The following is a 51,652-nucleotide window of genomic DNA, read 5'->3' as shown; positions in this document are numbered from 1 at the left end:
GTATTAAAATACACGTTCGTTTAATAGTTTTACTCCCAAATGATACATTTCATAAATATTTAAATGCAAGCAAAAATACCAAACTATACACTTCATACACATGTACACCTCAACATCAGAAATTTAAAAAAATGAACATATTCCCAGTCACATATTCTTCATACGATAAAATGTCTGTGTGAATAGTTGAATGACCACAATTGTATGAACAAATTTTAACAAATTGATTGATTGAGTGTTGCTTGATTAAAGTTTAGTGGCAAGCATTTTACTCATAATCAAAACAAGAAACTATTAAGGACGAGAAAAAAATAATAAACACAATAGGTAGGTTCTGTAATAGAGGTGTCCGGGAATAAGGTGGGACATATTTAGACTGTCACGAAAAAAAAGGATATATTAGATAGGGACAGAAATTTAGCCCTGCAACAGGTCACCTACGGACCCATCAGAGTTGCTGTAAGGAATCCTAATTTGCAAAGAGCATGGCACTCTTATTACACGAGGCATCATAATGAACGTTCCCACTTTGACCGGACGTTGCTGCAAATGTTTGCATCTCGCATAACCAAACGGACGCTCCACTTTGGCGATAGTTTTACTACCGGTCGGAGGAAGACCAATGGTGACCATACGTCTATTTCTCACTCAACCTTTAAGCTACCAACAATCAATAAATCAATCTTATCCTATATTCTATTACTTTCTAGTGGTATTCCAAATTGTCAGCATTTCATCAGTGTCGTCCAATCTTGCAGAAACTGTCTAATGTATGTATTGTTTATAGTTTCTCGTTTTGATATAAGTAACATGCTTGCCACTTAACTTTAATCCAGCAACACTCAATCAATCTATTTGTTTAATTTTGTTCTTATAATTGTGGTTATTCAAATATTCACGGTGAAATTTTATCGTATACATAATTTTGACTGGGAAAATGTTAAATCTTTTTTTTAATTTCTGATGTTGAGGTGTATATGTTACAGTGAATTTGTATAATCAGTGAGTATGTAGATTCCCTAAATTGTTTCAGGGCTTATGTAAAATCACTAGAAAAATTGTCAGGGATTATATATAATGACTGAAATGAAGAAATATTTCTTTTTATATAGAAAATGAATAAAAGTTAAATAATTCATTTTATAAAATCAAATTAAATTAAAACATCATTATAAACATAAATTTTAAAATGTAAACCACAATATATTAAAATGATAACCTCAATACATCAAAATTTTAGGCATAACATATCAAAATGTTAGGAACAAAATATTTAAACATCAAGCACAATATTTCAATCACCTATATTTTTCGAACTAAATTTGGATGACATATTGCACATTGGCCTGCTTTTCTACGGGCACATCTTTTGATTCACATCTGTTATTACCAAAAACTGGATGCTCTCAAGAGCCTGTGTCGCTCTCCTGATTTAGAATAAAATCATAACTGATACCCTAATAATAACTGAGGCCAAACTTTGTTCAATATTGGTCCCGTTATTAAACCAAAAGCAGAGGACTTTTTAAATGTTTACAGAAATTACCAATAAATTCATTTAAAATGTATAAAATTACTTTGTACAGACAATAACTCCAACAAGTTGTCAATTGACGCTTTTGCTCATGTTGACTTATGTGTAGAGCTTTTTAGTCCAGTCAATCTAGCATAAATTTAACCCTAACCTAAAAGTAATTGCAACAGAAGATGTTTAAGTTTTAATCCTTAGCATTATACCCCAAATATACACAGAAAAAGTCCCATAAAATCTTACTTGAGGAAGACTTAAAATATCACCATTGGAGATTTCCATGGAAAAGAGAGATAACTCTTGCAAAAAGGCAGAAATATCAATAATTATTGATACAAAATTGTACCTTTACCGCTTCTATTCATCAGAATGCAACGATTCTTGATTTTGTAGCGGTCTTTAGAGTATAACAAACAACTTTAAAGGTGTTTTCATATCTTTTATCAAGCTATACTCTAGATTTCGTAATTCATTAGTTGACCATTTATTGAATTTTGCAACATGTCAAGGTAAAGAATCTCAAATTTAATAAAAATAATTAGACATGTATTCTTCTTTTTGTGGTTTAAAGTTCCTTTAGATAAGTAAGATGCTGAAAAAATATAATATATAGATATAAACAATACCAAATTTTCACATTATTTTTTCAAACGGGTCACAAAGCTTAAAATTAGCAATTTCTTAAATGAAAAATGCACACAAAAAAAGCTACCTGTAGCACTTCGGTTTCGTACATTTCATGAGCAAAAGATTATGTAATTTAGTCAAATACAAACTTATTACCCCGTCAAAGTATATACTTTACATAAGTTTCAAGAAAACCAAAAACTGACCAAAAAAATACTATTTTTTGCGGAGTTATCTCCCCTTGCAGTGTTAATTTCCATAGGAAATTTAAAAAGCTGGTTTTGAGTTTTCCTAAAGTCAGATTTAATAGGACTTTTTTCTCTGTATATTAAGGGCATTATGCTATAAATTATAACTAAGACTTGTCTGTTGCAATTAGTTAGATCTTAGTTTAACTGGACTATTTTACTTGATAATTTGTATCGTCTACCTTCTTTCTATCAACATGTGGAATAGGTATGAGAACATTACACACAATGCCGGCCTTCTCTTAAATATTCTTTTTGCCTGTACATTTAGTTGCATCAGTTCTCTCGGTTTGAATTGCTTGTTCATTTGAACACGAAATAAACAAAAAAGATGTTCCATTACCTTCTTCATCATTTGTTTCACCACAAATAACATGCACTGTGGATTTACAACTAGAACATTTGTGTCATATGATCTTAATAAATCATGATGGACTTGAAATTTAGTAGATTGCATATCAACTAAATCAATTTGTCTACGTGGATTAAATTATTTGCTATCTATAGGTTTAAAAAGTCCCAAACCTGATTATAATATAGTATACTAATGAGATGATTATCGTAAATGTACATATGACAAATAATTTTATTTCTGTATATCTAGTTATAACTTTTGCTATTCACAAAATATATTTTTCGTCAGATATTTAAGATTTATAAGTTTTTTAAATTCATGTTCACCAGCCCCCATCCTCTGTAAATGTATGGTTATGTGAAGAGAGTAATCTGTATGAAATATAAGAGATGGTAGGAAACAATTTAAATGCTGAGTATACTGTTCACTTATAAACTTCTAATGAATAAAAAAAAATGATAATTTGTTTGTATTTAATTTTCGTTTATCAAACAAAGGATGTTTGAATTATTGATAATCCCTGAAATCATATTAGGAAATTTGTAGAATAATTATTAAAATAATTGTTAAATCACTGGTCATTTTCAGGGATTCTATATAATCACTTATAATTTACGAGATTCTACATAATCCCTGAAAAATCAGGGATTCTACATAATCCCTGATTATACAAATTCACTGTAACATATATAGTGTATTTTTTAGTATTTTTGGATTTGCATTTGGATATTCATGAAACACGTATCATTAGGATTACAACTTGTAAAGTAAGGGGTTTGTAATACCCCTGATTCGGTACTGATGTATATTGACGGTCACGGTCTTCACGTTATTGTATATCCTTTATACAGCAAATACATATGTGTCGTAAAAGTACCTAATCGATTAATACTTTGGATACTTTTGTTAGTCTTTTACTGATAAAGTATCACTCGTGGTATACTGTACTTTTAATAAGCATATAAATTAGATTTTTTTTAAATATGAAAATAATAAAGGAAGAGATAATACTCCTAAAAATATAACACTACCCTAGTTATCAAAGGTACCAGGATAATAATTTAATACGACAGACGCGAGGTTTGGACTACTGAATACTCATCAGTGACGCTCAGATCAAATTTAGTTATAAAGCCAAACAAGTACAAAGTTGAAAGAGCATTGAGGACACAAAGTTCCAAAAATGTTAGCCAAAACGGCTTAGGTTATCTATTCCTGGGATTAGAAAATCCTTAGTTTTCCGAAAAATTTTAAGTTTTGTAAAAGAAAACTTATTTGAATGACCATATAATTGATGTTCATGTCAACACCGAAGTGCTGACTGCTGGGCTCACAAAAACACGAAGAGGTCATTAGTCTAACATCATCCCATTGAATCAAGCTCTAAATCGTAAAAATATTGAAATGTGGTAAAATTAATATATTAATTCACAGACAATAGAAGGTTTGTCAAACTCACTTATTTTGCAATGGACACAATAATGAGCTATAAATCAATAAAAATAAAATCAATCAATGATGAAGTTACTGATTTCCATAAGCCATGATTGTGGAACTTTGTACTTGATTTTGGTCAAAATTTTGACAATAAACAGAAAATATGCTTTTAAAGTGTTTATTTTTTTTTTAACTTAAGAAAGTTCTCCTAGGATATATCATTGAATTTATTTTTTGAAATTTTTACTTTGTCAGTACAGAAATTATTTATAAATATGTGTACTTTTATTACAATTACGAATACATTTACATTTAAATCTTTTCAACTTCCACTCTCCGGACCTGTTCTGTTGTTTGAATGCATACAAATATAAATACCAAAACAGGGTTATTTAAACTTTTTTATGAATGATTTGAATTTTCGTTTTATAAATCATTAAAACAATACAATGTTGCATGAATCCATTTAATTATTTGTGTATACACGCTGGGTTTTAACGTGTTAAATGTCCACAACGTTCATCGTCTTACCTGACTGCTTATTTATTAAATTTGAATTATCCCCCTTTGTTCTATCTTATTTATAGTTTTTGAACTCATAACTTGACTGTTTAGTTTATGATATTACTAGACTAAGTGTAATTGATGATAACTTTTCAAGATGATGAGCTATTTGCAAGTATTCATAAATGCTATTGTTGTAGCTTTGATGGCTATGTACGTGTATGAAAATGAAAGAAAAATGGAGAAAATGTCGACTAGGCATGATCAAACAGGTAATGAGAAGTAAAACAAATAGAGGACTTTGTATTACACTAATGGAACGACTTCCTTAAAGGTAAAGAAAACATTTCGGTAGTAGTTTGTCCAACAATTGCAAACATAAATAATTGCGTTAATGTTTAGGTCATTTTACATCTCATCTCTGGCTTGCAATTAGTTTCTTGTGATTTGATTTGAGCATTGACTTAAAGGTATATCTAGACAAGCGAGTATGATTGAGGAGTTAAAGCAAGTGTTATTTTCACTAATTTACTAACTATTTACCTGTTCACAGTTCAAAGAAAAACATCAAATATGATTTAATATTTTGGTCTATTGATTGCTGTCTCATTGTTCTATGCCCTACATTTGCTTTATATCTATAAACTCTATTTTGTGATTTTTTAACTATTCCAAACTGATGTCTTTAAAATGTAGCATGATATGCAACTTCTATAATAGAAAAGGAGCTCGATGTATTAAAGATGGTAGCTAAAAGTACAGAGTTGAAGCTATCTACAAAATCAGAGACAGAGAAACTAATCGAAATAGAAAATCAACAAATCGCAGGAACACGAAAACTTACTGAAGTAGAAAATCAACTAAATGCTGAAACAAAAGAGTCAAATGAAAAAGGTTCGGCGCTATATTATAAGTAATTATAACTTATATACTTTACATATGTTTGACTTGCTAAAATAATCAACACTTGTTCTACTGATTGAAGTTTAGTCTTTGTGGAAAAATTCCCAAATTTCTGCTTCAAACGTATGAAGTTATAAATATCACGGTAAAGATTTTATTGAAATATCAAATAAGACTTCGTATTTAAATTTCACATAGGAAGGCTTTGCAAGCTGTTGGTGATCTTTTTCACAAACCCTGGCTTTTATATAAAAATCGAGATGCCTGTAATAAGATTAATTCTTTGATTAATTTTATTTACCATACATGAGACTTAAACTACTCTACGAAAGTTGAAGATGGATAAGGTCTTATCATTTTCTTTTTTGTTGTTGTAAAACCTGGATGAACAGAAATGGTTTTTTTTTCAATCGGCAATTGGGGAAAGAAAGTCATAGTTAGTTCCTGTCTTGAAGTTATTTTTGTATATTACGTTACGATTTGGTTTAGGCATTAAAGTGACTGTATGATGACATATATATGTCTTTTGAGTAATTGTGTTACTGGATTGCTGGATTATATGATGTCATCATCGCTTATAAAATAATATTGGCAAGATGATTCGAAGGATTTTGACCTACATTTCATTCTCAAATTTTGTTGATATACCATTTGAATTCAAGTTCATTTTTCTGTAACCGTGATGATCTGCCAATGATACATTCTTTTTTCAAAATACTCATTGTTTACAATTTTCGTGAAGCCATTTATCAATGACTTTTATAGGGGTAGACATACATTTATACATAAAATCCTAGATATACTTACGACTGAGTGAAAGAAGAGGTATGTAGACATTTGCGATGGTTCTATAGACCAAATAAAAATACAATAGTTTTTGGATAATATTAGGAGACGGAATAGTGCATTTGTAGCTCATCAATCACATTTCGTTTGACTGTCTGTATGTTTGGAATCTTTGGCCATCCGTTTACTGTCTGTTAATTATGTCCAGTATTTTCAATTAGAGAATACTTATCTCCGATTCTGACGACTTACAGCGATAAACAAAACACATCAAAACATTCAATAAGTCTAGATTATTATCAAAAGTAAAACTTAAAAAAACAATTAGTAAAATTATTAGTTATTTTTTAAAGCTTTTTTCAAGTGATCTTCGATTATATTTTTTTTGGCATCATTCGTTAATTTATTATTGAGAGACAAAATTAAGTTATGTGCTGAATGTCAAGTGACAAAACTTGTATGAATAGTCCAGATCAGAATAAATAACTATTTCATCTGTAGGTTCAGTAAAATGGGTCCAATAAAAGGAGATGAAAGAAATTATGAATGGTACTAATATGAAAGTAGATTGAAGAAGGCCGAATCGTAATCCCGGCATACGACATCATCACAAAATTGTTGCAACGGCTCTTAAACGTGCAGACAGCGACAAAACTACCCTTGTAGGAGACTTCAGAAATAATGTCAATATTCCGACCGGATGTTGTTGTGATTGTGTATTCATATAACACTCACATTCAAACGAACAGAGTTAACCATATTCTTCACACCAGAAAAATGTGATGGGTTTCCAAATGATTAAATGAATTCTGACAGAGTACTTTAAAGGACATGATTCAGAGGGGTAGTTAAACATGTTAAATTCAACGAGTACATGAACAAAAAAAGACAACCAAACAAAAACAAAAAAAAAGCTTTTCTTCATTTCGTTACAACAATTGTAAATGTAAAGTTTATTTTTAGCTCTCGCTTTGGAAAGGAAACTTGTAGATGAAATTAAAGACATGAAGCAATTATTATCAACAAAAGCAGAGAAAAAAGGTTTGAAACTACAAATTAGATATAACATGTGTTTGGGGAAAACGTTTTAACGGTAACTTAATAAAACATTATCCTATTTACGGAAAATCAGTTTTTGTTCAAACACTTATATTGAAATTGCAAATTGCAGCACTTTTTCTAGTTGAAAATAATTTAACTTTTATTCTTAATGTGGAAAATATTGTTCTTGGGTCAGAGTCTTGGGATGATGTTTCCCTAAACTTATTCACCATTCTGGTTAAGCATTACATTTATACATGTCGCTTTAACGCTTCATTACCGACTCTTACAGGTGGCATAGCTATGATTACAAATTCCTACCAAATAGAAAAATATTTACCTCCTTTTACAGATCCCCTAAAGCAAGAGAGAAATTTGATAGTAAATGGGAATTAATTAAAAACTTAGTTCACATGTGAGGAGAAATCTTTCTATTTTGTACTTACTTAAGGCTTTATAATAATTAATGTAGAATTGATAATATGTTGATGCACATCACAACTGGACAGTGATTTGTGTGCATCTTAAAAGTGCTATCTATGTTTATTGATATTGTTACATATATATTGATATACTTGTTTTTGTTTGATTGTATTTGAATTATATCCCCTTGACTTAGGTTGTCATTTATTTTGAGATTCTGTCCAACATGTCATGTCTGACCCTTATCTGTTAATGATCTCTGGTGGCCTCTCCTGGTACCTCTCATGTTTAACACCACTGTATAGGCAGTGATATATGTGGCCATCATTAACCTAATAGCGTATCTAGGTATTCTAATCCAGAGTGATAAATGATGAGTATGATCGAGTAGGAAATTATAATATATATAATATATAATTAACATATCTAACTTTTTAATTTTAGACTGTTATTGAAAAATTTAATATCAGTACATGTATTATAAATTGTCTATATATTTATTTCTCTAATTTTTCGTCAGTATATCCCTTTCTGCACCCATTGTATAAAAAAATTTAATCAACGTGTGGTTCGTTTGATCTCAGTGCATTGGTTAAATCCGATTATGACGTCGACTTTTCTTGTTTTCCTCTGAATTTCCTATTGTGACGGCATAAAAAAGGCGACCATGCCTGATGAAGTCACATAGAAAGAACACTTCTTTTTGCAGATCAGTCGCAAAGAAGGAATAAGTTTGCCAGCGTATCGTTTGAAAATGATTAGAGAAACAGATGCCACCACAAAATCTCGTGTAATACGATATTTATCCACTCTCGACAGTTAAATTTTAAATATTTAAACACTTGGCGAGCCACGCGTTTTTGAGTTGAAAATTTAGCTGTCTCGAGTATAAATATCGTATTACACTCAATGCAGTGGTCAAATCTATATGTATCACAATGCTTGGTGTGTTTTCAGATGAAATAAAAATAAATTACAAAAAAATATATATTTTGAAATTGCTTCATTCTTTTATAGCACTGTATAAATCATGGCATACCCTTTACCTTCAAATATTATTTCAATTTGACGAAAAAGCGCGAGTATAACACTAGTAGGATAGTTTAAATCTGAACAGTTCTTAAAAAAGACTGAACAATAAATTGTTATGTCAATTTCAGTCTTATAAGTTGCACATGTGTAAAACCAGCAATGCAATTTTCCATAGGAACTGCCTAAATTGCATATGCAGTCACTCTTCATTCAAGAAGTTTTGAGGAGAATGTTATATTTCCATGGAAAGGAGACATGCACTATTTTTTTTTTTTTGCATTAATAAAAACATATAGCTGTGCGGCATTTCAAGTTTTACTGCCCTCCATTTATAAACATTGCAGGTTCGCACTGAATTTTTCCATTAAATTTGACTCAACACCCAAGTGTCTTCTAGTCGTCCTGAAAAATAAGTTAAATAAATAGACATTTTTATTTATATCCATTTAATTCTCCAATCAAGTCTTAATTAAAAAAAATACTTTGCATCCATGGCAACAACTATGTAAACAGTAGCAGTATTTAATGCACATTCAATTTCTCCCCAAAAGAGGCGTGACTTGCAAATCACACGTGATTTACAAAGTGCAACCTATAGTCGTTTTCAGACTCGTCTTGTGCGGTAAATAGAGTAAACAGAACTGACTTTTCTGCAGTGGATGAATCTGAAAAATGACAGAAAGAGTAAACATGGCTGAATAATTTATTGTTTAGACTTTTCAAATCATGTTAAGTTCATAATGCCTGTTTCAGACTTAGAATTGTTTGCTAGTGTTTTATAAATTGAATTATTGCGCTGTCAAAAAATACTGACGAAGGACATTATGTTATTAAGATATATTTATGTATACTCATATTTCTTTGTATATAACTTTCTTCTATCAGTATCATATTGTATACATCTTTAGACATTAATCACTTTTCCATTTTGTGAACTATCGTATATTGTAAACGATCCGTTACATATTCCAATTTATATATCTCTGCCTGTCGAAACATGTGACAACTCATTTAATCATTTGGAAACATATCTCACAATTGATACGATATTCCCGTGCTTGTATGTCCTATCATGATTTCCTTGATAGAGGGTTGCTGATCACAAGGAATCTATTAAACTAAGAGTTTCAAACGGTTGAGTTGAAATCATGCCTTCGTAAATTTTACGGACGCCATCACGAGTTGGTTGACCGTTATGGGATAACCGTTTCATCGATTATCATTATTATATGGGATATGTTCCTTATGTCGTAACTACAACCCCTTCCCTTTTCACGAATATGACCTACTGAATTAGACTATTTACCGGGTTTGTAATAACATGAGCAACACAACGGGTGCCACATGTGGAGCAGGATTTGCTTACCCTTGGGGAGCACCTGAGATCACCCCCAGTTCTTGGTGGGGTTCGTGTTGCTTACTCTTTAGTTTTCTATGTCGTGTGTTTTGTTCTATTATTTGTCTGTTTGTCTTTTTCTCTTTTAAGCCATGGTCATCTATGAGTTTGACCGTCCCTCTGGTATCTTTCGCCCCTCTTTTATGACAGACATTCTCCCCTGATAACACGTCGTTACACAGGGCTAACACCATACTATATATAAGTTTATGTTCATAACGAATTGGATTGAACTGATCGGAACCTTAACACAAAAAATTACGTATATGTTTAATGCATATCCTAATTGTTCGTTTATATTAAGAAACTTGGTGTTAAATTTACTACAATTACTTGACAGGCCTACTATAGTGTGTGATTACAAGACAGTTCTGCGATCTTTCTGAAAGAGGTGTTAGAGAATATAAAGGATTGCAGATTGGAACAGTTGTTACAATTACAATTATCTTCAGTAAACTAAAGAAAAAGGTGACCTTCAAAACCATTCTTAACATGTGATGGTCGAACGATGAGCTGTCGCCTTGGCTTCATAAAAGTTAACCGTTGACAAATCAAATGAAATACACTTTGAAAATGAACAGAAATATAGTTCAAAACAACAGATCTGTAGGTCTGATAGATACAAAAGGAAGTAAGCACCTATGAAAACTACAAACAAAACATTTAGAAAATGGAAGCTGAAAAACGTCAATACCACGTGCACATTGTAAAATTGATATGTGCATTACATGAACTAAACTACTAGATGTATACTATTTTAAATTCAAATATATTTCGTTTAAAATCCCCCAGAAAAAATGAAGTAAATGAATCAATAGATAGAAATAACAAATCAATAAGGAATTAATTTAAAATCGGTCAATAATATATACAAAATCAATCAATTAATCAGCCAATTAATCAGCCAATTAAATTGTATTTTCTTTAGATTTCAAACAAATATTCAAGGCATGTAGTGGAAATAAGCAGTCAATATTAGACACTTGGAAAAAGCCAACAATGGGAGGGGACATCAGCAACATTAAAGACTCGTGTACCAATCGACACCTTAGGAGTACAATGATTGACAGCTGGAATGGATCACTCATTGATCAAGTATAAATTTGAAATTACTTTTAATTAATGAATGTACAATCAACTAAAAAAATATTTTTAATAGGCATCTTTGTAAGATTTATGGTTTTATTCAAGAATTTGTTTCATTGTCAGTGCAATGTTTATAATTAATGGATGACTCCCTTTGTAGGTATTTCATTCTTATATTAGTCTTGGTGATGTGAGGACTTACTTTTAGTATGGGAAATTCTACTAAGTAGTGTTTTAGGCATTAGTTGACACACCGTTACAATGAAAAGGTAGAAATTGTATAAGTTTCGTAATTGTGAGTATGAGTGTAAATTGTGTAATAATTTAATGAGGAATTATCTTTTGTTTATTTACAGTTCAATTTAATAAATCCTAAATCAGAGTTACAACTTAATTGCAATCCACAACCAATTATATTCCAGCTTTTTACAGCAAATACTGCTTAATTTGACAATTAAAAGAAAATGTGGTTTTTTTTTAAGAAATTCATGTATGTTCCGGTATATTGGAAATGCTTATTCCTACCAACTGCTGATACAGTAATCGATTTTTTTGGTAGCGTATTAGCTAAAGATTTAGGTTAAATTTAATTTTAGATTTGTTTTTTTTTCTTTTTCTTCTTCCACATTGCCTCGATATTGCTTTTTGTTTATAATTCTGAAGTTCTAAATATTAACATAATAACATAAACAGTACCAATTATACTGCACAAGTAATTAGAATCTTCTAACTTATTTTGATTTTTTTTGTTTGTTTCAAAATTCAACTTTTAATTAATACTCCTGTGAATCTGATATATGTGCTTCAGGCAGTTGTGGTGACTCATTTATAGAAAATCTTAAGGAACACTAAATTCTACACTTGCATTGGTCGAGAGCACTTTGCTATATTCTAAATTTAGAAAGCGTTGATTCTAGAAAAAGAATCCACGGTAAATAAAAAGACTGACGTCGCGACATTGTTTTATATATATATATATTTATATTATTTGGTTGTTGAATAATAGTTTTTTTTCTAAATTTGGATAAAAAGTAAAATAACAAAAATAGCGAACTCCAAGTCCCTTATCAAATGGCAAAATCAAAAGCTCAAACACATCAAACAAATGGAAAATGACTGACTTCGTACAGGCATTTACTTATGTAGGAAATGGTGGATTAAACCTGGTTTTATAGCTAGCTAAACCTCTCACTTGTATGACAGTCGCATGAAATTCCTCTATTGACCACAAAGCAAAAACGTGAGTAAACCGTTATAATATTGATAAATAGGGAACCGGTGTAGATAGTAAAATTTGATCAAAGGGTAGCATGGCAATATTTTTTGACGATTTTTATGCAAATTTTGTATTTTTGATCAAATTATACGGATTGCATACCCGAATCCGCCACTGCAACATATCATTTTCATTTCAGGTGAAAGTTGAGCTAATCAGAAATGAACAATTAGCTGTAGAGATGTTTTTTGATGGTCGAGGTTCAACAAGTTCTAATTGGTTCACCAAAAATCGACTACGTTATAATTCTTTTAACGACCTGACGCGAATGTCTTCTTTCAACTTTTTCTCAATGAATGGGTAATTAATCTAAAAAATTACACAAAACAAGATCGGACCATAGAATTTATTAAGTAGATATTGCAAAATATGCCGTACCAATATGAATTTCAAATAATGTTAGATATATATCGATTTGACATTAAACCAAACGAGAAAAAAATCATCCCAAGGTCAACATAACGACTGCAGGAAGGTTTTGTTGGCTTAATTCTTTCAATGGGTTAATATGGTGATAACAATGTACTAAATACAGTTTCTTGGGCGCAATCCTTTGTATAGGGAACGTTCACAACATAAAGATACAAAATATAACTGGCTATCTGTCATAAGTTGTTATATTATTTGCATATATATTTTCCATTATGAATGTCGTGCAATATAAAAATAAGAAGACGTGGTATGATTGCCAATGAGACAAGTCTCCACAAGAGACCAAAGGACACAAAAATTAACAACTATAGGTCACCGTACAAAATTGAATTGAAAATGGAAATGGGGAATTTGTCAAAGAGACAACAACCCGACCAAAGAGCAGACAACAGCCGAAGGCCACCAATGGGTCTTCAATGCAGCGAGAAACTCCCGCACCGGAGGTGTGCTTCAGGTGGTCCCTTAACAAAAATGTATACTAGTTCAGAGATAATGGACGTCATACTAAACTCCAAAATATACACAAGAAACTAAAATTAAAAATTTTAAGCACACATTTGTCATCAAACTGGTATATATATAAAAAGGACCTGAGATTTGTTTTTATTTTGATGAATTGATAGCATTGTCTTCAATGGGGTCAACATTTAGTACTTTGCATTCTAGTGATCAAACAGTTGACCGCCATTTCTTCATCAATCGGAACTACGGAGGCTGTGCAAACAACAGAGGATGGATGGTAGTGATTGACACGGCTGATGCAGATCACCGACCCTGCAAGTATGACAAGTTACCTGGAAAGGACTACCCATATATACTGTATGGCCCTGATCAACAACTGGCTGTTTATGACCAAGGCAAGTCAGAAAATATATTAGTTCGAACTCACAACCTCCGTTCATACCGGCTAGTGATACAGTGATTCAAATACTTAAATCACTCGGCCACCATGCTATAAATCTAAATTTGCAATGGGTTAGATGGGTAGTTGCTCTGAAATTTTACCACAATTTATATAAAAATGTGAAGCAATTTACTTAACAAGAACGAGACTGAAAAATTGGCAACAAAATTTACTTGTCATGCATTGTAAAACTTGAACATGATACTTTTAAGTTTGATTTTATTTCAATTTGCAGATTTATTTTGCATTATTGTAAAGCTTTAAAATAGATTTCTGGGGGAGAAAAATCAAGCTTATCCGCTGAAGGTGTGATGGTTATTCTCAATATTGGTTTACAATACTAGCGCTGATGTTCCTTTGGCACTATCTGACGGTGTATATATATCACAACTTATTTGCTTTGTCTGTGTCTGTAGTGAAGTTTTGGTTTTAATGAACGTAATATATGTAATACTGCTAATTTATTAAGTCAGGGATTTCGTTACAATAAATTACTTAAAACCTTTACTAAATTATCCCATAGATACAAAGATTTGGATAAGAAGTTTGGTTGTACCTGTAGAAAACATATTTCAAACGGGATGTAATATTCTTATTTTTAATGAGATATTGTTTACAAAGCCCGGAAACTTAGATACGATGCGAGTAAACTTATCGACCCTTACATAAACTTACTCTGAAAGGTTACCAATTCAACACTGTTATTATATCTTTCAATATTGCTTTATAGGTATAAATGTTGATTTTGTTAATTATCAGTAAATTAAAATCAAACTAAATATTATTGTTATATACATATGCATATTCATGGCTCTACTATCTGTCAATATCTGTATCTTGGCAATGCACAGGGTCATGGTTTTTTTCTGACTGTTGATGACATCTTTATACTTAACCATTTGATGTTTGATGTGTACTGATTGATATATTAGTCCGTTAGATGCATTATTTTTGTATTAGTTTTTTTTGGCTTTGAACTAGCTGTTAGTAACTGCGAGTACTCATAGATCTGTACATAGTGTCTTTTTTGTTGTGGGATGTATAAATACCCTGCCACGTCCGGTCTGTGTTTTTTGTAGATGCTTTTCTTTTTTTATATCGATCTGAATAGTTAAGCCCTTTTCAACTGAGTTTAATGGTCTGCTCTAATGGTGTATTGTTACACCACTGACCAAGGTCCGGGGAGGATTTGGCGCCATCAAACTAGTTTAGCTCCGCCACATTCTTTATGTACCTGTCCCAAGTCATGATTCTGTAGTTTAGTGGTTGTATTTGGTTTATGTCTGTCATATTTGTTTTTCGTAAAATGTTTTATTATGAATTAGGCTGTCAGTTTTCTCAAATGAGTATTTTATCGTGACGGGACCTTATATAGCCGACTACACGGTATGGGATTTTCTCAATATTGAAGGCCGTACGGTCGACTATAATTGCTTACACACACTTCATTTGAACTTTGGTCGATAATCAAATTGAGAAAGGATAGTTGTCTCATTGGCAATCACATCTCCTTCCTTTTATATTTTTATAATAGATGTTCATCCTGTGTTCCTCTTATAAATATTTTGATCAAGATATGATAAAAGGTAAATATCTAGATTGTTTTACTCCTTAAAATTTATTTTGATATAAAAAAAAAACATTTCCATTTCAGGACTGTATGCAGTGGCCAACATGATGGTTATATCAATTTCGACATTAGGTTGATATGGAGTATCATGCTACAAGAAAATTGAACATTGTTACTACTAAATAAAATAACATTGGAACTGTTAGTTTGTCTATTTTTCCTTCCCAAGAGAAATCGGATCATGCTTATAATCCCAATCCATGCGATGCTAAGTAAACTCAGTTTGTGACAGTAAAACCTACTTTTCATGAAGGCCAAGTTGGAAATACAATACTGTTATCTCCTATAAATTTGGTGATTTATTTTCGGTTATTTTTGTAAATCCTCGATTGTACACATCTTTTTGTGAATTATGTTTAAAGAAAGGATGTTCTTAAGCTTTGTTAGTTACATAAAACACCATAGACTGACACTTAATGTATGTTACTAGTTATGGAAAACTGAATCCCAGTTTTTAACGTCAATCGCAAGTCATAATTCTGTGACAATTTAAATATACAGAACTATGAATGAAAAAAAGGAAAACATCTTGTCTTTAATTACTTTTATACCAAAGTTTAGTCGGATATTAAAGCGAGTTCGCTTCTCAGATTCAAAGGAATCCAAAGAACAAAAAAAATATATAGGTCACCGTGCTTGTTTTCGAGATATTAGCCATTGAAATTTTGGCGGGAAAATATTCTCTCTTGATTTTTCAAAGCTTTATTATCGACAAGTTGAAGTTTTCAAAAACTGTTAAAAAGTAATTAAAATTTTATAAGACTTTAACAGATAGCTTATCATTATACATGTAAAAGATTTACAAAAAGAAAAATGGGGGTCACCGGGAAATTTTTTCAAGGCATTCAAATGGATTAAACCAGAGGATTCCGAAAATCTGACCAAAAAATCTAAAACATGACAAGCCAGCTTCCTTATTCGGTGTCTTTGTTATATTGGTACTATCTTTTCTTCATTGCATTGCTAAAGATTCATTTGGGCATTCCTCTTTTATCATACTTAGTCTTTATAGTCTATTCCTGTTAATTTTAAAGGCAAAACAGACTTCTGTGGTCTCGAATGCATGCATACCATTTTAATTTGCGTGGCTTCTTAAAAGTAGCTAGTTTGTATTTTTATTCTGTATATAACCTACTTGTTCGTAGGTTTTTCTCGTCCTGTGTCATAATCCATTTACAATTAAGAAAATAAGAAAATTGAATTAGAGTGTAATTTCATTGACGTTAATAGAAGTCCAAACGGAAACGAGGAATGCGTCAAAAAGAAAACAACCCGATAAAGAGCAGAGAACAGCCCAAGGCCATCAATGAGTCTACACACCGAGTAATTCCCTCAACCAGAGTCGGCTTTCAGCTGGCCCATAAACAATAATGTATACTTGTTCAGCGAAAATGCACGCCTCACTAAACTCTGAAACATATAAATGAACCAAAATGAAAAAAACATACATGATTAACAAAGGCCAGGTGTTCCTGACTAGGGACAGGCGCAAAAATGCGGCGGGATTAAGCATGTTTTTTTAGATCTCCCCTCCCCCCTTACATCTAGCTAATGTGGAATAAACCAATATCAATATGCGTACGCACAGTAAAATTCAGTTCAAAAGAAGTCTGAGGAGTCTGGACTACTAGCAGTTACTGACATGCCGGCTCCAGACCTCAATTAAATTGATTGAAAGATGATGTTCATCATATAAAATTCAAGCACAATCCCCCTCGTTAGGGGTTTAGTATCATACCATATTGAAATATACGAGAACACAACACGTATCAAGCCAACAACTGGTTTTAGAAAAATGTGTTTTTCTCTAATGCAAAGACCCTGAGTGAATCAATATTAATTCCAAAAAAATACATCTTTAATGACCTGACAACAGTATAGTAACTACATCTCTTCTGAATAAGTTTTATTAAAGGTTTGGTAAGCTTTTGAGGTGAATGACGACATTTTTGTGCTTTGTATAGAATATTACCATAAAACATGGAAAGCGAAATACCTGAACGTATAAGATGTCTCAAGGTTGATTTATACCTACGAATGATATCCTTGTACCGATGATAAAATTTAGAAAATGTTCTGACAAGTTTGTGATGCGAATACCCTAGTATAATCATTTTTCAGTAAAACAGAGATTTCATCGTTAAAATCAAATACTTTGTTACATACACGAGCAAATCGAACGTGTTGAAATATATAAACACCATAGGATGGTGCCAAGGGAACGTCACCATCTCAAAATGGACAATTACCAATAGGAAATGAAAAATCGTCTCCTTCATCGTTAAATTTAGTATTAAGCTTTCCGTTAAGAATATAGATATCACGATCCAGACAAGGGCAGTGTTCATTGTTAGTATTTACAATTAGCTTTATTTAAATATGACATATTGAGGAAATGCCATAAATGATCGAATGTGAAATGCATGCATCTTTCAATATTTCTTGTAAATTAAGACCGTTTAATTGTGTATACCATGTAAGCAAATGTTTGTTAAATATACATGAAAGGAATAGGCGAAGTAATCAATTTTGGCGTGCATCACCCCCTTTTTAAAGGGGCATTAGTTGTCAAATTGGTGGTCACTGATTTCACTTAAATTCTCATATTTGATTTATTACTAACTTAAACAAGTTAAATGTATATCCAAAATTAAATTTAAAAATTAACAATGCATGGACTATATTATATGTATAATATTTCGTGTATGTTTTAGTCTAAACGCCATCTTACTTACCATCGAGATAACCTCCGAAAACTTCCGAAGGTCATATAACCTGATATCAATATGAATATAAATACATAGCGAGAAATAGCGGTCAAATTCATTGATCCATTCGAACGCACCTCGATAGCAGCCACCATATTTTGAGTACGCAAATATTTTTCTCCAAACTAACTGAAATATGAACTAAAATGACACAAACTTGTCAACCAATGAGAGCTTGAGTAGTTAAAACATCATGTCCAAGGAGGGATGAAAAATTTACTAAATATTTGAGTTTAAAAGGGACACATATCTGAATACCATTATATTGCGGTAACCAAAACAAAACAACAATGGCCGCCAAAACAACCCGATCTCAAATAAACACAGACGTAGAGAGCCTTGTTAAATTTTATAATGTAACAGAAACATATAAAAATAGTCAGAAATCTTCAAACGGAAAGATTATCCCCTTCGAATATATTGATAAATCGTTCTAAAAACAAAAAGGAAACTGTGCCAGCTTTATAACATCAAATACAAGAATTCATGCATGGATATCTGCTTTCGGAGATCTTATTTACAACAAGGAAGGCAATGGGGCTGATGTCACATGGATTGATAAGAAAGCTGAAAATGATAAAATTATTCAAACTGAATTTGTGGTGTCCAACAGCTTAGACTCTGATGATGATGACTTTCTTTACAAAATCATTATATATCTTACCACTGGGAAAATTTTGATCCAAGGAAAAGGTTGGGAGACATTTTGTGACAACAAATTTCAAGCCTGTAAACAACTGGTCGATATTCTAATTAGTAAACTAGACAAAAAAGGAAATGACAACTGTGTAAGTGTCACTTCAAATGACACCAATACTGACATTACTGAAGAAACTAATCCAAAAATTCTTCTTACCAGTTCAATGACAAATTCTGAGAAAGATAATGAAAATCACAAGACTGAAAATAAGGATAAAACACTGAATAAAAATGAGAAACATGGTCCCGTTACAAATGCTACAAATAAAGATGAAAATTATATAAATTTACCAGAACAGGTTGATTCAAATGCAGTCCTAATGATTAACAACAGGTTAGACATTTTTGAAGAATCTTTAGTCAAAATCACTTCAACTCTGGCCAACACAATAGACATTTTAGGAATAAATCATACAGATACTCTGCAGGAACTTCGAAAAATCAAAAAAATTAAAAGGTTCATCTGAGACACTCCAACCTGAAATAAAACTATTTGAAAATCAAATAAAAGAAAAAGATGATATGATTAGTTCCTTAAGAAAAGAAGTTCAACAACTTAATGAATTACAAGATAGAAACCAAAAGAAGTATGCTAAAGAACTTGAAAACACAAAAACTGAACATCAAAATCAGATCAGTGTAATTAGAGAAGAAAAAATTCAATCAGACATTGAAACTGAGAAACTTTCCCTAAAACTTGAACAAATACAAAATGATAAAGACAACTTGAAAATGACCTTCAAAGAGAGGATAGACGACAAAGACAAGACAATTCACAACCTTCAAGAAAGAATTCAGTCAGTTCTGTATGATCGTGACGGAGAGCCATGGAAAAAACAAACAAAAAGGGTATCTGAAGATAACAACTCTTCCTTCAACAATGATCAACAAGAAGTAAACTTGACATCTAATCTTGATCTAACAGCTGAACCCCAAAACAGCTCTGATAGAATGTCCATCACAACTGATGAGAGCCTGACATCAATCCAACAACATTTAGATATAAACAAAAGTAATTTACAAAATAACAAGAATGATTGGGACATACCCTATAAAACACCAAAATCTGCAGTAAATGGTGCTTATTTAAATAATGCAAAACTCGATACTATTTTCTATCACGATTCTATTGGCCACAAGGTAGACATTAAAAGATTGTTAGCAGGCTCTGGACAAGCAGGTCTCAAACAAATAACATACAGAATAGAAAACGTTATTGAAGCATTAGAGGATATTTCTTCGGCAAGATCAATTATTATTCATGTCGGAATTAATGACATCAAAGTGAGAGATGAATCAGCTGAAGGTATATTCCCTAGATACGAAGAAATGGTAAACAAAGCTTTAGGTTAAGCAAATAGTGTTGTGCTTTCTTTAGTTATCCCAACTAAATACACCTTGTTAAATAAAAAGAGTCAAGCATTGAATGAAATGATAAAATTAAAATTTGCAACAACATCTACACTACTTATATGTGAAAATAATAATTTCACAGCTGACAATGGAGATGTTATGGAAAATTTGTACTCTGACTCCATTCGTTTATCTATATATCAAGGCACTGGGGTTCTTGCTGGAAATATAAGAAAAACCATGTTTCCATAAAGGCAATCGGAGAACAAGAGAGTGAGTAAGACTGATCACAGTACGAACTATAGAGGACGTACTAAGTACAATTACAACCATGGATTCAGTAATACAGGCTACAACAAAAGTCACCAATACAAGGGTGATAACACTAGGAGACCATTGTATAACAATAATTGGTATACTCAAGATAATAAGACAGAACTTGGCCATTACAGAAATGATAGTATAAGAAAATCATTTGATTACGACAATTCATACAATACTGATGGAGAAGTTAACTACTACAGAAATTATGACAACAGTACATCTCAATACAACCAATCATACAGACATGAAATGGATAGAGACCTTAACCAAAGTCAGATTTCTGACTTAGCGACCAGTATTGCATCTGCATTTGCAAATGTATTTAAATGTCATTAAATTTTTAATCATTGCACAAAAAGTGTGAAGACAATCATAATAGTTATTGTTAAAAAGAATGTTTTTTCCTTTTAAATTTAAGAAACTTGTGAATATATACATGTTGATTTTGACCAGAGGGTCTTGTGTACTTTAAGTAAGGGAAAAAATACTTTAAAGTCCCATTTTCTTTTTACATAGATAGAAGAATTAAAAAGATGTAAATTCTAGATTTCTTAGTAAATTTATTTCATATTTTTGGTTTTCTCTCTTATATGTCTTAGTCATTAATCTATTTGCTAGGTAAAAAGGGATAACTCTAGCTGTTTATTTTAAAAGCTTTAATTTGAAATTTTATTATGAATAACACAGTTCTAATTAATAACTATTACAAAATATATGTCATTGTGGTACAACAATGAACAATTGATACAATTTTAAAAGAATTATACATTTGCTAATTGCATTAGCTTATTAGGTTAATAAGAACCCTATCCTTGTTCATGATGTTTGTTTGTTTGTTTTATAACTCAAAAATATGTGTATAAAAGGGGCAAGAAATGTATCAATTACTTCATGGAATATTAATGGTTTATTTAGAAAATTGAGTGGAGACAGGATATGTAAACTAGATGATGAACATTTTAGTAATATAAAAGGATTTAAAATCTACAATTTTAAAGCCCGTTATCCATTGGGTACAAACTCGAAGATTTTAATTTGGGCAGGTGGTGGTTCACTGTTGGGTATTTAACATTTGTGTTGATTAGTTTGATCGCAACCTCGCTTTGGTCTTTTCGAAATACGTCGGCAAGATTGCAGCAGACGAAAATTGGACGAGAAAATAATCTTCTTAAAAAAGTTGAAATAACACCTGAAATAGGTTTGATAAAGGGCTATAAGTTTATTTTGATATACGATAAAGACGGATTGATATCGATTTAATCCCGATGTCTTGAAATTTTAGTTAAAAACGACATTTAAAAACATACAAAAATTTAATGTGCAAATGAATGTCGAATTTAAGTAAACGGTCACAGCCAAAAATAAATCAAACCAAGATTGTGTTAGACATTATATTTTTATGCAATTTGAAAATGTGAAGGAATTTATAACTGTTATTGCCGTACTTAAGTGATATAAAGGGTTTTCAAATCAACCAAATATTTTCACAATGAAATTTTGAAATAGCTTATTGTCAGCATATAAATTGATGCAGTCGATAACTTAGTTCATCTAAATACAGGACAAAAATGAGCAAAAAGTTGAGTGTTTCGACTCTATTTATTGACAAACTTGTAATGACAAACTTCCGGTTAACGGTGGGCATAAAAACCGGAACCGGCTTTGATAAACTCGTATGTTTCGGATTTGCACAAATGGCAAAACAATCATTTTAGTAAGTAGTAATTGATTCTTAGTTTATATATCCTGAAAATAACACGAAAGAGCAAACTATAGGCATATAATCGGAGAGAGATTTGTGAAATACGTATGTTTTTGGATATTCACTTTTAATATTTTATATATATATATAAGGTAAAGCACATGTATTTATTTGAATGAAGATAACACATACACTTTAAGTTTCAGATCATGTATAGGAGGTCCGGCAGAAAAAGGGTGCCGACAAGCAGGGCAAATAATGGAGGCGCAGCGGCTGCTGCAAAGAAGTCGAAACAGCAACAGGAAGAGGCGACTGCTAATATTGCAGATAGATTACCTAGGAATTTACCTAGAACAAGTGGAACACCACCTGTACAGCTCGGCTCAAACACAGTGACAACTAATGTACTACCACACAGTCCAATAATGATCCCAGCAACACTGCCAGCAGAAACAATTTACCCTGCTCCAGGTAATACAACATTACACCAACCCCTAATTAACACAGGTTATGCCTTACCCATTGAAACGGTTAAGGCGTCAGATGACATAGCGCGAAACGTATCGCAAAATGTCAAACAAAAAGTAATAAATGGGGAATATGTAGATATGGGCAGTTTGTTAAATAATTCACAAAACATAACAAGAGTGAATCAAACACTTACATTTAATCAGGGACAGATTATATTACAACCTAAGCAACAGGATACAAGAATTAACACAATAGGTATATGGACGGATGCCTTTTTAATATATATCAGTATTTATTGTACTATACATACCTCTCAGTTCCAAGAACTGTTGAAGTATATGCAAACTGTCAGGTTAGGGGCTAAACGCTATGCAGGTTTAGGATGGAAATTGTATGATGAACAGTTTAGACTACGTAGATCACAGGAGCCTGCTGGATCCTGGTCTGTCATAGACACTGAGCTATGGTTATTGTATATGCAACCAGCAGGTCCAATTAATGGGCCAGAGTTCAATATTGCACAAAAACCAACAAACAATTTTCTTAAATGCTATGCATATAATTATAATGGGACGTGCACCCAACAATATTGCACATACAAACATGCTTGTTTAAAATGTAGTGGGGTACATCCGGTTATATATTGCACTAATAGCAAAGTGACTAACTCTAATAATCCTCAGTCACCTGGGATTGTTCAGAGATTCAGATCAGCCCGGCCTCAAGCACCACAAATACAGCATCTAATTTTCAACCCTTTGCTCCTAGGCAAATGCAAAATAACACAAGATTCCGTTCTCCTGGAGCATTTATGGGACAAAGGCAAAACCCCAGTCAAAATTAAATCTTTAAGAGAATTACTGTCAAATTATGAAAACAAAACTGATGCAGCAATGTTATTATTGGGATTTATAGAGGGGTTTAGATTAAACTATACTGGTCCAAGGATCTCGAGTTTTGCAAGCAATCTCATTTCGGCAGAAGTTCACAAAACTGAAACGAATTTAAAATTACAAAAAGAAGTGCATCTTGGTAGAATGTTGGGCCCCTTTTCAAAAATACCAATTTCAACTTTAAGAATATCTCCTATTGGGGTAGTTTCAAAAAATGACGGTGGATGGCGTCTTATAACTCACTTGTCATATCCTCTAAACTGGAGTGTGAATGATTTCATTGATCCAGAAATTTGTAAAGTAAAGTATTCTTCTTTTGATAAAGTGGTTGGGATGATCTCTGAATTAGGAAATAACGTGCTTTGCGCAAAAATGGACATTAGTCAGGCCTTTAGAATTTTATTGGTTCACCCAGCTGATTTTGACCTTCTGGGAATTTTCTTTGATGGGAAATATTATATTAATAAATGTCTGCCTGAAGGCTGTTCTATATCATGTGCCCTCTTTGAAAAATTTGCCACTTTTTTGCATAAAACAGTTGCATTGAAAGCTGGCATTGAGACTTTAGACCACTATTTGGATGACTTTTTCTTTGCTGGTGAAAGTTCAACGGATAATTGTACCATTTTGATGGACACTTTTAATGAAGTATGTAGGCAGCTAGGTGTTCCACTAGCAGAGAATAAAACAGTAGGTCCTACCACATGTATCACATTTCTAGGCCTTGAAATTGACACAGTACTTATGTTGGTTAGAATCCCCCCTGAAAAACTGGATAAACTTAAATTTATGCTTGATCAGGTCTTGTCGAAAAAGAAAATGGCACTGAAGGAACTTGAATCAATTACTGGTTTAATGGCATTTTGTTCAAGGGCTATTATATCAGCCCGTGCTTTTATTCGTCGTTTTTACGATTTGATAGCTTCAGTTAAGAATGGAAAGCCTTATTATACTGTCAGATTGAATTCAGAGGTCAAAGCAGATGCTAGAGTTTGGCTAAATTTTCTAGATCAATTCAATGGTCAGTGTTATTTTCCTGATAGATTTTGGTCGACTAATGAAAGTCTGGAATTATTCACTGATAGTGCAGGTAATGTTTTATTAGGTTGTGGAGCTTATTTTCAAGGTCACTGGGTACAATACCAGTGGCCAAGTAGTTGGGCTGATACTAGCATTTTATTGGATATAACATGTTTGGAGCTTATTCCCATCGTGCTGTCGTTCATGATATGGGGTCGTTCATTTAGAAATAAAAAGATTCTGTTGAGAATAGATAATCAGGCATTAGTAAGCATTGTGAACAAAAGAACATCAAAATCAAAGAGAGTTATGATATTGATAAGACAACTAGTTTTTCTCACTATGAACAATAACATACAATTTAGGGCACAACATATTGAGGGTGAGCATAATGCAATCGCAGATGCTCTTTCTCGATTTCAGGAACAACGTTTTATGGACTTGGTCCCGAATGCAGACAGTTCTCCAGCAGCAATCCCACAAGAATTCCTGTCGATGATTTCAGAACTGAAATGAATCATTTACTTATAAATTCATTAACACCCAGTACACAGAAAGCATATTTGCATAGCATGGACATATTTGTTAAATTCAGAGAAAATCATGGTTTTTCTGATGTCTGGCCTATTCCGCTTGATGGCTTGACATCATTCATTGTTTATATGTTTACAAAGAAATTGTCCCACTCAACAGTATCTGGCTATATTTCAGGCTTAAGTTACTTTAATAAAATCAACAATTTAGAAGACAATACACAGAAATTTGTTGTCAGAAAATTGATTGAAGGAATAAAAAGGTTGGGGGGCCCAAATCAAAAGGACACTAGATTACCCATAACGAGAGATATATTGGAAAAATTATTGAGGTCACTGGCGGTGATTTGCAAAAACGGGTATGAGACAAAACTGTTTATGGCTTCATTTTCGCTAGCCTTTCATGGTTTTATGAGAGTAGGTGAAATAACAGTTGATTGTAAAAATAAGCAGATGCATACTGTAAAATTTGAAAATATAAAGCTTTGTGATGCAAGATTAGAGGTTTTATTGACGTCATCTAAAACTGATCAGTTTGGTTCTGGAACAACAATCGTTATTTCTAAGCAGAAAAACAAAAATGTATGTCCAGTACAAATAATGGCTAATTTTATTAAAGTTCGCCCACCTTATCTGGGACCTTTATTTTGTCATTTTGATGGATCCCCCCTTACAAGATACCAGTTTTCAGCATTATTAAAAAGGTCTCTGTCAGTAATTGGTATAGAAAACAATGGATTTAAGTCCCATTCCTTTAGAATTGGCATGGCAACTACATGCGCATTAGAAGGTATTTCTGATGAACAAATTAAAGAAATGGGACGTTGGAAGTCACAGGCCTTTTTGCGTTACATTAGGATTTAAATGCCTGAACATCATATATGTACATTTATTTGTGTAAATATGTTTCTATATTTGCTTATTTTGTAATGCAGTCTTGAGCTGGCATTTAAATAATATTGTATTATGTAAATAAATGGTATGTCCTGCATCAATATAAGCAAGTAATAATTGCTTTCTAAGAATTGCAGGACATGCTACAGTTTGGATCGTTGGATCCTCGATTATTAAGCATGCCTTTGGGGAAGCCAGAGGAAGACCGGGAGGGGTAAACTTGGGGCTGCAGAGGATGGGAGTAAATATTTGTTGGCAGGGAAAATGTGGAGGTAAAGTGCTGGACATGAAACAACAAATAAGAACCATGTTAAAATATGAAGATCCGCCAACTATATTAGTTTTACATATTGGAGACAATGATATAGGGGAAAAAAGTTCAAAAACTCTTTGTGAACTAATAAGGAAACAGTTCAGTTGGATGCGTCAACTGATGTTGGACACAGTTTTTGTCTGGTCTCAAATTATTCCGAGATCAAGTTGGCGTTACTCTGACAATATTAATGCCATGGAAAAATGTAGAATGAGGGTTAATACCTCTATAGCATCATTTTTAACCAAAACAGATGGTTGTTACCTCCGTTACCCTGATATAAAGGCTAATGAATTATTCTTAATGAAAGATGGAGTGCATTTGACGTCTTTGGGAAATAACATTTTTTTGAATACCCTCCAGGGAGGATTAGAAATGATCATCAGGAATCTTGGCATTAATTTAACCTTCCCCGACTGTAATTAGATACAACTGTTATGTTAACATTTTATATCTGACGTTTCAAGTAAGTTACTAGGAAGTAACTTGAAAGTTAATATATTAAATTGTATTTGGCACAGCTTCGCGCAGCTACACCCCCTCTTTTCAGTGGCGGTTGTCCAATCAGATCAAGTTGTTACCCTGATCTTATCGGACAATTTGGCACATTTCGCTGCGCTGGATTTAACATTCATATATTCAGTGAACAGTAATGATAGCCTCTGATTACCAGGGCTCATCAGTCAACTTCTCATATTACTTAAATATATTTATATTAGTGGTCTGCCATAATTTGCGGTAGCCACATTATAATTTACATATATATTAAATACAGACATTGATAAATATATTTCAGAGCAAGATTGCCAATTTAAATACATATTATATATCATATATGTTATATTTTATTCAAGATAAAGCTGTGGCCAAATACTGCCAAAACCTTATTATCTATTTGTTATGTTTTGGGCCTCGAGGATAAAAGGATTTAAAATCTACAATTTTAAAGCCCGTTATCCATTGGGTACAAACTCGAAGATTTTAATTTGGGCAGGTGGTGGTTCACTGTTGGGTATTTAACATTTGTGTTGATTAGTTTGATCGCAACCTCGCTTTGGTCTTTTCGAAATACGTCGGCAAGATTGCAGCAGACGAAAATTGGACGAGAAAATAATCTTCTTAAAAAACCCACCACCCTCCCAATGTAAATTAATTTTGTGTTACATGTGTATTTGTTCTGAATGGAAGTAAGAAACCAGATACTGTTTTTAAGTTTATATTTCAGCTTATTTCTGCTAATGGTACTGAGATGGGAGAGTAGGAGACAACTAGTGAACACAATGTAGATGTAAAAGTGGACATTGGCAGAGCACATTTGGCACATTTCGCTGCGCTGGATTTAACATTCATATATTCAGTGAACAGTAATGATAGCCTCTGATTACCAGGGCTCATCAGTCAACTTCTCATATTACTTAAATATATTTATATTAGTGGTCTGCCATAATTTGCGGTAGCCACATTATAATTTACATATATATTAAATACAGACATTGATAAATATATTTCAGAGCAAGATTGCCAATTTAAATACATATTATATATCATATATGTTATATTTTATTCAAGATAAAGCTGTGGCCAAATACTGCCAAAACCTTATTATCTATTTGTTATGTTTTGGGCCTCGAGGATAATGACATCTGGTATTATATTTTTATCAGAGACACATGCCTCCTCAAAGTATATTTTATTTTATAATGGATACAAATGTTTTACTAACTGCAGACAGTCTAAAACTAATAGAGTATGGGGTGGTTTAGCCACTTTTATTAAAAGGGAAATTTTGCAAGGTGTTAAATTAATTGATAAAACAATGAGTGACATGATGTGGTTTAAACTTGACAAAAATTATTTTGGCTTTGAGAAAAATCTATTCATCTGCTCCATGTATATACCGCCCAGTAACTCATCATACACTATGCGAACTAATTGTGATAAACAAATATTCGAAAAAATATTTCAAAATATTACCAAATTTTCTTTAGAGGGTAATATTGCTTTAATTGGAGATTTGAATGCCCATATCAATGTCAGTGAGTCTGATTATATTACAAATGAAATTGATGACAACCTAGATGATTTTGTACCTATAAATTACATAGCAGATGCTGTGCTTAAATCAAGAAGCACTGAGAAACACCAACAGTTATGGTAAACAATTATTAGAGTTGTGCTTTTCTGCTCAATTAAGAATTTTAAATGGAAGAACTTTAGGAGATTCCAAGGGAAAAGTTACATTTTTTAATCATAATGGAACTTCTATTGATAAATACTGTATTTGCAGCTCTGGGTTCTTGTCAAGTATCATAAATTTGACCCAACAGTATCAGATCATTGTCCAATAACAGTAAATATCATGTCTCAAATAAATAGGCAACCCCCAGAAAACTTAAAAAAATCCTTTAAAGTGCATAAAATGGAGTAATGAATATGAAAATACATTTAAATTAAACTTATTAAAAACTGACTTCCAACCAATTATTTCTGAAATAGAAAGCTTACCAGAAATTCCTGTTCAAAATAACTTGTCCAGTGTAGAAGAAAAAATTAATGAAAATGTTTCTAACATATCATCTTTATTGTATAATGCTGCTTTGCTTGGCCCAAAACGATCCACGTTTAGGAATAACAAAAGTAAATTCCGAAAAGTTAAAAAACCCTACTATACTAATGAATGTGAAGCACAATTTAGAGCTTTAAAACACCATACTAGGAAATTGTGTAAAGAACCATGGAATAAGCAACTAAGATTAGAAGTTATGTCCAAAAAAAAGGTACTTAATAAATTAATAAGGAAAAACTATAGACAATTTAGAAATAAAATGCTGACAAAAATTTTGGAATCAAATAATTCTTCAGATGAGTTTTGGAAAACTGTTAAAACCTTAAAGAAAAAAGAATTGAATGATCCTAGTTCAAACATTTAAGCTAAAGAATGGTTTGAATACTTCAGAAATCTAATGAATACTACCCATGACAAAAATTCTGATTTCAAATCATGCACTGATGATAAATTTTTGAATAATTGCAACAAAAATTTAAATGTTAGGATAACTGCAGAGGAAGTGCTTCTTACTCTGAAAGCCTTGAAAAATAAGAAATCATGTGGTTCTGATGGACTCACAAATGAAATGTTGAAAATATCTTGTACTATGAACGTCAACATGTATGTAAAATTATTTAACTTTATTCTTTTTACTGGCATATATCCTTCTAAATGGAGAGAAAATTACATTAAACCAGTATTCAAAGGAGGGTGTTTTAATAACCCCCGAAACTACAGAGGTATAGCACTTTCTAGCTGCTTAGGAAAAAATTTCTCGAGAGTTTTGTATAACCGTTTAGAAAAGTATTCAGAAAATAATAATATTATCTGTCGTGAAAAGATTGGATTCAAAAAAGGATGCAGAACTAGTGATCACATTCTTACTTTAAAAACTATTATTGATAAGGTTTTTAAATCAAACAAAAGAATAAATGCATGTTTTATTGATTTTAAAAAAGCTTTTGACACTATAAATAGAGAGGCTCTGTTGCACAAACTTGCTGAATATAACATAACTGGACCATTCTTTAATATTCTAAAAGATATGTACAAAGAAGTTTTATTTGCAGTTAAAGTCACTGAAGGCATTACTATAATGTTCCCTTCCACAGTTGGAGTAAAACAAGGCTGCATTCTAAGTCCTACCTTATTTTCTTTTATATAAATGATTTAACCTCAATGTTTGATAACACATGTGATCCTGTAACATTACATGACATAAAATTGTCTAAGTCTTTTATATGCTGATGACTTAGTATTAATATCCGAATCCTCAGAAGGTTTACAAAATTGTCTAAACAAGTTAAATACTTATTGTGAAAAATGGAACTTGACTGTCAATCTAGACAAGACAAAAACAATGATATTTAATAAAAGTGGTAAAAAACTTACTAAAGACAAGTTTGTATTGAATAATGAAGTAATTGAATGTTGCACAGAATATAAATATGTAGGTATACTATTCAAGCCATCAGGAATTTTCACTAATGCTGTAAATCTCCTATGTAAAAAAGCTTCTAAGGCATTCTTTTGTATCAAAAAAATACTCTACTCAGATAAAATGGATGTTTTTTTCCCATATGAAACTATTTAATTCTTGTGTTAGCCCAATATTACTGTATTGTAGTGAGATATGGTCGCTAAATAATGTGAAGAACAACAAAACTCTTGAATCTCAATATTTATCTATGGAATCAGTAAAACTCTAAAATCAAATTTGTGAAAGGTCTTCTAAATGTTAATTCAAAGGCAGTAAATACAGCTGTATTAGCTGAATTGGGAATGTACCCTATTGGTATACAGGCCCTTAAGTCTTCTGTAGGATTTTGGTTACATATTTTAAAGTCAAATGAAAATGAGTCATTATTTTATAAAATTGAATTTCACTCAAGTTTGGGAAAATCAATGTACCTTCTCTAAAAAAAAATACTTTTAGCCGTCGTGAAGAAGCTCAATGAAAATTACATTATATTTTGGAGAAATTGTCTCTTTAATGATGATAATTCAATAAATGGAAATAAAATAAGAACCTACAGAAAATTTAAAGTAAAGTATGAACTGGAAAAGTACCTTTTATTGAATTTAGATAAAAATGTTACAAAAAATTATGCTAAAATAAGAAAAAGTAATAGTATGCTGGCTGTTGAACGTGGTAGATACAACAAAACAGCTTTAGAAAATAGAATATGTCCTTTACGCCATAAAGAGGTGGAAGATGAATTTCATTTTATCATAACATGTTCAGAAATTAATAAAACTAGGATCAAAATGTTTGATGAAATATCTAGTATTGTCCCCTGTTTTAATTCAATGAGTGAAGAAAACAAATTTGATTTTATATTTTCCTGCGAAGAATGTGATATTTTACTTATCATTGTTAACTACATAAGTGAAATGTATAATGAGAGAAACAATTATAATGTCAATATATGAACTGTGTAATTGATGGCTTAACTTATAATGTTATATATATTATAACGTATTTTTTGTAACATAAGCATAATATTTTTATTGATAATTTTAAAGAGGAGGCATGCTGTCAAAAATAGTATTATAATTAATACTAATAATCTATGTTTTTGTTTTTCTTTCAATGCTACATGTTTGTAGTGTTTAATGACTATCGTTTTGTAATTAATGTGCCACTGTCTGTTTGTTTGTTTTTATTGTGTATTTTAGTAACAATCCTATTGTTTGGATTTTAGAATAATAAAATTCTTATTCTTATTCTTATTCTTATTCTGTTCACCGATTTGACTCAAATAAGGTGCAAATGGAATTTTCAAGGTCTGTTTGATTCCAAGTTATAAATTATAATCATCCTTTTTAGCTGTATAAGAAAAAAATTTGGTGAATAAAATCAGTTAAAGAAATGATTCACCCTTGTCCCTTTCAATGTTGACATTCTTTTCCTTTTGATAGTTATAAACACGTCTAGAACATGTGTATTGACTTGGAAGTCAATAATACATCAGCAATGTTTTTGAAATTATGTTTACAAATTTGGGCTTAAATGGCTGCTTGTAACGAAATATTATTGCATTTTATTTTATTACTTGAATCAAAAGGGCATCGTATTTAAATTATGTGTCCAAATCGAAGCTAATGTCTTTTTAAATGGGAAAATAGTTTGCATGTATGTGTGGTTACTAAAAACAACGATCCAGTTTGCCATAAAAGGATACGTCACAAAATATGATATTCTTAAATTGTAGACGGTTTATGAAAATATCTCATTAACAACAACGATGTCTCCACTCTTCAATGTTATTCGTGGTGGAAAAAACAGCGAAGTTATCACAAATTTAAAATCAAATATGAATACGAATCAAAAATCTATCATTGTTTTGGAATAGCTAAAAAATAAGGAGAGATAGTATGATTTCAAATTATAACAATTATCCACCATAGTCCAAATGACGTGAATATATATAAGTAACTATATGTCCATATACAGCCTTCAACAATGAACCAATCACATACCGTAAAGTCCGCTATAAAAGTCCTCACATGACAAAATATAAAATTAAATCCAGTAAAATCTAAGTTTCCGCCAATTATATGTCCATTGTCCTGTACCTTATTTTCATGGTTCAGGGACTGTTTGTAAACAAATTGAGTTTTGGGCATATCAATTCTACTCATTATGAAAAATAGGATAACTTTATTTGGTATATTGGTTCCTTGCAACGTCTACAGGTACGTCAGACAGAGTTCGACTGACCCCAACTTCATTTCATGCATCAGTGAACAAGATTAAAGTTAAGTGATTAAGTCCGTTTCTCAAATACTTTTAGCATTAGGTTAACTATATTTGATGTATGGCATAATTGTAATGGGTACATGTCAGTCTAGCAGGTTTCATCTGACCTTGACCTCATTTTCGTGGTTCATTGGTCAATGTTAAGCTTTTGTGTTTTTGACTATTTTTCAATTAGCATACGCATTAGGTTAGTTATATTTAGTGTATTAAAAAAATGTAAGGTGTATATGTCTGCCTGGTACAATTTATCTAACCTTGACTTCATTGTCATAGATTTTTAAAAATGTTTACCGTCATGCTTTTAGTAAAATATTTATTTTTAAGACTTTCAACATAAAATAAATGGTCAGTAAGCATACTGTTCAAGTATTTCTACACTCGGAAAGTGAAATGTTTGGATTTGCGCATCCTGATGAAAAATGTAAATGGCGAAACTGATGAGCACAATAAGATGTATCCACCTTGAAAATTGGAGATTTTGTTTTACTACCCTTTCTTGAAGTTGTTGCCTCTGAAATAGCTTAAAATTTTAAGATGCAAAAAGGACCAGAAAATATAAGGCTATAGTTAGTAAATGAAATTTTTAAATTGTGTTTCTAATTTAATCAACATCTGAAATAACTTAACAATAAATAATTAAGTTCAGTTCAGACTGACAGTTATTTTTTCAGTCTTATCGCCTGCGGTTGATTCTGTTCTGTTCAGACCATTCGCTTTCATTGAATTCAGTACTGTTCAGTAGCGTTTCAGATACATTCGCATATTGTTTATATGTACAGGTACATTATTACTACTGAACAGCATGAACATTGACTGAACCGATCTTAACTGACAGCAAATACAATTGTCTGAACAGTTATAAATTTATTCCAGCGGAGAAATCTTTGACTGACAGACTGCATGTACATAATTCAAAGATTTATTGTTCAGACTTTTCAGATGTTGTTAAGATCAAAATAACCGTTGAAGTCTAAAATTCATTTTGAAGTGTAGGTTTAAAAGTTAACGGCAAAAATAATCAGCATAGCAAAATCTATCTGACCTGACAATTTAAAAAAAATCAGTCCAGCTCCTTTATTGTTAGCAGCTAGGTTAAAATGTAAAACATTGCAAACATGACCAGCAATGACAAGATCCATCTACTCTTAAAATTTGACAACCTCCAATTGAATTATTTGTCCTAAACTGGATATTAACTGATTGTGTTTGCAGATTGGCTAGTATGAGCATACACATGTCCACATTAGCAAACTGGGTATTTTTTTCACCAGGTAAGCGAAACAGGCACTTGTGTGCCTCTTGCTGTTTTAACCCGATTTTTATCGTTTTGATGGACTTGAACATCGGTAAACCACTGTTACTCCTAATTTTAATAGTTCAGGAATAACTCTGCAAGACAAGGAACAACGTAGGTTCCCATCGAAATACCTTTCATTTAGCTGTATTCTTAACCTCGAACGCAACATTATTATTATCAAGAAAAAACTAATGCCTTAATCAAGATTTATTACTTAAAAGGAAATATTACGACTGCAACAGATAGTTAACCTATATACCATGCATTTTATTGAATAGGAAAACATATTTTTGATCAGATTATGTGGTAGTGTAGTAAACAGAGTATGGAAATCATACTTGTCAACAGAGACTATTTGCCTTCTAATAAGTGAGTTTTTTATTATTATTAAAAGGTCTATTTCATATTCATGTTGACCTATTTGGAAAAAGTTAAATTTTTATAATTGACCTAGTAATGATATTATTTGTAATGATAGATGATCTTTTTGAACTCAAACGGAAATACAAAACTATTTTCTACTTACTAGCATAATTATAATATGTTAATTTATTTCCAAGCATTAGAAACATGACCGTGATATATTAATGACTCGATGTACGTGTTATTAGGCTCAGGAGACTTTTCTTTCTTTTTTTTTAAAGGTTTGTTTTTTAATTTTTATTATTGATTAGAATCATTCCCATTTCATATTTGTAAACAAACAGGCTATATAAAAAGACCAGTGAATTTTTATTGCTCTATCACCTGAATAATACATGTGTATGTAATTAGTATTTGCTCTTCAAACGAATTTAAAAATGCGAAGTTAAGACAACGTTTTGTTTTTAACTTGTTAATAATTTTATTATAAATTGGACTTTGTAAATAGTCGTTGGTCTTTGTCATGTGGGTGAATCTGAAATTACATATTTTTGCTCCAGAGATGCATATCAATAATTACTTGATCAAAATGAAGATAAACATGATTAACTACACATCATTGTTTTCTGGTCTCATTAAACATTTTTAGAAGTGAGTTCCAAAGCACATAAATCGGCGCAATCAAGCATGTTTGGTAATCAAACTTGTAACCTTTGTATCAATAATGAGTTTATTTGTTGTTATGCACACAGCCTGTATGATTACACGAAGAAGCAAGACTCATAACTTTATTTCAAGGAAGTTCAATTGCTACAAAATGTACCGTCTAATCTTCTCATTTACTTTCCTTTTTGTTTGGATTTTATGTGAAATAGTTGTTATAAAAAAACAAACGGACAAAATATATGAAAATCATGTACTGTTTGAGGTATCAATGCCGATGTGTTCAATGTGTGCCCAGTATTGCTCTAGAGTACAAGCGTGCAAATCTATTAATTTTATTGCATTTAACAAAACTTGCCAGATAAACTATGATGAATCAGGGGAGTGTAGTGATGAACTTACTGAGAGTGCTGGGAATAGCTTTGCTACAGCCTCGACTTTTCCACAGGTGAATACAATATAGTTTAGTTTTCTTCAAAAAAAACTATGTCAAAATATTCCCCCAATAATACGGACAATAACTTTTTAAATGTAATAGTTTAATTTTGGATGTAACGCGTCTTCTGATTGGCTGACGTTATTTTGTTAACAGCCCATAGACATAATCATAGTCATGTGACCGTGACCGTGACGTCATAACGTTTTTTCATGGTTTTCTACGGTTTAAAATGGAATTCAGAATTAAATTATAAGAAATGACTGTAATATTTTTTTCTGTCTATTCGAAATAACATAAAAAATATGGTGCACACTGTCAAATAACCCGCAACGCGCGTTATTCAGTGGGCACCAAATTTTTTATGTTATTTATTCATAGACAGAAAAAAATATTACAGTCATTTCTTAATTAAAAATATTATCTTATTGTTTTGTCAGTGATACACAGTACTATAGTTATATATCATATATATATATATATATATATATAAGAAAATTATTAAAAGATAATAACGGTTTCAATGCATCACTTTTTTACTACTACTTTCACTGCTTCCGCAGATCTTCAGGTAATGTGACTTGTATATAAATAAAACAATTGATTGACGTTAACAATAGTATGACGTTAACAAATACAAGGGAGACTACTTATGTCATAATGTCATTTTAAGATTTTAAAATGTTATGTTAAAATTAGAATATCATTTATCATTTAATCCCGGGTTGAGAATGTTTATGAATAATTCTTCCTTCTTCCTCCGGAGAAAATCATTTTGACGATTGACCATATACAATGGAAATATTTTAAATCGTCCATTAGAACAACGTATAAGATACAAAAGGGACATTCAAAAGTAATAAAAAGTTCCTGCTTATCATCCAACATCACCGCCATTGGTAAAAAGAGAAGGAAAAGATACAAAAGGGACATTCAAACTCATAAGGCAAGAATAAACGCCATGGCGAAAAAAAGAAAAAGACAAAAAAAAACAGACAACAGTTAACTAAACACAACATTCAAAAGTATGTATCGTCCTGAATATGCATGAAATATTTGCCACTGGACGTTAAGCAACCAACAATCAATCAATCAATCATTCAAAAGTAAACACTGAGCAACACAAACCCGATCTCATGTTCTCCGGAAGGACCAGCAGATCCTGCTCTACATATCGTGCTGATCATGCAACGAAATCCTGGTCACATTCGGAGTAAAATATATGAAATATATATATGACAACATTATAAATATATCTTTGTATATTACCATCTATTATTAGTACCGTTGTGTAAACCTTTAGACTGATATGCATATTCCATCTTCATGCCTAAAATATCATGTACTGTGTTACAACTCCAGATTCTACCTACGAGCGAAGGTAGCACTAGGCCACCGAAAGCTGCACTTTCAAGTTCAGTCTAGAGTGCCGAGTAGTCAAGAACGAAGGACACAGTGCAGGCGGTTTTATCTCGATATCCCAAAAGCATGAGTTCGAATACCGGCGAAGGAAGAACATTTAACATTGTTGTGCTGATATTGATGGTAGTTAAATATATACATAAATTTATATCGTATTATCAGACCACCTTGGCCTATAGGACATGGAAGCTATTGCGATTACCTGGCGTCCGTCATCGTCGTCGTTGTTATCAATATAAAATATCTTCTCCTCTGAAATTACCTGACCAATTTCAACCAAGATGTCAGGTTAACTTTTTTGATTTTTTGTTCCTGCTTATCATCCAACATCACCGCCATTGGTAAAAAGAGGAGGAAAAGATACAAAAGGGACATTCAAACTCATAAGGCAAGAATAAACGCCATGGCGAAAAAAAGAAAAAGACAAAAAAAAAACAGACAACAGTTAACTAAACACAACATTCAAAAGTAAACACTGAGCAACACAAACCCGATTTCATGTTCTCCGGAAGGACCAGCAGATCCTGCTCTACATATCGTGCTGATCATGCAACGAAATCCTGGTCACATTCGGAGTAAAATAGGAAGGAATTGGAGTTACGACAATTGATAGCATTTCCATCGTCATCTGTGAAAAATGTCTTTATAATAGAAAACAAGGGTTGGATGCATTAGTCATGTTAGTTGTCTTATGACTTGTAAATCATACATGAAACAGAAAATATGAACCGCAAATATTCACAAAAGGTCCAGATCCAAACAACTTTGTTTTTCTAGGAAAATTATAAAATGACTCCTTTATAGGAGTTATTTGCTTTAATGACGTTATTTGTCAAATTGTACTCTTTTTTTTTAATTCTCTAGAACATTTTCATTAGCTTATATCTCGAAAACAAGCACACAGACATTTCATTTTTTTTCTGCCCTTTCAGTCCCTTTATTTATAAGCTATCAATATATAAAGGTCTTTCAAAAAGCTTGTTATTTTGAAACAGCGAAGCTAAAAAAGCATCTCTCCATCGTTTAAAAAAAAAGGAATAATCGAAACTTGTAATTTTCCTTTTGACTACAAAGGGTTGTCTATACTATTAAACGAGAAGACCTCATTTTGGGTGTCGCTTCTCTTCTTTCCTCAATAAATTAATCAACACGCCTCTGTGTCCTATAGGTACAGTGCATAGTCGCATTTGTCATCCATTCATATGATTATTCAGATTGAATTATTTTGGAAGAAAAACGAGAAAAAAGGCATCCGGACATTGTCCCGTCATTGGACGAAATTTTAAGTCAGATTAGACTTCCGGTTTGCGTTTTTCTACATATACTACGAATAAAGTGTATTTTAATTCTATCTGCTATCATTTTCAAGTTTACTATCCACGGCGGTCACAGAGTTTATTAAATAGAGGGTCTGTATACTATATCAATGACCACCATTAGTAAACTTAGAATTGAAAGTAAATACACTTTATTTATACAGTAATGAATGTTCATAATATACAGATAAGCGCTAAAATAATTCATGTGAACTTTTGATACCTTTTCTGAAATTCTCCAGTCATTAAATCTTTTACAAAATTCATTGATTACAAAAAAAAAGAAGATGTGGTATGCTTGCCATGTTGAGACAACTCTCCACATGAGACCAAAAATGACACAGAAATTAACAACTATAGGACGGCCGTACGGCCTTTAACGAGCAAAGCCCATACCGCATACTCAGTTTTAAAAGGTCCCGACATGACGATGTAAAACAATTCAAACGAGAAAACTAGCGGCCTTATTTATGTACGAAGTGGGTCTCATTGGGGTCTAAGCGTGACGCGGGATTGCCGATTTTTTTGTAAGCGTGACACGTGAAAGTCAAATTATTGTGCCGTGAAAACAGGGAATGAAGTCTAGCGGGACACGGGAAATTACAAAAAAATAAGAATTGCTTTCGTACGTAGTGTGAGCGGGATACGGGAGTCTGACAAAACAGTAAACGGGATCCGGGATCAGAACCCCCCAATGAGACCCCTACAAAAAATAAACGAAAAACAAATATGTAACACATAAACAAACGACAACCACTGAATTACAGGCTCCTTACTTAAATGTTCATAACATACTAAAGGTATGTTCATATTGAAATTGTTAGAAAACCAAAAATTGGGAATTTTTGGAAATAAAGGAGGAGGGATTAAAAAAAAACGTTTTCCTGTCCCCAATAACCTATGACTAATGATACTTTTGCTGAAATTCTCCAGTCATTCCATGTTTTACAAAATTCTTCCAACAACACTTAAAATACTTTAAACTACGCTCTGAATTAATGCCCCCGATTTCGCGGGTGTGTTCTAGTTTATTATAAATGAAGATAAGCAGAGCGATAAAAGTTGCACTTCTGTTAATATAGACAATGCAATTTCCCATAGGAACTCCATTTGCGGATAGATCTGTGCCACCTTTATTTTGAAGTTTCGTGAAAAACTATATTCCAGAACGGAAAATTGATATACACTTTTATCTTATTCAAAGGTCAAAATATAGGGCTTCGCGGCAACTGAACTTTTATATGCCGTGAATTTCTAAGAGTTTAAACTTATACGTTTTCTAGTGACATATAATATATGCAGTAAAAAGTAAAATAGTCAGAAAATCATTAATACCATATAATAACTTTTGTCATTAACTTGTATTCGTACAAAAGAGTATTTATCAATAAAGTATAACATCAAATTCTAATTTTATCCAGTTACATTTTGTTTTATCCCACAAATAATACCAAATATTTGCATGTAAAAAAGTAATGTTCATAATCGTCAATAACATATTATATATGACCCAATTCATTTTCTAAAGGATAATAGCAGTTGTTATGATCGAAATGTGTAACGTAGGAACTAATACTTTAGCTTTTCAACTTCTTGTCTTGTAAACTATTGAAAATGAAATAGAGCATTTGTTCTATGCTGTTTGTTTGGTCAAAATCAATATGTCTGTCCAATATTTCAAACCCTATTTCTTTCTCATAATATATGTCAAAGAGGAAGAGATAAATGTCTGTATAAGACAATTTTTGTATTATTGGTATCTTTTGACCTTCCCTTGTTTGAAAATTAAACTTAGAACTTTTGTTCTAATACATTCTTTTAGTTCATGAACCCACTGGTTTGCAATTGCTTTCACTCATTTTAAGTATTCTGAAAACCAATTTAAATGCGAAGACACCTTAACTTATTTCATATTTTGATTGAAATACCCATTATCTTAAATCATATCATGGACAAATAGGACCAAGTTAACCAAGTTTGTAAGATAAGACATTTTCCGTTTATTTCGATGTGAATCAATTAATATTATTAGATTCAATACATATATATCTATATCGATCATCTTGGGCCAACCTTCTCAATATTAATCTTTACGTAATAATATTCTTTATACTTCTATGTCAAATTATAAATTAAATTTTAAATTTTGTTAAATTCTCCCTCGTCCTGCTCGTCCGAATTTAAAGTATTTAATCTCTAAATTCAATAGGCTATAAAAAGACAACCACACAGATATAGGATTAGTTGCTCGCAGTATCATCCTTTTTTCTCTTGCGATACAATATTTTATTTTACTTTATTGTACATATTTCTTCGATTGAACAATATATAAATACATGACATATAACATTGTGCCTCTTTCACATCGTTTCTTTTTCCTCGGCTAATACCTCCGACGCCTTTACGTACAATAAACATAGCAGCAACTGCATATATACCTATGTGACCATCTTCTATTCGACGTAACTGCGAGCACCTTCGATATTAATACATTTAAATGCCAAACTTTATATAGTACCATTAAACCCCACCCGTAAAAACCGCCAAAAACTTTCCTCGTGCCTTATGCACTTAACATCAAATTTAGAAATAGTACATATTGTTACAAAACCAGTAACCGAACTAGTTATACTAGTTCCCATCTATAAATAATTACTACAAATAGCAAACGGGCAAAACCCTATTTCAAACGAAATTTTCAACCGATTAACTGATGCAACATTAGTGATATTTGGTAGGACAAGAGTTATATTTCTTAACATTGTTGAGATTCTTTTCTTGCAATCATTGATTTTTTTTATAATTTCTTGTATTACCATTAAAGATAAATTTTCATACATTTTTATTCATTTCAAAATATGTGCCTGATGCCTTTATCGTTCCGTTTGTCCGTCTAGTATTTTCAACTTTTGATTTATTCACAACTTTAAATTTCAAGCAATATTCCGTCTGTTTATTTCTATTTATTTTAAGGCCAGAATTTCAATGATCCAAAAATTTCGATTATATTCAATGTTATTTAAACTGCTTGTTTTGAAATAACAAATGCAATAGTATCATCAGAGAGCTGACTTAACTTTAGAGTATGGGTTTCATTATCAAGCTTGATTTGAAAACATTGAGAGGCTAAAATGAAATCAGCAATGACAGAAATTAAATTTAGCAGTATGGGCAATCATTGACGGATCCCATGCAGATTGTTGAAGGGTCTTGACATTAGACCATTATTTTATAAACATCCGTGTATATCTGCCTGCCCAAAGAGTGTATAATAAGTCTGTTTATGCCACTGCTAGTGGGGGTTTCATTCCCGAAGGTATCACCAGCCAGTATTCAGCACTTTGGTGTTGACATGATTATCAATTATATGGTCTTTTATGGAAATTTTGGGTACCCAATGCTCTTCATATTTATTACTTGTTTGGTTTTCTAACTAGTTTGAGCTGAGAGTCACTGATGAGTCTTATGTAGACGAAACATGCATCTGGCGTATCAAATTATAAGCCTGGTACCTCTGATAACTATTACCTATGACGACGTTGTCAATTTCATTGACAATGCAACGTGTCCCCTTAGTTTGGCTAGTGATAATTATTCATATCACTCGACGCTGAGAATAAAAATAATCAACCAGCAAGATCTAAGGAAAATTTCGTAAAATAGCGATTACTATTATTTGCTGTTGTTTTCCTTGTAACAACTAAGAAGTATATGAGGTCTATTTGCATTAATCTTACTTTAGTTTCGTTTGAATGTTCAGGAACTAGCTGGAAACTTCAAAGAAAACAAATGTACATATTAATCATATTTTAATGATCAATCGCAGTGGTAATGATAGTTTATCTCATACGATAAATCATGAAACACCGAACACCGATGAAAGCCCGAAGTGACTTAACTCGAATATTGGATAGTATTCCTGTAAGAACATAGATTAGTCCTCCGGTGAACATGAATGAGCAGATTTGAGATGATAATGGCTTAAAATACGAGTGTCGCTGAACAATGAATGATCATCAATCTGCCAAAAAAAATGCAGTTGTAATGACAATATAATTGACATGTTTGTGTTAGATTAATGTGTCAGTGCCATCTTTACATAGAGTTCGTTAAAATAGAATTCTGTTATAAGTACAATTATCTCAAATCTCTATTCTTTATAAATGTATCAATACTAATAATAGATAAAACAGCAAATGGAAAATAACTTGGTCTCTTCCTCTCTAAAGATTTCAAAAAAATATTTGTTGTATGCTCTGGAAATCAGCAGCCAAGATCATCACACACAGACACGTTGAACTTACAACAACATAATATGCATTTCAGGTGAAAGTTGAGCTATTCAGAAATGAAGAACTAGCTGTAGAGATTTATTTTGATGGTCGAGGTTCAACAAATTCTGATTGGTTTTCCAAGGGACGACTTCTTTCAAGCACTTTCAACGATCTGAATCAAATATCGACCTTAAATTTCTTCTCAGTGGATGGGTAATTAATTAAAAAACTAACTTAAAGAAAAACCTAGTAAAACAAACCTCGAAGGGAAAGAAAAACAATTATATGTTGCAGTTTTCTTTTTATCATACAAAATTGGATTTTCCATTCATACTCTATACAAAACCTGACAATTTTGATCAAGCTGTATCTGGAAAAACGTCATGTAACCCATATTTTTTTTATATCTTGGAAAAAAACATATTGAAAAATACATTTTGACAAATTCTCATAGAAATCTATTGATTGCAAGTAGGACACCTTAATTACTATTATTCATCGAAATGGGATTGTTTACTATCCAACTAGCAAGATTCAAATGTATTCGTAACTCGAATAATTCTGCGTCCTCCGAAGATTGGTCGGAGATCGGTGGAATATAACGACTGACATGAATCGAGATAATGCGTTCATCGACTTTGGCATCTGTGGATATATAATAATTCGTTGGATACAAAATTCCGTGAAAAAATTTTCTAGAAAGTTATATGCAGACTTTTGCAAGATCATCAATATCCACGAAAATGCAAGTTTTCTTCAGTTCAGGAAAATTGGTACTCACGGAAAAAAACCCATTCGCAGTATGTTTTGTTGTAACATAAATGAATTAGGTGTTGAGGGCTGAAACGGCTTTAGACCTTGCGTCCATTAATTGACGTTATTTATTGTCTGACATATTTGTTTATTGTTATTGTCACATTAAAAGAGTTTTCATACCTGGCCTTTTATGGCTTACTAATCCATATGACTTTACTCATTTCAAAGGTCGCACAATAAGATGTAATGATTGTGTTTTTATGATGAATAATTTTCAAATGATAGAGCATTGCAAACAGAAATAAACAGACTTCTAAATGACTCCGTTTTTGTTCACAATACACTTAAAAAAAGATAAAATCTATTATTTTGTTTTGTTGATATAGTGACGATACCTTTGGTGCACGCCATTTCTTTATTAGTCAATACTATGGTGATTGTGTTAACGACCGTGCTTGGATGGTAGTGATTGACACATCTGAATCTAACTACCGTCATTGTAATTTTGTAATTATGATAGGCTACCTGGGAAAGCCTACCCATACATTTTATATAGGACCTCTCAGCATCTGACTAAATTTTACAGTGGTAAGTCAAACAATATAACCTATAACTACTAGACATAATTTTTTGGTGCTATATGGTATATCTTACTTTCCACTTGTTCCATTGACTTGCAGCGTTTGATTTGTCAGTAATTATGGACCTGACCCCTCTTTCGAAAATGCCTTGTTGTTCGTTATTTTTGTTATACTGTTTTAGATTCACCAACAGGATCAATGCATGGCTGAACTTTATTTGTACAAAAGTGTTAACAAATTCTTATATAGTTTTTTTATTATGGAGGATATGCATTGGTTAGGTAGCACTTCACAGTTAGAAAATAAAATTGAAAATGAGCCACAAAATGTTTTATCATCTCCTTTTCCTGGATTTCTAATACATTAACCTTATTATTTGTGTTGTACATGTGCATATGTATGTAATCAGTATCTTCCATAGATTTGATTTTCAAAAGTTAAAAGGGTGAAAAATAATTCTTTTTGTGTGTATCCATGGCAACATTCTGCATAACATATTGCAAAAAAGGGGAATGAAAATGTCATATATCCCCCCAAAAGTTGGATCAAACTAGAATTGCAATGCCTTTGAGTGATCCCTTTTGAGAAACTGTTGACATTTATCTTCCTAATGATCAAATAAAAAATGGGTGTCTTTCGCCTCATTTTTTTCGTAAAATCTAATCACAAAGTTCGCGCGAAAAAAGTTGTTAAATAACATTACATTAATTGCCGGACCAATGTATGGTATGGACATGCAAATATTGACTGTCACACAGAAAGCAGCCAGTTATATTCATTACATAATCGTGATGATCATATAAACCCAATACGAAGGCAATTTTACTACTCAGTTATCCAAAATTGAATTTTATTGCACACTAGCTCTCATATTTGAAAAATCCACAGAGGCCAAAATGCGAACCTACACACCTAACTGTGGAGTGCTACCTTAAGTTAGTGTTTAACAATAAGTCACACGATAATCACGTTTTTATTAGAATCTGTACAATTCTAATCACCCCATTATTATCGGTACGATTGGTTGATCGTTTGTGTTTTACGCCATTGTCAGCCTTATAGGCTGTATCAAGTCATATTTGCATGAGACCCAGATCATATAGAAAATCAAGTCCACTCCGTTTATAGTTTTACGCACTAAGATATGATTGTCCTGTCGACAAAAGTGTTCATATTTCTTTCGTAAAAGTGTTAATTGGGGTATCCTTAACCTGTTTACGAACTTAGTTTTAACTGTTTGTCAAGCGATCCCCATTGTATTTAATTAAAGGGCTTAATAGAATTTGAAATGGCTTACTGATCATTATAACAGATTCTCTCGAACTATGGTTCTACGCATACTGTTAGTCTCATTGGAAACCGTATATTTATTTAATTGGATTTTCTCACTAACGTTTGATAACGCTATACCTCTGCTATCAGTTCAAAAGATTTTTATTAACAACTGTAGGCAACCGTACAGCCTTTAACAATGAAGAAACCCCATAACGCATAGTCAGCAATAAAAGGCCCCGAAATGACAATGTAAAACAATTCAAACGAGAAAACTAGAGACCTAAATCATGTAATAAATTAAAGTAATATCTAATATAAGACTCATCATTGACGCTCAGATCAAAACTGTTAAAAGCCCAACAAGTGAAAAGTTTGAGAGCATTGAGGACCAAATATTCAAAAAAGTTGTGCCAAATACGGCTAAGGTAATCTATTCCTGGGATAAGAAACTCCTTAGTTTCTGAAAAATCTAATTCTTTGTAACAGGGAAATTATTAAAATGACCATATAATTGATATTCATATACGAATATATATATGCATGCAATACATTTCAGTAGGTTTTTCTATAAGATTTGGATTTTGAATATTTAAGCATATCACGTGCGGAAAAAAGTATATTCACCGCGCAAAATGTCGCGTGCTTCGACGTGCATAATTTTAGTACAAAAACGTTTGGTGTACAATTTGTTTTGGTAAATAATTGCCATATACAAAGTGTGCGTACACAATGTCTTCAGTATCTACTAAAAAGCAATAGATACCTTCGATATTCATTAAAAACTTTTCAAATCGACTGAACATTAAAATATATACACAAATACAAAAGTCATAAAACCGACACGATTTCAAATATACAGTGTATGGTAAAATAATATAGATGACATATACAAGTTAACTTTTTTGGTGGGAAATATGCATTCAAAACGTATATCATAAAACACTGGCTTGAGCGACAATGGTTAAGCAGCTTATCTATTTATGCATCAATTTAGTGCAAATAAACTAAACCATACCTTGAGGTTCAGACTCTCCGGAGTCCTGCAGCTTTCTGTGATCTAAAAATTATAATAGTTCTGAATTTCAATATCTAATAAAAATGTAAACAATTTGGACTTTTTTGTGAATTATTCTTAATAATGCTGTGGTAATAGTTTCTTATAGGTCTTCCTTCTGTAGTGTCAAATTACTGTATAAATTTGGAAGAATGCATGAATGAATGAATGAATGATGAATGAAAGAAAGAACAACTTGCCAGCTTGTCAGTTCACATATTTGCCCAATCGTTTAAGACAATCCAATTGCCTTGATTCCTTTTTTAAGACTTCAGAATGTTTGTTCATGTCCACTAAGAAATAATCTAAGTCATGTAAGGTATGAATTTCTAACGTCATAAAGAGAGGGGAAATATACCACAGGACATTCAAACTCATAAGTCGAAAAATAAACTGACAACGCCAAGGCTAAAAAAGGACCAATAGACAAACAGTAGTATACAAAACACAACATAAAAACTAAAGACTGAGCAATACGAACCAAAACAAAACCTGGAGGTGACCTCATGTGCTCTGGAAGCAGAACCTGCTCTATATATCATATGGCACTCGTCGTGTTGCTCATCTTAGTACAGTAAACCAGATAATTAAATAATTCGCTAGGTCACATTCTGGGATAATTGGACGGGGTTGTAGTTTCTAAACGTGGATTTACTCTAGTGTCGACTAAAATGTCATGTTATTGTGATCTTCAGCTATCTTATGCCACATCTGTTTTACAAGCTGAAATTTAGAGGAATGATGGCTTATATATTTTTTTAATCTAATCAAGCTATCTATATATCAAATTTTTTGAAGGTCACAATAATGACTACTTTTGTTACTTTGTTTTAGCATGGACGAATCCTACTGCAGATTGATCAATTTCACGAGTTTCGGTAATTTATTCCTGACATTAAAAGATAGCTTAATCATAAGTTGTAAAATATTGTTCACTATACTATCTTTTGATTATAAGAAGATTCTGTCCAATTTTAGTAAAAATCCAAGATAGTTTATGAATCTTATAAATTTTTAAAAAAATTAACTGCAGACTGTATGTAATGTTAACTGAAGGAAAAACTAAGTCCATTTATAAGTAAAATACGTATCAATGGAATTTTATTTTTACAAAATTCACTTCTGGATACTCTCTTATGATAAGAAACAAGCTTCTGTCCAAGTTTGGTAGAAATCCAGGATAGTTTAAGAAAGTTATAAAATTTCAAAAACTTTAACCACAGAATGAATATTTTTGGACGCCACCGACGCCGACGGAACGTATGATCGCTATGTCTCGCTTTCGACTTAAGTCGAAGGCTCGACAAATAATGAATAACATATTCTCACAATTTTGACTTATTATAAAAAAAAAAGCTGTTATCCTAGTTGAAACATTTTCCAAGATGATTTGACATTTTTTTTAACAATTACTATGTTATCATTTATCATAGAAAAATAACATGCTAAAACGTTTTAAAAATATACGATGTTAGTGTATATCAATGATTCTTATCTGCACCAGTACATTCATCCACGCCCAGGACTTTTGGGATGTATAACTTGTCTGGCTATGATATCTTTTAGTAGACAACACAGTCCTTCAAAAGAAACTGTTGTATGGGGCTATATCAATTATTCCTGCACAGAACGTTCCAAATATTTTGCCTATAGGGTTATCGTTTGACTCTCAAGTACACAATTGGAAAAAAAAGTAAAATAACAAAATACTGAACTCCGAGGAAAATTCAAAACGGAAAGTCACTAATCAAAAGGCTAAATCAAATGATGAAACACATCAAACGAATGGGCATCAACTGTCATATTCCTGACTTGGTACAGCCATTTTCAAATGAAGAAAATTGTGGATTGAACCTGGTTTTATACCTCTCATTTTTATGACAGTCGCATCAAATTCCATTATACTTACAACGATGCGTGAATAAAACAGACATAATAGGAAAAAATTGTCAAAATAGGGGTACAGCAGTCATCACTGTGTCACAATCTCAATTAGAATAAAAACAAACAAATATTTTAAAAAGATGCACAAAAATCAAATTTAACAATCCACACCAGTCCGGATGTTGCAAAAAAAACCAACCCGGAATTCCGGTTTTCGAAATGTATGAACCATCATAATTATGTTAATATTTTCTGTTATCAAACATAATTACAAGTCTGAAAAATGACAGTTGTTTTAAATTCGTGTGATGTGTTGGAGCTTTTGATTTTGACATTTGATAACTAGACACTTTCCGTTTTGAATTTTTGAGTTTGGTATTATTGTTATTTTACCTTAGTTTCTTCAGCAGTCAGTTTTTCCTCTTAAATTCGTCCAATAAAGCACTTTAGTGTGTTCAATCAATTGTTTTATGTGTTACGTTTGTGATATATTTCGTTTTAATAATCTATCACCTGAGATTAAAAATAAAATATGAATTATAATTTGTTAATATTGCTTAGAGGATTTCGGGACATTAGGGATTTTCCGTTTTGAATTTCCCGGAGTTCAGTATTTTTGTTATTTTACTTTTTGCAAAGTATCAAGACGTTTGGAAGCGAGGTAACTCGACCAATAACCACAATCTAGATGATGAATTAATATAATTATACTAGCAAATCATTGATTGATAGTGTTAGTCACGGACAAATCGAATAATGTTTAATCGAACGAACCAGTTGTTGACGTACTATCGTTCGACGGTACTAGTCGGAGATATAACGTTGCCGACAACTGTTGGATCTTACATTTCAATATTTGATACAAAAATCAATATTTGGTACAAAAATCAGTATTTGTTTACGAAAAGTGGTATTCCAAAACAAAACTTACTTTTCTAAGATAAGAATTACTTCAAAGTGATTTTTTTCAAATTTCTTACCATACGGCTGGCAATTTCTATGTCCTCTATTCCACTCAAGAAAAAAGAAAGCAAAACTAAGAATCACAGTAACAATACATCCTAACACCAAACCAGCAACGAAAAAAAGTAAATTTCTATTTTTTTGCCAAATGTTTCACGTTGACCTAGTCGACGAATAATTTGATCATAGGTGTCCCTGTTTTCAGAAATTCGAAATAAACTGTTATAGTTCAAAGTGTTGCTACAATGTTCGTTCCTACACCTATATCATGGTTTATTGACATTTTGTCATTTGCGACGTACTCAGGCCTGCATTCATCTATGTGCAAGTATATACATGTAAATAAAGTATGTATGTATCACACTTATACGTCTACGTTAAGTTATTGCAAGTGTATAATAGGCATTAATGTAAAAATGTGGAGGTTAAGGGAAATCCTAAAATAAAAATAGATTCATACTACAGGGACATAGATGAACAAGCGGATCTTGTTGACCTTGTTAACACGATTTCAAAAGTTAGAAAACAACACCTATGTATCGTCTATATCAAAATAACTTGATAAATGAGAGATGAGAGATGAGACATAAAACAAATCAAACCTCGTCACATGTTTATTTTATAAATAGGAATATAATGACGCAACGTTATATATTGCTACTACCACGGAAAATAGCGTTCAGTAAATATTTAACTGAAAATATTTTATAGAAAAGCTGAAATAAATATTTCAAATTATACATGAAAATAAAGATTGATTCTTAAATTTTCGCATAATGACAGAGAAAGAATAAAAATATAATACTCATAGGCTTAAGGAAGACACAGATTATCCGAAAAACGTTTACTTAGCGTTGTCCCATGTAACAAACTCGAAACATAAAACTCGAACAATTCGCGAAATGTTCACGCAACTCTTCGAAATTTTGCATGAACATTCTATGACGTGATATATTTCAGTATTGATTAACATGGCTGTCTCCATTTAAAATTTGCATACATATTTTCAAAAAATATGATGTACGGAAATGTCCCATCGGAAATATGATTTGGAAACTTGAAACATTTCAGTTCAAAAATAAAATTTTGACAGACAATTCATTAAATTGTAAGCACGATCGTTTTGTCCTAAGTGTTAGCTCACAAAATTCGAATTGAAAAATAAAGTGAGCTACATATTCAATTCAAAACAATAGATTTACAATGTCTTGCGGAAATGTCCAAGTTAAACTTTCATGCCTTCACAAAACTTATACGGCCATAAAACAGAGATTTGATTTCGCGAAGATTATTTTTCGGCTTTGATAACTATATAAACTAGAGGCTCTAAAGAGCCTGTGTCGCTCACCTTGGTACATTTGTATATGTGAATATTCAACAAAGGACACAGATGGATTCGTGACAAAATTGTGTTTTGGTGATGGTGATATGTTTGTAGATCTAACTTTACTGAACATTCTTGCTGCGTACATATATCCCCATCTATAATGATTGGCCCAGTAGTTTCAGTTGAAAGTGTTAGTAAAAATTAACAAATTTTATGAAAATTGTTAAAAATTGACTATCGATTCGTCTGAAATTTTCAGGGCAGATAGATCTTGACCTGATAAACAATTTAACCCATGCCAGTTTTGCTCTTAATGCTTTTGTTTTTGAGTTATAAGCCAAAAACTGCATTTTATCCCATGTTCTATTTTTAGCCATGGCAGCCATCTTGGTAGGTTGACCAGGTCAACGGACACAATTTTTAAACTAGATACCCCAATGATGATTGTGGCCAAGTTTGGTTTAATATGGCGCAGTAGTTTCAGAGGAGAAGATTTTTGTAAAAGATAACTAAGATTTACGAAAAATGGTTAAAAATTGACTATAAAGGGCAATAACTCCTAAAGGGGTCATTTGACCATTTCGGTCATGTTGACTTATTTGTAAATCTTATTTTGCTGAACATTATTGCTGTTTACAGTTTATCTCTATCTATAATATTTTTCGAGATAATAACCAAAAACAGCAAAATTTTCTTAAAATTACCAATTTAGGGGTAGCAACCCAACAACAGGTTGTTCGATTCATCTGAAATTTTCGGGGCAGATAGATCTTGACCTGATAAACAATTTTACCCCATGTCAGAATTGCTTTAAATGCTTTGGTTTTTGAGTTATAAGCCAAAAACTGCATTTTACCCCTATGTTCTATTTTTAGCCATGGCGGCCATCTTGGTTGGTTGACCGGGTCACCGGACACAATTTTTAAACTAGATACCCCAATGATGATTGTGGCCAAGTTTGGTTTAATTTGGCCTAGTAGTTTCAGAGGAGAAGATTTTTGTAAAAGTTAACGCCGGACGCAGGACGACGACGGACGACGACGGACGACGACAGACGCCGGACGCAAAGTGATGAGAAAAGCTCACTTGGCCCTTCGGGCCAGGTGAGCTAATAAAAAGTACTTTCAAAGTTGAAGTTGGTACACCAAA

The 51,652-nt window shown here is 32.0% G+C and overlaps 1 protein-coding gene and 1 long non-coding RNA gene across 4 annotated transcripts; both read left to right on the top strand.

Moving 5' to 3' along the window:
- The first annotated feature begins 4,780 nt into the window (after positions 1-4,780).
- Positions 4,781-15,756, top strand: LOC143074675 (uncharacterized). Of its 2 annotated transcripts, XM_076250023.1 has the most exons (7): positions 4,781-4,974; positions 5,423-5,596; positions 7,355-7,432; positions 11,212-11,378; positions 12,785-12,945; positions 13,744-13,934; positions 15,636-15,756. In XM_076250023.1, exons 1-7 carry the CDS (start codon positions 4,860-4,862, stop codon positions 15,686-15,688), a joined length of 939 nt encoding a protein of 312 aa, XP_076106138.1. In that variant the 5' UTR covers positions 4,781-4,859; the 3' UTR covers positions 15,689-15,756. The 2 variants fall into 2 exon arrangements, with proteins under 2 accessions (XP_076106138.1, XP_076106139.1); XM_076250024.1 differs by lacking the exon at positions 5,423-5,596.
- A 5,970-nt stretch (positions 15,757-21,726) lies between these two features.
- Positions 21,727-24,178, top strand: LOC143076294 (uncharacterized). 2 transcript variants are annotated; one of them, XR_012978600.1, is made up of 2 exons: positions 21,727-21,953; positions 22,664-24,178. It is a non-coding gene; the product is annotated as an uncharacterized LOC143076294 (long non-coding RNA). The 2 variants fall into 2 exon arrangements; XR_012978599.1 differs by having other exon boundaries at positions 22,658-24,178.
- Positions 24,179-51,652: the final 27,474 nt, after the last annotated feature.

The sequence above is a fragment of the Mytilus galloprovincialis genome, chromosome 5 (assembly GCF_965363235.1).
Source record: "Mytilus galloprovincialis chromosome 5, xbMytGall1.hap1.1, whole genome shotgun sequence".
Taxonomy (NCBI): Eukaryota; Metazoa; Mollusca; class Bivalvia; order Mytilida; family Mytilidae; genus Mytilus; species Mytilus galloprovincialis.
This window is presented reverse-complemented; position numbering and strand designations above follow the sequence as displayed.

What these genes read in the sequence shown, in the direction of transcription:
- LOC143074675 (XM_076250023.1), top strand. Translation starts at nt 4,860, where the DNA reads ATGATGAGCTATTTGCAAGTATTCATAAATGCTATTGTTGTAGCTTTG. An exon ending in AAAAGAGTCAAATGAAAAAG is followed by an intron (nt 5,597 to 7,354) that starts GTTCGGCGCTAT and finishes GTTTATTTTTAG; the next exon opens with CTCTCGCTTTGGAAAGGAAA. An exon ending in ATGGATCACTCATTGATCAA is followed by an intron (nt 11,379 to 12,784) that starts GTATAAATTTGA and finishes TTTTCATTTCAG; the next exon opens with GTGAAAGTTGAGCTAATCAG.